We start from the raw sequence: 72,089 nt of genomic DNA, 5'->3' as shown, positions 1-72,089 counted from the left end.
TCATAAACTTAACTGGGTGGTGATTCTAAGTGCACCTGTTATAGCAGATGTGATTTAATTGCTTGAGCAGATTAACACATCCCCTGGTAGCTGGTATGTAGCTATTGTTCTAGCACATGCCTTATTCTCCATTTCTGTCTGTAAGGCCCATCAGAAGCATTTTGTTTTCAGGTGGTAAGGCTAGCAGTACCACTGTCCCACCTCAAGGGTGTATCAGTTCTCCTGCTCTCTGTCACAATTTAGATCACACAGGTCTTGACTACCTTTCCCTTGTACAAGATATCACACTGGTCCATTCCACTGACAACGTTTATGCTGATTGGACCTGGTGAGTGAGAAGTAGCAACTACTATAGACTTATCCTTAGAATATTTCTTTATCAGAGGATAGGAAATAAATCTGAATAAATTAGTGAATTTTTGTACCTCAGTAGGATGTTGAGTAGCCCAATGATTTGGGGCACATTGGGATATCCCTTCTAAGACGAAGCATAAGCCTGTACTACAGCCAAGAAGGAAGCACAACACCTAGTGGGCCTCTGGATTTTGGAGACTACATGTTCCTCATTTGGGTCTGTTACTCTGGTCTATTTACTGAGTGATCCAAAAATCTGCCGGGTTTGAGTGGAGCCAAGAACAAGAGAGGGCTCTATAACAGGCCTGCACTGTCCCACAAGCTTCTTTGCCACTTTGGTTGTAGGACCCAACAGATCCAGCGGTGACTGAAGTGTCAGTGGCAGGTAGGGAAGCTGTTCGGAGTCTTTGACAGGCCACTGTGAGGAAATAGTAGCACAGGCCCTTAAGATTTGGGAGCAAAGCTCTGTCATCCTCCACAGATAACTACTCTCCTTTTGAGAAACAGCTTTTCGCCTTTTACAGGACCTTAATAGAGACTGAAGGCATATCCCTGGGTACCAAGTTTTCTTCCAGTCTGAGCTCCTATCAAGAACTGGGTGTTATCTGACCCACCAGGACATAACGTTGAGCATATACGCCAGCACCCCTCATCAGATGGAAGAGGTATAGATGAGATCAGACTCAAGCAGGTGCTGAACACAGAAGTAATTTACATTAAGAAGTGGCTCAGATGCCTGTCATCCTCACTCCTGCTGCACTACCTTCCCTCTCCCAGTCTGCAACTATGGCTTCATATGGTGTTCCCTACAACCAGTTGATGGAAAAGAATAAAAAAACCTCAGGCCTGGTTTACGAATGCTTTTATGTGAATTGTGGGCACCACCTGGAAATGGACAGCTGCAGCTCTACAGCCACTTTATGGAACATTCCTAAAGAACAGTTGAAAGGGAAAATTCTCTTAATGTGCGGAACTCTAAGGATTACTCCTGAATGTTCATTTTGCTTGGAAGTAGAAAGCCAGGCATGCAATTATGTACTGATGTGTGGGCTACGGCCAGTGATTTGGTTTGGAAGAAATATATTTGGAAAATTAGTAACAAGGAGGTCTGCAGAAAAAGTATATGGATGGAGCTCACTGAGTGGGCAAAGGACGTGAAATACATGTGTTCCAGGTGAATACTCACTGAACGATGACTCCAGAAAAAAATGATTTTAATAATCAAGTGGATAGGATGATCTGTCCTGTGGATAGCAGTCTCTTTCCTTAGGCACTCTTACCATTGCTGAATGAGCTAATGAACTAAGTGCTTATGTTGGAAGTGATGGGAGTTATGCACATATTTAGCAATGTGGGACTTCACTCATCAAGGCCAACCTGACTACAGCCACTTTTGAGTACCAGTCTGCCAGCAGCAGAGATTGACACTGAGTCCCTGATATGGTACTGTTCCCAAGGTTTATCAGCCAGCTACCAGGTGGCAAGTTGATTACATTGAACTACTTCCATCATGGAAGTGACAGCACTTTGTTCTTGCTGAAATAGACACTTACTCTGGATGTGTACTTTCTTCCCCTTCCTGTAAAACTACCACCTTATCGAATGCTTTATCCACTGTCATGGTATTCTGCACAACACTGCTTCTGATCATGGAATTCACTTCACAGTGAATAGTGTCACAGTGGGCCCAGACTCATGGAATGTGCTGGTCTTACCACGTCCCCTGCCTTTCTGAAGCAGCTGAATCAGTATAATGGTGTAACAGCTTTTGAAGATTCAGTTACACCACCAAGTGGATAGCAGTGTCTTTCAGGGCTGGGGCAGTGTCCTCCCAGGGGCTATGTATGCTCTAAATCAGTATAGCCACAAGTCATGGGTCCAGAAACCAGGGGCTGGAATGGGTGTGGCAACATTCATGCTTAATCCTAAGGGTTCACTGGTGAAAAATGTGCTTCCTGTTCCTGAATCCTGTGGTTTACTGACCTGGGGGTCTTAGTTCTGGAGGGAAGGAGGCTTCTGCACTTTAAATGCATAATTGATATCTGTCTTGGGTACAATTATTTTATTGGAAAATTACATAAATGTATTTATTCTCATGGCATGTAAAAAACAGAATCTGTCATAAAGGGTAACACTCAGTGATTATCAGTTTATGAAAAATGTGTGCTTTTTATTTGCAAATATGTATTTTAATACAGAGGAGTCAAAATGATAGATCTGCTGATTTTAAATGAAATCCTTAGAATAGAATATACACATCATTTAAGATCAAACTTTTCTAATGCAAAAAGGTTTATAGGTTGATACAAACGTGGGCTAGGAATAGAAGAATCTCTCTTAATTGAAATGAGTGTGATTTCTTCACGTATCAGAACATGTATTAACCACAACTTACTGATGCAGGAGCAAGAGTCTAATGTTTCATATTGTGGTTAAATGTTTCTAATTGTTTGGTCATTTGAGACTAACTCCATTTCTCTATGCAGTAAATGTATGTAGGATATTCATTTCAGCTATCATGTGGCCAAGTAATAACGCATTTTCAGCAGAATGTGAGTTACTTTGGAGTATCAGGGAAAATGTGTTGTGGTTTTAAAACATGATTTTTGAAGCTGTGGTGAATGGTATATTTAAAATTTTTATTTCTAATGTCTTTGTTGCTGGCAAATACATCACCACATACATATGTGTATACACACAGGCAACATATTTTGTTATATGTAGATTAATGCATACATTAAATTGAGTATGCATTTCCACATATCCAGGGATCTTACTGTTTAGAATTATTAATTCTTACAGTTTTTCCTGTAGATTTTGTTGAATTTACTATGCTAACTGGCGTGATTTCTTCAAATAATGATTTTTTTCATGTGCTTTTCTAGGACCTCAAATGAAATGCTGAGTAAATGTGATAATTCTAGACTTTAGGGGGAAGCTTTAAATATTTTACTCTTTTGCTGTAGGTTTTCTGTTAGTATTTCTATCTGATTGAGAAACCTCTGTCTTCCAAATTCAATAGAAATTCCCATCGTGATGATGTTTAATTTTGTCAAATACTTAGTTTTTTCACTCTATAGACATCTTGTATAGGTGAATTATAGATCGCCACGTTAGCACTTGCAGTTCTGAGATAAACACTATTTTCTATTGATGAGTTTTATTTGCTAATATTTTAGTCTATTTCATGACAGTGTTGTGTCTGTAGTTTTTGTTACTATAATGTTCTTATCATTTTTATGTTGCAGGATTTTAATCCTTTATTACATGTGTTTTGAAGCATTCTCTTTTTTGATTGTTTTGTTTGTTTTTGACAGAGTATGTGGTATTTTTGTGTTACTATTTCCATATATTTCTGGGGATAATTAACCAGTCCTTAGAGGCCTAGGATTTTATTTTTGAAATGAGTTATAATAACATTAAATTATTTAAATAGATATTATGTATTTCAGATTATCTATTACTCTCATTTTAAAGTTACATTTTTTAATGAAAAACACTCATTTAATCAAAATTGTCAAGTTTATGGCTACAAAATTATTTCTTTTATTGTCAATAATATGTAATGTCTTCTTGATCTATAGTAATTCCCCTGATTTAGTCATCAATTTTAGAAGTTTATCCTCTCTCTCTCTTTCATCAGTGTAGTAGCTAGGACTTAAAAAATTGTCTTCATAGTTTCAAAAAATCAATTTGTCTTTGTTGATTTTCTCCGTTCTGTATTTTCTATTTTATTTATGTTTGTTTTTATCTTTGTTAGTTTGTTTCTTCTATTTGTTTTTTTACTTTGCTTTACATTTTCTTGTTTTTTAAGATAGTAACTTATATAACTTATTTTCAACCTTCATTCTTTTCTAATACATGCATTTAAGACTATCACATTTCTTCTAAGCAGTATTTCAAATGCGATACATATGTGGGCCACATCATCATAATTATTCAGTTCAAAATTTTTTCTTATTTGAGTTTCCTTAAGTTTTAGCCATTCTTGGATTTTTCTCAGTATGTTTTAGTTGCTGTTTTACAGTTTAATTCTACTGACCAGAAAATATACTTTGAAAGGTTTTAATTCTTTGAAATTTATTGAATCTTTTTCATAGCTCAGAATAAGGTCAATTTTCAATATTACCTTAACATTTTTTAAATTTTGTTATTGTTAGGTGCCATGTTCTATATATGTCAAATAAGTCATTTGTCACTTTTTATTTCCAGCTCTTCCGTATCAAATTGAGTTTTTTCTTCTTCTTTTTTAAATCATCTATTAAGAGATTTGTTTTTAAACCCCCTACTGTCTTTCTTTAATGCTGTTAATTTCATTAATACATTTTGGAGTAATATTATTGGTTACATTTAAAAATGTGTGAGATGATATCTTCCTAAGAGATTGATTCCATTGTCATTATGAGACATTCTTTTTTATTCTTAGTAGTGTTTCTTTAAACTTATTCTCACCAATATTATAATAATTCTTCTAGATTTATATTGGTTGTTGATTGCATGGTAAAATCTTTTGATTTCAAAATTTTATGTCTTATATTTTGATTATATTTTCTGTGAACTTCACATATATAGCTTTAACTTTTAAATTTCATCTTATATTTGGATTTTCATTAGAGTAGCTATTCTTGTTCATATTTGTAATTTTCTCGTATATTTGTATTTAAATCTACTGTGTTATCCTTTGTTTTCTATTTGGCTCGCTTGTTGAAATTTTATGTTTTATTCTCTCTACTTAACTTATTTTGTAATATATATATATGATTTTATATTTCATCAAAGTTAAAGGGTACCAGTGTTTTATTTCTTTTTATGATTACATTTTCAAGCCCCTCTTCCAATTTGTCTCTACTTCTGAAAGAAGTAACATATTCGGTATTAACTGAATTCTCTCTTAACTCTTTTCTTTAATTGATGTCTCTGTATTTCTGTTTTTTTTTTAATGAGGTAAAATATTGTAAATTTTTATTAATGGCCTCTAAAATGTATTTTTCAAAAATAATCTCTGGGAAGAATATTAGAATTTGTACAAAATGTGGTTTAGGCTTCAGGTATTCATTTCTTTTGTCTTCATGCACATTTTAAATTGCTTTAGAGGAGAAATTTTAAAAATGTGTACAAAGTGCATTTAACAAAATATTGGATTAGATAATTTCTTGATTTGACAATATTATGAATTCCACAAAAGAACAACAGAGTACAGGGGAGATCATATTTTGGAATAAGATTGATGATTTGTATAGGTTCTCTTAAACTGCACTTAACATGCACCAGCACCCCCTCCCTTACCTCAGTAAAAATAACTCTTTTCACCATGCTCTGAGCTGCTCCCACCAATTGATTTGAAGGCTTACTGAATGTTGTTTGTACTTGTTCCCAAATATGGTTACACACCTTTAACTTTAAATTTTAATTACATATTTTAATAAAATATTTAATGGACAGTTGGAATGAAAGTTTGAAAGGAAATATAATTGTTTCAGTTCAACCTAAACTAAATGTTAGGGGAAATTTCAAGACAGCTAAGTTGTTAATAAACATGGTATCAAGTTAAAAGTGGGCCAACACCTATGAAATAAAATCCAGAAATAAAGTAATACAATTTAGATAAATTATTCTGTCTATTATTTTTCATGATTCCTTGCTCTATATTGACTTTTTTGGAGATAAATCTACTACCTGCAATTCTGTTTGATAAAAATTCAATCTAATAAAAAACAATAATAATTCCTTAGAATACTAGCTTATGGGTTCTGAATTAGCTAGATGTAGAAAATTTCAATTATTTAACAAAGAAAGAGAGGATATTTAAAACATTTCCCAGTCATTTGCATGGCCTTCAGGTAGAAACTTTCAAATCTTTGATCAGCTAATACAGGGCCAATGAGAACTATTATTCTAAAGTTTATCCCACAATAGTGTGTTCACTATTCTTTTGCTTATTGGGTTTTGTAAAATATGTGAACATCAGTCTAAGAAACACTTCCAAATATCTGGTTAAATGTTCAGAGAATGCTGTTCCCAATGGGGTGAAGGTTAGGAAAGGGAAGGTGACAAAACACTTTTTAAAGTCTCACTTAAGACTCAGTCTCTTTCCTCCATTAAAAAAAAAATCTCCTAGTTGCAAATATTCATTCAGTTGTGCCTTTTCTTCTGATATGGGTTGTACATTCTAGCACAAGAATTTCACTCAAAACAGTATCTAAAGTCACTTCCATCCGAATATTCAGATTGAGGAATGAAGAAGCAGATCTGTAATTCCATTCCTCCTATTGCATAAAAGCAAATGGTTATAAAAAAGATACTTCCACTCATCATGCTATAGGGAGATTTGAGTCATTTTGTTATAAATTAACTGGAATTTTGGAGCAGCCCAAACATACACAATCTTTACCTTCTGTGCTGATGCATCAGTTTGTAGATAAATTTTCACAGAAGCAAATACAGCTGAAACAGGGTAACTAAACCACCACCAGTCATTCCAGAATTTAGTTTCTAAAATAAATAGTATCTGGCTCTCTGGAAGTAAGAAGGTACATTTGTACAGGGTCTACATAGCTTTTCAGTGACAACTAACAACTCAAAAGGAAAGCTAAGAACAGTAGTCCCAAAGTCTTCATCTAATGCCATCACTAACCTGCATTTGCCAGTGTTTGATGTTAATATACTTTAAATTAATTTGAAACTAGTGAAGTTTCTAGTATCCTTAGGGTCCTGATACCTTCAATATCTCTCTTGAACCTGGCAGCTGCAATTCAATTGACCTTACTTGACATCACTTATGAAAAGCCTTTGAAGTGCTGCTGCCTTGATTCAGAATGAATCTACTCTGAAGAAAAAAAAAAAAAAAAGAAAAACATATCATTTTTAAAACTTCTTTTTCAATCTGACTTCATCATTTTCCTTTTTGCTTAAGTCTTCTGAACCATAATTTCTTTTGAGAGGTAAAATACTGTGTGTCCCATTTTTTATAGTACAGTGCATTCACTTTCTGGAAACTGATGAATTGTAGGGATTATAGACAGTATAATTTCTGTCTACTTCTAATATAGGTATACATATTTAAGCAATGTATATACTTGGTCAGGATCAAATTTTAAAAATATGTTAATGCATAGAGCCTGTTGCCTGGTCTGTAGTACAGACTAAACATTATTGAATAAATAGAATGCAGTAGTCTCTTTGCCAACTGTAAATTCCTCTAATTTGGGGGTCATTACAACATTTTTTTTCTTTCTAGAAAAATATATTTCAGTGAAGTTAGAATGAGCCTCATAATATATTGCTCATTCAAAAATTACTAAAATAAAAATGAGTAAAACCTCCCACCATCCAAAAATTATGCAATGTAGGGAAGTCCTTTCCCTATAGACATGTGCTAGTATTTTTCAAAACAGCAGGTTTGGATCCTCAATAACTTACTTACTTATATTAATTCCATAGGCATAGCCCCACTCCAATGGACAAAGAGTTTATTTTGCTCATCTTCAAATGAATCAGAGCTGTAAGTGCCTCAAAATAGAAGCTTAGTAATTTATGAGACATTCCATTTAAATTTAATTTTGGTTGTTTACTTTATAAAATACAAGACAAGGTTGCTTAAGCCTGGCTTTCCATTATGATTATACTAGATAACATTGAAAGTCTACTAAAGATAATACTAGCATATCTGTGGCTTTAATCAACATACCGTGGGCTGTTGACTCCATGAACAGGAACAAGTGTATCTGTTTTGGAATAGGTTACTTTCCCAGTCACAGATATTTATATGGAAAGTATGTAAATAGGACTTCCATTATCAGACCAATGGGAGTGGTAACATATTTTAGTGATTATATATCACCAGTGTTGAAAAGCAAAATGTGTGTGTCTTGCTGTTGTAAAACTTTAAAATTTTCTTAATCATTTTAACATATAAGTAAGATGTCGTGAGCACATAATATACCCTATTAGCTAATGTTTGTTATGTTATAATCTTGGTAGAAGACCTACCAATTGTTTTTTTTAAGGTACGTAGATTACCTATATACTTTCTCTCTACCCTCTTCTACCCCACACACAGCCTCCCTCAGCATGAATATCCTGCATCAGAGTGGTGCATTTATTATAAAGCAATGACCCTGCATTGGTACATCATTATCCCCCAAAGTCCAAAATTTACCTTAGGTTTTTCCACTTGGTGTTGTACATTCTATAGATTTTGTGAAATGTATAAAGACATATATCCACCTTTGCAGCAACATATAAATTAGTTTCACTACCCTGAAAATCCATGCTTTATGTATTTATCCTTCCCTCCCCTAACCCTGGCAACCACTGATCTTTGTCTCCATAGATTTGTTGTTTCCAGAATGTCATATAGTTGGAATTATATAGGAAGTAGACTTTTCAGACTGACTTTTTACTTGTTAATATGTATTTATGGTTCCTTCATGTCTATTCATGGCATGACAGCTCATTAATTTTTAGCACTCAATAATATTCCACTGTCTGGATGTAACAGTTTACTTATCTGTTCACCTGCTGAAGGACATCTTGGTTGCTTCTCGGTTTCAGCAATTATGAATAAACCTGCTATAAAATTATGTGCATGTTTTTTACTTCCTTTGGGTAAATACCAAGGAGTGCACTTACTGGATCATTTGGTAAGATTATGATTAGTTTTCTAAGAAACTTCCAAACTCTTTTCCAAAGTGACTGTACAGTTTTACATTCCCACCAGCAATGACTGAATGTTTTTGTTAAACCATATTCTTACCAGCATTTGGTGTTGTCAGTGTTTTGGGTTTTGGCCATTCTAATAGAGGTGGTATCTCTTGTTTTGATTTGCAATTCCCTAATAACATATGATGTTAAACATCTTTGCATATGCTTGTCATCTATATATCTTCTTGCTGAAGAGTTAGTTCAGATATTTTGCCCATTTTAAACTAAGTTGCTTGTTTTCTTATTGAGTTTTAAGAATATTTTTGTATATTTTAGGTAACTATTCTTTATCAGATATGTGTTTTGCAAATATTTTCTCCCAAGTCTGTGGCTTGATATGTAGATTTGCATTGTACTCTTAGGCCTATGATCCATTTTGAGTTAATTTTTGTACATGGTGTGAAGTCTATGTCTAGATGCTTTTTTTTTTTTTGGCATGTGGAACTATTCAGTTGATCTAGCACCATTGGTTAAAAAGATTATCTTTGCTCCGTTTTATTACCTTTGCTTCTTTGACAAAGATCAGTTGACTGTATTTATGCGGGGCTACTTCTGGGTTCTCTGTTGTGTTCCTTTAGTAAGTCTTGACATTGAGCAGTGTCAGTCTTCAACTTTGTTCTTGTTTAATATTGTGTTGGCTATTCTGGGTCTTTTGTCTCTGTACATAAACTTTAGAATCAGTTTGTAAATTTCCAGAAAATAATTTTCTGGGATTTTGATTTGGATTGTGTTTAACCTGTAGGTCAGGTTGGGGAGAACTGATTTTGACAATATTGAATCTTCCTGTTGATGAACATGCACTATTTCCTCATGGATTGAGTTCTTCAAATCCTTTCATAAGAATTGTGTATTTTCTTCATGTATATCTTAATTGCAAATTACACTTATTCATTCCTGGTATATAGTAAGGTATATAGCAATTGATTTTTGTTTATTAATGTTATATCCTGCAACCTTACTACAGTTACTTGTGCCTTTCAGGAGTTTTTGTTGTTGTTGTTGAGTTTTATCAGTTTCTACATAGATAATCATGTCATCTGTGAACAGACAGTAAGACAGTTTATTTTTTCTTTCCAAATCTCTACATTTTTACTTCTTTTTCTTGTATTAGTTGTAACTTTTAACACAGTGTTGAAAAAGGAGTGGTAAGAGGAAACTTTCTTGCCTTTTCCTAATTTTAGTGTAGGAAACTTTGAGTTTCTCACTATGAAGTATGCTAGGTTTAGGCTTTTGTAGATGTTTTGTTATCAGGTTGATTTTGTCCCCTCTATTCCTAGTTTTCTGACAGTTTTTATTATGAATGAGTAATGGAGCCTCCCTGCAACCAAATTTAACTTTATAAGTAATAATCTTATTTAATGTTACTTCACTACATGCTAATGCAACTTTTATTTTGTGCAAATAATGCAGAAGCAGCCTTATTTTAAGCTAAATCTATCATGAATTTGTTAGTGGGATTTTATGAAATGTTGGCTAATATCTACCTTAACACTGTATTAGGGTAAACTACTGTGGGAAGTAGAATAATGCCTCAGCTTCCAAAGATATCCATGTCCTAACCCCTGGAGCTTTGAATATGTTACTTTATATGGCAAGAAGATTTTTCACATGTGATAAAAGTTAAAGATTTTGTAGTGGTAAGATTATCTTGAATTACCTGGGTGAGCCTAATATAATCACTAACGTACTAATAAGAAGGATGCAGGACAGTCAGAATCAGAGTAGAAGATGTAAAAACAGAAACAAAGGATACAAGTACTAAATTTCTGCCTTTGAGGATAGAGGAAGGAAAGGTGATATGAACCAATGAATCCATGTGACCTGTGGAAGTTAGCAAAGGCAAGGAAACAGATTCTCCCCTACAGACTCCAGAAGGAATGCACAATTGCTACTGTTTTGGCCTTAAGACCAACAGAATTGTAACGCAATAAATTTGTGTTCTTTAAGTCATTAGGTTTGTGGCAATGTGTCACATTGCCACAAACACATTGTCACAAAAATTTGATGGCAGGAATAGGAAATTTAAATTTAAACCACTTTTCGTTATATTACTGTAAAATTAATTTGGGAAAACCAACTAGTTATTTGTTTGCCCTATAGAACACTTACATAATTTAAAGCAAATCCTGGCTATTTTTTAAGTTCATCACAAATAATTCCTTTTTATTTAAAGAAATGTGTTCTTTTTAGCCATCTGTACTTATTAGGCTTCTCTGTACAAAATTAAGCCTTAATATTACATGGCTGCATTCAACAAGTTGAATAGACCAGCTGCTCCACTAGGTTTGCCAGGAAGTACAATTTTAATTACATTCAACTCAATATTTATCAAAAGTTCGTCCAGCTGAGAAAATACGTGAAACTGTTGGGGAAAAAAAAAAAACAATTTATTCCCACTTGTGCTAAAAAGATACCAAGATTCAGTCATATCAGCTGGTATTTGGGTTCTTATAATAGTATAGCTTTTTTCTTCCCGATTCCAGTCATCCTTTTCATTGCCTCATAAGTAATTGTCCTTGTTTAATAAAGGCTCTGTTGAGTCATCCTGAATGATGTTAGATCCTGATGGATCAGTTGTTTCTTTTATATTTTGTGGATGTTTTAGACATAAGAGTTCCTTTTTGAGTAATCATTTAAAAGCTTTAGAAAAAGCTTGCATTTAATTTGTGGTAAGAAACAACATCTAAGTTTGAAATAGTCATTTAATCCTCATTATTAAATCTCAGTTATACTCAGCCCTGTTTTTATATCTTATAAATTATTTTAATTTATTAATTTTAATCACATTTTATGTACTCTTTTATAAGCCATATTGAAATATTTAGGGGCATAAATAACTAATTAATTACTCAAGTTAAATTAGTGAAAATACACAATCTCTAACCTACATTTTTAAATACTGGCAGTAATAATGAGAAAATACTAGGATTAATTTGTATAGGAAAAATTTTCCAGCATGAGAGTTGAGTTAGGGTTATACTGTCATTTTTCTTAATGTAAGCATTACTTATTATAATTTCCTTTCAGTTTTTTTTAATAGCTTCACAATTTTTCTTGATTTCCTGATATTCACAGACAGTTGAATGAGCAATTTCTTTTGGAAACTTACTGACTCCATTAATTGTTATTTTATAATTTGATTTTGCATGTTATATTTTACTGAATCATTTTTCCTTCAAAATAAAATTTGAGTTCATGAAGACAAAAGCTCTCTCTATTTACTTCACTTTTTGTTTTACTCTTTCATTATGACTTTCTTGCTTACATTTTTGTTGCTTTCTCTGGGGGTTGGCACACTTAATAAGCCAGGTCAGGAGAACAGAATCTGCTCTAAACATTCTCAGTGTAAAAGACTTAATATAGGAATTAAAAATTTGATGGCTCTTAGAAAAGCTGACAGTAGAGTAAAAATCAAAAGAGTGAAAAGATAAAAAGTTGCCAGCTAAGATCAAGAAAGCTCATATTGAAGATGTCCCTTGAAATAACAATCTCAAAATCACACTGAAAATGTTCAGAATCTCACTATAATTCAACTAGTGCCCTAACTTGAATATAAGATAGTTGTAGCTGTGAATTTGATTTGTATCCTAATTTATCCACATGGAGGATCAAACTTTAGGGTTTCTGCTCAGCAATCTCAACCAATAAGAAGTGTGTGTGTCTGTGTGTGTCTGTGTGTGTGTCTGTTATGGGGAGAAGAGAGACAGATAGGGAGAGAGGATGCGAGGGAGAGAGTAAGAAGTTATTTTTTAAAGTTGGTTCATGCAATTGTGGAGGCTTGATAAGTCCAAAATGTGCAGGATGGGTCAGTAGACTGGAGATGCAGGAAGACTTGAACTTTGAGTCCAAAGGCAGCATGCTGGCAGTATTTCTTCCTTCTCAAAAGAAAGTCTTTGTTCTGTTAAGGTCTTCAATTCATTGGATGTACCCCACTTGCATTATGGAGGTCACTCTTGATTTCCTCGAAGTTCACCAATACAACTGCTAATATCATCCAAAAATATCATCTTCACAGAAACATCCAGAACAATCTTTGATCAAATATCTGGACATTATAGCCCAGCCAAGTTGACACAGCCATACTACAAGCTTTCAGTTTCTCTTTTTATTTCTTGTTCTCAGAACTTAAAGCCACGAGCTTAATGCTTTATAATCCAATTTTTTCCAGTGCAGTCAGGTGTCATCTCATATTATAACCTCTTTTATTTTAATTTTACATAAGATTGTATTATTGCTTCAGTGTGGCATCTCAGATCTCATCCTTCTTTAGTCCCTTGAATACATGCAAATAGAATTTATGTAACTAACTTGGCCCTTGCCTACCAGGGTGTCATTTAATATTAGTAATGGGATCATCACTATCTTCAGTTCTAATCAGATCAAATAACTTATTCTAGATCCCCATGTTTAAGGTTCTGTTCCTTCGAGACCACTTTCATTAACACAAATTGAGTTAAATGGAGGCCAGTTAATATAGTCCGAGTATAGAAGATTTAATATAGGCATTATGGACTTATATAATATTTGAAGATTGGATAGCGAAGGGCAGGGATGCAGGTGCTGGAATTCAGAGAAGCTAGATCTGAAGATCTGATCCTACAACACTAAAAAGAGTAGTTTTCACGTTCTCCCTACAAAGCTATTGCAGTCTGCAGGAATCAGTACACAACTAAACAGGAAATGTGTCTTGAGGAAACATAAATGCAAGACTCTCTTCTGCAATTCAGAGGAGACCTTTGAAAGGAATGTCAGTGATGCCAAGTTTATAACAGTCACACATATAAATGTCTAATATGTGGGAGGAAATCAGTAAATATGTGCGTAGTTAAATTGATTAGTTTCATTACTGCAGGTGCTATGAAGCAACATTTAAAACCATCTGGTTTACTCCATAAAATGGAACAGCCTACTAATTATGTCTGCTAAGATACACATAGCCAAAATATCACCATCTCGTCCAATGATCATGGAATATGGTATTTGTCAACACAAATTATTTTGTTAAGAGTGCTGCTCTTGGAGTAAAGGTCTGTGTTTGATACTTGGTGTAATATATTTCTCAGAGAACCTAGTTTTCTTTCAAGGGGAACCCTCCTAACAAAGTGTCTGGTACCTAAGAAATCTCACTAGATGTATCATTTAAAGTCAAATAGCCATGTGAAAGTATCTACCTAGCAAATGACCCATTTCTTTAGAACAAATTGACCAATTCAAAAGAAATACAGCAAAATTCTACAGTGCAAGATGTTACGTGCAACCCTGGAAAGTTTATCTTCCTGACTGGTTTTATTGTTCCTGCCACAAGCTCTTACGCTAAAGCTGAAAACTCTAAAATAGCAGTAGTCTCTTTGTATATTTTGGTATAGGGCCTTGTATTCTCCCCTGCAATTTCAGATGCCAGTTCGGAAGAATAGGGACAATGCCAGTGAGTCTGATTTGAGTCTGTTCAGCCTGCCTGAGGGATTGACCCTGAAAAGAGATCCTGAGGCTAAGCAGAAGGCATAAATCACCAAGTGATGTTCAAGAAGGCCAAACTGAGAGAGAAAGGGCACAATCTGAGATGGAAGTCACAGGCTAAACCAGAGGCCCAGGGTTAGCAAAGTATGTATGTAGAAATAGAACTGAAAGCAATAGGACAGTTGAAAATACAGAGGTGTCTGTACAGTAGGTTAGAAATGAGGAGAAATTGCCTATCAGGACAAAACTTGCCGAGGCTCCAACTCTGGCAGTGGTATTTATTTGATTAAACTTAGTTGGCCTTAAGATTACAGTCTCTCAATACCCATTTCAGAACCTATATAAATTAAGAAAAGCAAGGCCCTTAGCAGTTCTTTCCAGAAGGATATAGTATGTTTTTTCTAAGCCATGTTGTCTCCTTCAGCAATGAATTCTCAAATTCAGCTCCATGTAAGGGGACCCTCCCTCCCTCACTCCCTCCTTTCTCTCTTCTTTCTTTCTTTCCTTCATTCTTTCCTTCCTCCCTTCCTTCCCCCCGCCCTCCCTCTCTTTCCCTAGCTTCATTTAATCATTTCCCCTTTAGCCCATTAGCCCAGCATGTGAATGTAATGAGTAAGTTCTAAGCTTATCAGCTAGTGCCTGAGACAAAGCACATTAGTTTTTGGAAATCAAGTCTTTCCTCTGATCAAAATTTTTTAGTGTTTTCCCATGTTGTTAAAATGCTTTCCAGATTCCTAGAAAATCTTAGCACGTCCATCATGGTCCAACATAATCTTGCCATTGCCCGTGTCCAGAACGTAATTTTCCGCCACTGGCTCTGTTAATATACTCCAGCCACACCAGCTTGCTTCCTCTTCCTCAAACATGCCAGGCTCATTACTGTCTCAGCACTTGGCATTTGCTGCTTTCTCTGTGTGGAATTAATGCCCTTGGAACTGACCGTGTCTGACTTTGCATAATCATTCAGATCTCAGCTCAAATAGACAATTTTCAGAGTCTCTTCCTGATGCTTAAATCCTGCCTTTACCCAGTCATTTCCTCTGCATCAGTTCCCTGTTCTGTTTCTCTACCACAATTCATATCTGAAATTATCTCAATTATTTGTTTAGCATTGGTGATCACTTCATCTCTTTAAAGTGTCAGAGATGCAGTTTGTTTCCTTTGGTGCTGTCCTGGCGCTGGGTCAGGTTCCTAGAGCAAGTGTGTTTGTGTGTGTGGAGGTGTGGTTATCCACATATACACGGAATAAATACAGGTTTAATTAATTGATTAAATCTCTGTATCTTAACTCTTTTCACATAACACTGCAGACCCACTAGAAACTTTATCATCTGCCAAAAATCTCCCTAAGATTCCTGAAGCCACCCAAAGGAGACATACTGTCTAACCAAAACCAGTGTGCTCACTTCTGAGTGCAGCAAGAAGAAACCCAGGACCTAGGTACTTCTTCCAACCGATGCTGCTCTTTTAATATAGAACTCTCGGAGCTGCTGTAGGCTGCAGATGCTCAGATTGCTTGGCAGATCTCCATTCTTGTCCTTCTCCTGGTAAATGCTTCCAGTTTCCCAAATCTGGCCGGCCCATAGCCCTTTGTTAACTAAGCCAGCTCCTCGACTCGTACCCACTGCTGTTTCTCTCCCAAAGGCCACTTCTCATTTCCCTGAAAAGCACCCTCTGATCTCTGTGGGATCCTTTCTCTTCAGTTGCTTGTTTCCCTAATATCTTTGACCCAAAAGTGGACACAGGACTGCCTGTTAATTAATGGCTCACAATGACAATGGCTTGCACCTTCAGCAGTACTTTAAGTCAGGGGTGACCAAAGGGAAACAGGCAAACATAGGGACACATTACAAATGCTATTAGATGGAGCTTCTCTAACAGCCTGTGGACCCACAGACCCACTGCTGATCTGTCAGCCAAGGAAGATGCCTCCCTGACCATTCCCAAGACCTCACTATGTGACCACAACTAGCTTACTGTCTCCTCACAGAAGTATCTTCGAATATGCCTAGGAAATGTGTGGATCAAACTTTTTTGTTAAACAATTTTGCTGAAGTATAATTGAAATGCAACAAACAACACATTTAAAGCATACAATTTGGTGAGTTTGACATATCTAGACTCCCTTGAAACCATCAGTATCATCAGTATTTCTTTGACTCATGAGTTATTTAGAAGTCTATTTTAGCTTTAGGTATTTGGGGATTTCTTAGTTACTGTTCTATTATTGATTTCTGATTTAATTCTATTGTGATCGGAGAATATGTATGACTTGAATCATTTTAAGTTTATTGAGACTTATGGCCCATATATCCTCTGTTTTGGTAAATTTTCCACATGATCTTGAAAACATGAATTGTACAGTTGATAATATCTTTTAAGTATTCTTTATGCCTAACAATTTTTTATAAGATGAAAAATTCTACTGTAATTGTGAAAATTGCATGTTCATGGCATTTATCTCTTTAAAAAGCACTATATTTGGTAATAATTTTACTTTAAATTACTATATTTTGGTGACTTTATGTGCTGTTACAATTTTTTTAAAAACATTGCTCATTCTTATTGTTTTACTTATTCTGTTAAACATTTGCCTTGACAGTATTTTCACTGATTTGTTTTAAAAATTGATGTCCTTTGGCATGACATAAAAATTATGTAAAATGTAAATCTTTTGTAACAGAGGGATCTTAAGGAGAGAAGAATTATGTACAATGATCGAGTTCCTTTCAAGAAGACATCGCTATAAAGCTGTTCGGCCTCCATTTAAGTCTAGTTTCTCTCTATAAGCACTATCTGATGTTTTGCATATGTCTCTTAGCCTATTTCTCCAATGTAAAATTAAGATAATGTTTATTTCAAAAATGTATAAGGATTAAACTAGAGATTACTCATAACTTTCTTGTCATACTGGGAACATCAACCTATGGCAGCTCTTCTATTGCTCAAATTTTGTTGTTCTTCTTATACATCAAGAAGTCACAAAGTAGTTCATCTCCTGGTGAAAAAAAGAGGTGAAATAGTTTCTTCTATTCCTCTGAACTTCTTTTCACATTCTGTGATTATAGCATTTCAAATGAAACAGACATGGATGAAACTGAACATATATACACATTTGTACGCAGGCACAATAGTGTGACATAAATTTCCGATATATTTAGCCAAGTTTACAAGATCTTATTGAAAGGAGGAGACCATAAAAGTAGAAGAGACTGCATGTGACAGAATATATAGCAAGTAGGTTAGCAGCCAGATGCTGGTGGCATTATATGAACAAGGTAAATACAGTACATTGGCAGAGTTTAATTATTGACATAATACTGCATTTTTATGTCAAAACTTACATTATCTTTCCAGAAGAATTTCCAGTGTCAATCTGTACTTCCTTTTGAGAGAATGCTGACAAATACTGTGTTCTAAGAAACACCCTGTCACATTCTCTGCTGAAGGAAGGAAGGACAATTACTGGTATCGTGATTTTGACACTATCTCAGCCTTCATATTCCCCTCTTTCTGGAAAAGCTTATCTTCATAATAAATGATACATGAAGCTCTATTTCATTATGCCTTTAATTATTTCCTTGTGTTATCCTATCACGTAGATTTGAAGTACATATATGGAAAAAGGTTTTATTTCTTCCACTGGATTCAGTAAATATTTGTATGATTTTTAATGGTTTTACTTTCAAGTGAACTTTCATTGCAAATTATATTTACCAAAAGAGACTTCCAAGTGTAAATATATTGAGATTAACATAATTAAATGTATTATACCTATAAACATTAAAACTAGATAGTTTAAATATGAAATGATCAGAGGCTTAAATGTTCAGAATTCACTCTTTTATATAATACATTTCATTTTTTTAATCTACATAATTCCCTTAATACACAAATTAAATATGTGAATATCAAATGTGGTTCAATATCTGTAAGAGCACTTTATCATTCTTGTTGGATATCTTTTGATTTTAATATTTTTGATACTTTATATCTTCACCTACTATATGGATTATACAATTTTAATAGAATTCTACTTTGGCAGAATCAAAACTAGAGAGATTTTGAAAACACATAACCTATAAATTTCAGAGAGTAATTATAGTGAATAATGAAATTATCTATCAAAATCCAAAACCTTAAGTGCTAAGAGAAGATGTCATTGGCCAGAATGTTAAATATCCAGAAAGTTTACTCAAATGACAGTTGAGTTCCTTTACAAAAACACTATTTTATTATGCCATCATCAATTTTGCTTATATAAATCTCTGGATTACGTTTGTTCTTGAATTGTATTGTTACCACAAATGAGCATTTGATATCCCTGGATAGTACAGGAAAACATGAAGAATGATTGGAAGTTAAAATTATTTTCATATTCTCAGAAGCACATGAAAACAGGAAAAATAACTGCTTCAGAATTGTCTATTATGCAGATTATAATTTCACAGTTGTTTCTCACATCACTTACATCATGCCTGCTAATAAAAAAAAATAATTCTAGCATAACTCGAACAGTGACTGAGCTGCCAAAAATATCACTGCCAATGAATTAAATCATGTTGTTTATAATAATTTGCTGACTTTTAATATGAAAAAAGTACTTTGTGGAACTAATGCTGATGCTAATTCTGCATTTTTATGCTCTGAAATGACAATGATATAATGAAAAATGGAATCTCATCTTAGTGTGCATTTTGGATGCAAAGCACACAGATCTTACAAAAGACATCTTGATTGAAATCTGTTCAAAAGTAAAGTTTTTAGAAAAACTAAATACTCATTCTTAACTATATGCCTGTGAACCTCTACACTATCAATTATGTGTGGGAGGGGGGTGGAGCTTGTAATAAGTGGTACAAAACAGAAATATTTAGTTTTATGGCTATATACTGAAATGTATGTGCAAATTTTAATTAAGACACTAACAATAAAATGTGAAGCTTAATTTTACAAGGTAAATCTAATACTGTGATTTCTAGCATTTTAGCAGTAATAGCATTTGTTCTCGATTATTTAGTAACTAGTTGTTAATTTAGTTGATTTTGTAGCTCTTTGACCCATGTTATCCAATCCTTTTGGGTACTCTTTAGCATATGAAAAGCATGGAATAAAAGAACACCAAACTTAAATTATCTAAGATTATTGTTGTCATTATTATTATTTTCACTCGTTAACAATTCTGTTATTATGCTTAGTGACAAAGCTGAATAGAATGAGATTTGCAGAAAACCTGCCAACTGAAAATTAGCATATTCACAAATGTCAAAGGAAATCAAGACCTGAATTATCTTCATTCTAAACTGTTGTCTAAAAAGAAATGGTAAGAATCAGATTTAAAAAAAAATTCAAAATAGTGAGATGTTCCAACTAAAATTGTTTCCTTATATTTCTGGTCATCTGTCCATTAGAAAACTTAGATATTTCTTAGTAAATGTTCATGGATTTCTCAGGTATAGATTTATAATTACTTTTCAGAATGGATTAACCACTTGCCTGGACTTTACACTTTGTCCAAAACTTAAATATTTCTTAAGAATACAGTTAAAGATCAAATTCTTTAACTTGTAAAGATCCTTCCTTAAATTCTCTATTTTCATTCATTCAGCAACCTTAAGTAGAAAATGAGTAACTTAATTTCTCAAATAGATGTTGTTTGGTTATTGCTTTGTTTTGAAATTATCTAAGCCCAATGTATAAAAAATTAGATGAGTTAATAAAGCCATAAATATTTTAAGATTTAGAACATGCATGATATCCAATAGTGAGTTACTTTTCATTAATTATATACTGTCCATTTGTATCTGCTTTACTTAATAAACATGTTTAGTTTATTCAAAATAAAACCAAGGAAATCCAGAGAAATTTTCTTAATATTCTTGTTCTAGTCTCATCTTTTAACAGGTCACTCAATCATGTGCCAATGAGAATGGTCTTTCTTTGTGCCTTTGCTGCCACCTAAGTATAGATTGTCATTCAATGCAAGGCTAATGATAGAGCCTTGCAGTTAGGATTTTTTAAGTAATTTGCGCCATTTTTTTTTTCTTTTTTTAAGTAAAGGTTGATTTACTTAGAGAGATATAATGAAAGGCAAGAGAAAGGCCAGGAGGTATGGGGGTTGAGTGCTCAGATTAGAGTAAAAGTAGGTACACACTCCATAGACAGAGTGCTGGCCGTCTCTGAAGTGGTAGAGAGAGAGGGCAGCAGCCATGAGGTGCTGTGTTGCCAGTTTTTATGGGCTTGGTGGCTTCATTTGCTAATAAGAAGAAGGACCAGTCTAACTAGTTTGGGGAAGGGACTGAGATTCCCAGGAAGTTGGCCATTTCCCACTCTTTGACCATTTGTGGCTAGCCTTGGGATTGTCAGGGTGCCTGTGAGCATGTTATTCACCATGTTGATAAATTACAATGGGCGTATAATGAAGCTCAAGGTCTACTAGAAGTTAAATCTCCCACCACCTTGAGCCTCAAGGCCTACTGGGGGTTGAATCTCTCACCATTTCGATGTTAATTGCTATAGCATTCCTTGACTGGCTGTGCCTTGCCCCCTTCCTGTCTCATTCCCCCCTCAGAAATTTTACTTCCATAATCTTATGGGGTTGCAGAGGTGTGAAGGTCCATCTTCTGAAACTACTTCCAGGCTGAGAAGGGGCGTTGACCTTGTCTATCAGGGAGTAAAAATCTCTCAGTGTCTAATTGAGGGGCCCCAGGGGCAGGACAGCCTTTTGTTTCTGCATCCGAGGACTGAGGGTATGGGCTGGAATCCTTACATAGCCATCATCTGATGTGGGGCTGCTGTAGCCCACTGTTTCCAGTGACTTTTGATGAATTTTCTTAAAGATGAAGCACCTTTGTAACAGCAGTTTGACAGTCTGTAACAACAAAAAGACTTAAAAGTCATAGTTAAACAACTGCAGTCGATAAAGAGACTTATTTGTAATTACTAGAACTATGATTGATTATATTTAACTTAACATATTTTTAAAAAAATCCAAGTTAACTTAATAGCTAAAATGCCTCAGGTTTCCTTTAAAGCATCTCAAAGTTAGCTGGAGCTGTAGAATTTTTAGAATTTGTTAAATACTTAAAATCCTGATTATGTATTAGTATTTTTTTAATGAAACTCTTTTACTGAAAACATACAGATTTTCCACTGTATATTCAAATACTTATTTTTGGAGCTTTAATTACATATTATAATTTTAACCCTTAAAACCCTTAAATCTCTGGCAAAAACCAAAAAGCAAGCAACTGTGAATTGGCTGTCATATCACCGTTTCCTGAGTGGAAACTTATTTTTTTTTTTTCTCCTAAGGCAAAAATAGTTAAACCTAGACCTACAGTTAATGTTATAATATATTTTAAATGACACAGATAGTGAAATTTCTGACTTAGTTTTAAGCTTTAAGTACCAAAATTTGAGAGACAATTTTAGGTATTTCCAAAACAAAACTCCTATAGAGTTTACCCAAAATCGCTTATTTTGTTACTTTTTCAAATTTTTTTTTTTTTTACATTGAGTTACTTTTCTTGTTGACAAATTTGTAACAGTTTTTTAAGTTTTACTTACCTGGGCTTTAGGGTTAGGGCTTCCTTAGCAGCCACCCCCTTCCCCCTATTTCTCGTATAAACCAAGCTCTACCTTTCATGTACTGGGGACATATTCCCTCTCCTGTAAGTTGGAGACCTCCTGTTTGTCTCAGTAAATGTTCCTGTGCCTGAGCAGTTTCTGACTCACATTGGTGATGGTTTTGCTTATATACTATGTTATACAAAATAATTATATTGCTTAAAAATTAATTTTTTTTTGATGATCAGCCTGCTGCAGACGCAGAATAATATCATGGAGGTTTGAAATAATAGCATCAGGTGTTTGAAAGTGAAATGCATTTATTACACTTCTAGGTCCCAGAAGAGGGGTGTATGCCAAGCAGGGGGTCATATAAGAGGAGTTCCAAGGATGTGGGCTCAACCAAGGAGGTGCGGAGCTGAGAGAGAGTGAGGACCTAGGGGAAAGTGCCTTTGCTGGGGGATCAGAGTGGACTGCATAAGTCAAAGGCATGAAGGGACTTCATTAATGTATTTAAATGCCACTAGGTCACAGTCAGGGGAGGGAAAGAAGGGGAGCTTGTGGCAGGGACCAGCCTTATCACATTGGTGCACCTGATCACCTGGGCAGGGTGCCCACAGCCTGTCTGTGGGGATGTTGAGGCAACAAGAAAATACAAAGTTTTTAAAAAGTACAACACGATTGGCCCTTTGCTGTCTCAACATCATTAACAATACTAATTGGGATGGATAACACTTGTCATGTTTGTTGTGGAGATGTTTAAGGTGAGTGGGACAGCATGAAAAAGTGGGTCAATTGTGGCAAAAGTAACAGCTAGGAAGAGTCCTGTTGGGTGTGTGATGAAGATTTAAAACCCAGTTCTCAACCAAAGAATGCTACTTTGTGTGTAATTGCCAACAGAATTTGTCCAGTATCTCTGATTTTAAGGAAATCTGCTAGAAAAATCTGGTTATGTTATGAAAGATTTTAACCTTTTGGCCTATCTCTCATAACTTTGTACCTGTTCACTGCTAATAATGAACATGCAGCAAGATGTACCTTGAATGGCACAAACTCCTTTTTTCCTGGCTAGTAAGTTGTCAAGAGCCAGTATGTCATCTTTTATCCTTTGAGCTGGAGACTTATGGGCTTGTTGCCTAAAGAATAATGTTCCATGTATTCTTTGAATATGATGTGAAGGGACACTGCAAAGTGTTATTTGACAATTATGACTTGATTTCATTTGATAAAGCATGCTATACTGTTGTCAGTGGTGGTGGCTCCTGTGACTCTGACAAGTCCTATTAAAATAGAAGTAAATATTTGTCATGTTACTTGGAATGCTTGGGTTGATGAAAACAGGGAGGTATCTGGTGGATAAAGAACTATGGGAATCCCCAGTGTAGCAACTGCATGCTGGGGTACAGCTTCATTAGGGTAACCACGCTGGGAAGTTGGCAAGGAAAAATATAAAAGATGCTGTAACTGTGAATTTGGGCCACAGTAAAACCTGAAGTTGTCATTATGCATAACATAAGGTGCCTGAGAGCACGTGGTGTTGTGTGTGACCACGGGGAAAGACTGGTTGTAGGGGCTGTGACGGGAAATGCAAGGTGCAAGAGATGGTGGTGAAAAGCTGGAAGAGGACAGCAAGAAAAGGTATCAGAAAGTGGGTGGTCCTCTTCCAGAGAGTCAGGAGGTTGACTGAAATGAAGCAGGTGCCTCCTGGGGAAAGCAATAATCTTCATTAATTTTAGTAACCTCTCCCAGATTTCCCTTTGGGCACTGTTGTGTAGGAATGAATGTTTTAGCAGAAATAAAAAAAAATATACCAAGATCACAGGCTAAGCAGACTGTGAACTCAGAAACATAATAAAATTCCTAATATCAAAGGAAATGTCCTATGTCCAGTTTGGCCTTAAAGCATTCTGTGGATGTTGCTTGGGCAGAGACCTTAGTGTCCCTGTGATGGTGTCCCTTGCCCTGGGAGTGAAGTCTGAGGTGATGTCATCTACAGTGGTGAGTTCCCAGATTAGGTAATGCCATCTGGGTTGTGGCTTTGGAGTATCCTTTCCAAGAGGGTACCCACTAGAGTTGATGTGGGTTCCTGGATTGTAAACCATTGGAAGCACCCACACCAGTAGTAACGTACAGACCAGCAGTCAACAGGTTGGTGTGCAGGTGTGCTTGACATGGTTTTTGTTTTTGTTTTGGTGCAAATATAGGTTCAAATGGATCCCATATCAAATGAGCAGCTGACTGGCCTGTGGGGCAAACTATATAGTAAATGAGTCCCAGGAGAATATGTGCCCAGGATCTGGGGGAAAGACCTAAGATATGTAAAAATAGGTTAAGGTCTGGTAAAGATACAGAACTTTAGGGTTTTATTGATTGTACTGGAATTTGAAAAGGAGTTGTTTGAGGAAAGCAATATGTCTCTTAATTAAACTAGTTATCTTGGACCTACCAGGCAATGGAAGTTCTAATGAACTTTTCTTTCAAGAGTCTAGCGTCAGTCTTTTGAAAAGAGAAAATGTACATTTTGGTCACTACCAGTAATGTCTGTAATTCTGAAGAGAATAAGGAGTTCCCTGGCAAGGCTTTGCATTACAACCTTAGTATATGTAGAAACATATATGATTTTGATTTATATTTTGGTTAACTGTGGGACAAGAATCTCTCAGAGTTTTTCATCCTGAAGGAGGCAACTTTTAGGAAATGGTTTATTACTTTATAATAAATGTTAAGATGGGGCCATTGTTGGCCAAGTCATCTGGAACTCAGATGATTGCCTGAAGTTTGGCCAAGTATATTGTTTCCTGGGTCCCATCTTTTATCAAGGACATTCTAGGTAAGGGATGGAAAGCAGTAATATTCCACAGAGCTTCAGCATGTATGATGGTTAGTCCATCAACTCCCATTGCTGTTCACTCAGTTAATCCCAGGGGTTCCCAGGTAGTCCCAGGTCTAGAGAAGAGGTGACCTGGGGAATCTGGTAATTGACTGAGGATAGGGGAAGGCATTTTCTCCCTAATGAGCCTGGATTTGGCTCCATCCTGTCTTAAGGAGGCCTCAGTAGCAGTGCTGAGGTTGTGAAGTGCTGTTTTCATGACCCAAGGATAAGAAGCAACTGGGTTTGGAAGGTCCCAGGCTCAGGGTCTGTGAGAACCTCTATTTCCAGGAGAACCCACTTACTACCCAATCATTTGTTGCTTGAATGGTGTATAACACAAAGCCAAGAGAAGCAATTGATTGCATTCAAAGCCCTGGGGCAACTAATGGCCATTGTAAGTTATTCAGAGACTCTAGGAGGCATAAGAAGAGGTGGCCAAAGCCTTTACAGTGAAGGGAGTTTCTGATGGCATTAGCAGCGTGCTTGTTGGACAATGTGTAAGTAAAATCTGTAAATGAGGAATATGTCAGTAACCTAAAGGGACTGAAATATGTTCGACTCATATGTCATTAATAGGTATGTCAAATGAATCTCTTTGAAGGAGGTTGTTATCAACGTAATGTCATACCTGTGTTCCTGGAGAAAGGTGGATGCAGTGAAAATCTTGTCTGCAAAGATTGTGTGTGATAGCAAAGCCCCTGAGGTACTCCATCAGTAGAATAGTCTGGAAAAGGTGTATTGTGTCCCTTCAGAGGCGAAAGCAGACTGCAGTTGAGAGGCTGTTGAGATAGGCACTGAATAGAACATTAGCCAAATCTATATGAGCAAAATATTTACTGGTTATTGATTGAATAGAATCAGTAATTTTAATAATATTATATATTAATATATGAGTGTGGAGGTCTTAATGGATGGGTTCATAGGCCCTCATGGATGGGAATGCAGTTGTATAAATCTATTGTCAAGTTTTATTCTTCCCAGATTTAAGAGCAGGCAAAACTGGGCTGTCAGATAGAGAAGCCATGAGGTTAATCACCCTTTTGTTAATTAGGTTTCATATAAAAATTTTTAATCTTCAAAGGCTCTATTTTAATTTAGTTTGGGCCATATTAGCTGGGGGGATGGTCCCCGGAGTTCCATTTATCAAGTCAATTTGTAAGTGTCAAAAACTTACTTTAATTTTAATTTATTATTCATTGTGTTACAGCATCTATGCTGAATATGGAATATTTTAGCATACCATAGGTATTATGACCATGAGAAATTTAGGAAAGGCTACAGTTAAAGTGAGGCGTACTCATTTTTCCCCTATTTGTATTTAGTTATTTTTTTTCTAAGATTATAGGAGGCACTATGTTTAAATTTAGTAGAATCTCCAGGTATAATTATAATTTAAGCCCTGGTATAAATTAAATCCATAAAGTTTTGTCAATTGATATATTTTAGCTAATGTTAAAATTAGCTGAGAACCTGTGTTGTATAGGCACAAAGTCTAATCTGTGCTCGTTTTATCTTCTGTTATACAAATTCTTTAGTATATAAATTTTATGTATAAATTTTGGATTTCCAATTGGATCAAATTATGAAACTTTGTTTTAATTTTGTTATATAGATAGATATATATACAACTTATATAGACATATATGATATATTTATTATATATTTTAGTAAAAGATTATATGTACACATTATTTTATTACCTTTTATTTTCTCCCCTGTGTCTAGTTTTTTTTTTTTTTTTTTGATTGAGATACAACAGACACTTTCTGTTAGCTTTGGGTATGCAATGTAATGATTCTACATTTGTACATATTGTGAAATGATCACCACAATAGCATCCATTATCACACATAGATACAAATATTTTTTCTTATGATGAGAACTTTTAAGATCTACTCTGTCAGCAACTTTCAAATTCAGTATTACTACATACAATCACCATGCTATTCATTATGTCCCCATGACATTTATTTTATAACTGGAAGTTTGGACCTTTTGACTCCATTCACCCGTTTCACCTACCACCCATTCCCTGCCTCTGGCAACCACAAATCTGTTTTCTAGAACTATGAGTTCTTTTTTTCTTTTTTTTTTTTTAGATCCCATATGTAAGGGCGATCATGCAGTATTTATCTTTCTCTGTGTGACTTATTTAACTTATCATCATGCCCTAGAGGTCCATCCAACTTGTCACAAATCACAAGATTTCCTTCTTTTTTAAGACTGAATACTACTCCACTATATAGATATAGATATAGATATAGATATAGATATAGATATAGATATAGATATAGATATAGATACAGATAAAGATATATACACATTTTATTTATCCATTCATCCATTGATGGACACTTAAGTTGCTTCCATATTTTGGCTATTGTGAATAATGCTGCAGTGAACAGGGAGGTGCATACATCTTTTTGAGTGTTTTCACTTCCTTTAGATAAATATCCAAAAATGGAAGTTCTGGATGGTAGTTCTATAGAAGTTTATTATTAAATCAATAAGTAATCTAGGGCTAGCATTATATTTGCTAGACTTGGCATTTGCTAAGTACATAAAGTTTGTTTCTTTTCTTTTTTTTTTTTTCTCCCTTTTTTTTGGCTTTCAGCTTCCTGAAACCTGAGTCATTAGTTTCTGTTTCTGGCTGGTAAGAGGAAAAGTGGGAAAAGGGAAGAGGCCTAGTCAACCTCTTGACCACCTTTCCCTGAATGACCTCTATCTGCAAGAGAATGTCTTCCCCCTCCCACTTCCTCCTTTTTTTCTTAAGCAAAATATTTTTAAAATTACTTGAATCTCTTGGTGGTTAAAAGTATTTTCTCTCTCGGATATTTGGCCAGATAGGGCCTCTCTAAGATGTTCCATCAACCTCCAAGGGACTGCAGTCTACATTTAGGAGAACAATAATGGCTGCAATTTTTTCTTTTATTTATTCATTTTTGTCTTGTAACAATTCAGCTTTAAGGAGATTATTACCATGTCAAATGTAGCAGCACAAATTGACTGGGAGATCTGTAATCACAAATGAACTGAGAAATCCCCCTCTTGGAGGAGGGGTATTAAAATATTAATTCTTTCCCATTGCTTTTCTTTTTTCCATTAAGCCACCCATCTTGATGGATGGAATCCATGATATTGCTTCGGTTTGCAGGAGGAAGAACGATGGCAAGGGCTGCAGCTACTGACCCTTAGTAGGCAGCATGGAGGCAAGAGAGAGGGAGAGACTGACACTGTGAGGGAGGACAGCCAATTGTCTGTTTCCCCCAAGTGCTGTTCAGTGGACACATTAAATGATGCAGGCCTGTAACCTTTTCATATTGCAGCCCACTGGTGCCCTTAGCTGACTAGGATGGCTTCCAACAATAAGCACTCAGAGAGACTCCAAGGTAAAGGAACTCCTCTATTGACAAGGGTCTTTCCTCAAATCACAGTCACTCAAAGAAACACTAAAAATAACCAATTCACAAGGCCAATGACTCAAGATCCCAGAAGCAATAGTATAATTTTAAATGAGTAATAGTATAAATTCTTAAATCTCCTACTTAATGAGATCATCGCTGGAAGTAATATCCTGAGGCATGTTATTGGAATTAGGATTCTAAGAGTACACACTTAAGATGGAGAGTTCTGGCATCACTTGGAAGTGGTAACACAAAGCCATGCAAAGCAGTATACAAGGACTCCAGCAGGACAGAGAGCCTTCCCAAATGGTGTGTGTGTGATAGTGAGAGGGAGAGAGGGAGAGAGGGAGGGAGGACCATTGGCAAGTGTCTTTATTGGGGAGCAGGATGGAGTACAGGAGCAAAAGGCATGAGTGGGGGTTTGTTGGTGCATTTGAATGTCATTAGTCACAGTCAGGATTGGTCAAGAAGAGGAACTCATAGTTCAGATCAGACTTATCACCCTGGTGCACCTCTGGTCTCCAGCCTTGTGTTTTGTCTTGTGAGTAGCCTGTAGAGGCACTAAGTTAAGAAGTGTTGAGTGAGAGTGGACTTCCCTTGTGCCTGCAGCTCTTAGGAATTCTAAATTCTAATTGTAAGATGTAGAAAAACACAGTCACTCTTTAGGTATTTTAAAAAATGTTTTAACTGTTTTTATCTTTTATGTCATGTCAGTGTCTTCCAATCCTCTCCCCAACTGAACCAATTCATCTGTCCCATCTCTTCTCTAAGAGCCCTGTCACCGTTTGTAATTTAGTTTACCTAGCTGTCCTACAAACTCAGCCCCACTGAAGAGCTCCAGTAAAGTTATGATTTTATAGATTATCAAAAAAAATTTGTCTTTAGATTAGGGACAATGTTTTCTTGAAACTTTCTACATCGTAATCAAAACAAATTTCTCAGTGGTTTGTTTTAATCTTTGTTAAATTAGATACAGTGTACTCATTAAAGGGTGAAGTCCTCCACTGTTAGTACATGGCCTCTCTGACATCTAAATTGAATGCAGGAGTTGTCATTGATGCACCTCTGTGATGACTGACTCTTTGGAAATCGAACAGCTTCCAGCATTTTGAAACTTCTGTCGTGTCTGTTCAGCTCAGCTCCCCTATACTTTTCATTCACAACCTATGGTCTTGTCCTATGCATGCACAGATAATAATTTAGACAGTTCAAAAAACTCCTACTCATATTTAAGGACTTCTTCCTCTCTAGTACCCTGGCATACACCTCTGTATCCCCAACTCTTACCTCCATGGTGACCATCATGATATTTTTGGACTGCACCTTCCTACATTACAGTCTGGAAAGTGACAATAAGAGGAAAGCTGAACAATTGTTAAGTTTTATTTAACATTTTTCCCTCCCCACAGAATTCACATTTCTGTGTTACCTGTTGTCCAGTATCTAAAAATATTTGCTTTATATATTTTGTTCATTTTTCTGTTTATGGGTGTAGGGTACTCTAAAGTGATGAATGGTCTGTTATGATCTTAACATGTCATTGATCCTTGTTAATTTTAATGATAATATTATGAAGAACTTCAGCAATTAAACAGAATCTGACACAGATATAAATGTTACATAGATCATTTCTGTAATTTTTTGCCACTATAAAACCTATTTTTAAATGAAATGAATATGCCTCACATTGAAAGTGAGGACTAAGACCCTTTCAATCTACCCAACATTTTCTCATATCCATGTATTATGGACAACATGTTAAAACAAAACAACAGCAAAAACAGGAAGCTACCATAGAATCCAAGAATTTAGATCTCAATGGAGCTTAGTGATAATGTGGCAAAACTCTTAATTTCATGGAAATTAAAACCTAAAAAAAAAAAATTAAGTTCATAACAGGAAATTACTAATGGCTTTTGTTATCAGACCCAGGATTTAGCTTAATGGAATTTAGGTGTAGATCCTGTTTTCCCATTCTAAGCCCAAAATGTAAAGTATCATTTTAAATAAGTGAAAATGAGAAAAACTAAAATATTTAAGTGAAGAATTAAAAAAATCTATTTTTGGATTCAAATTCCTTTAATTTGTTCTTACAGAATGAATTTTTAAAAATACTCAACTGAATAAATATTTGGTAAGCATATCTGTATTTTTATCATAGCTTATTTGAGAGTGTAAAGGATATTATAGCTCAAATTATTATTATAGTCATGCATAACGTTAACTTCAACATTATGTCACAAATTATTTATATGTGACTTTTAGGAGTTTAAGTCAACATTTCAAGGAAAAAACATTTGATTTTTCGTGAAACAACTTTATAATTAATTGGATAAGTGACAGATTGTTCAGTTAAAAGAACTCAGGACTGGGAAGATGGAGTGAATTCCATTACAGTCTCTACAACTATGTACATGATTATTAGCTAACTCTGAAACCCTCCCCATTCATTCCACAAATATTTATTGAGCTCTTACTGTACACATGGCTCTGGATCCACAGAATGAGAGAAAATGCCCTCATGAGACTTATACTCTAACCAGAAAACAGACAATTTGATAGTTTTTTATACCAACATGTTCAGAACATGTATGTATGTGTGTGTGTGTGTATATATATAAATGTGTTTATATATTAACACTTCAAAATTAACACTTCATATGGGAAAATAAAACTGTATATAGACCAAAGATGACCCCTTGATAAAATATTTAAGCTGCAACTTGAAAAAATATTATTGAATGATCCTTAGAAAGATATGATACCCTTATAAAAAAAAATGATCCTAGGAAAGAAGAAAGCATGTTCCAAGAAAGGAAGGAAGGAAGGGAGGAAGGAAGGGAGGAAGGAAGGAAGGAAAAGACAGAAAGAAGAGAATGAATGAAGCCCAGGAGGGGAAGAGAAAAGTTTGGTTTGTTTTTTGTTCATTTGTTTGTTTGTTTTTTGATAAAAGATTATCTACTATATATATGCCAGGCAGTATATCAGGCTGTGGAAGTTGTAAAGGTATATAGTGAACAAAAAGTCTTATTTTAGGTAACACTAATGAAGGCTGAAATGGAAACCAAATCATTTTGATATATACCAAAGAGCTCAACACCCTCATCTTCTCATCATGTGTAAATCAACCAAGACATTGATATGAATATAAGAAGCCTTCTATACATTGAGCCTAAGAAGAGCTTGGTCGAGTCTCCATTCCAATCCAGATCACTCCAGTGAGTGTGGAAAGGTGAGGCTCTTCTTTAAGAGCTGAAGTCTAAGTTGAAGAAAGGGATAGAGAATTAGTAAATTTTCCCTTTAAAAAAATAAGTCTTCTTAGATCAAACATTCCAAAAAAAGTAAGTGCTGTTCAGTACATCAGGTGAATGTTAATCTTTCTCCGAGAGATGATTTTATTCTGTGTGTGCCAGGAAATCAGTATTTGAAACCTCTAATAAAGAGTTTGTAAACTGTGTACCAGGTTGATGGTGCCTTGGGAATCCTCTTGAGAGAGAGCGAACTGTAGTTCCTGAGGGTATTCCAATGTTTTGTTGTTTACATGGCATTTCTTGCCAAAATTTACACAGTGTTTTTATTCATGACAAATCAGCCTGTGGAAATATTAATATAAAATTATATCTGACAGTTGTAGGCTAATCAGTTGAAGAGCAGCAGTGTTGTTATACATACTAAGAACAAGGCATAATTTGCCTTAGGAAAAGTATTCCATGTGATACTAAAATTTTATCATTATTATTAATAATATAGATCTTCTTGATAAGTGTCTTTTTTAACAAGGGTAATATGTTATTAACCATTTTTACCATCAATAGCATTTTCCTAGGATTGCAGACATTCAATTTAACTATATAATCTAATTCTTACAAGTCTTCTTCGTGTATTACTCTCTGAATAACAGAATGATTAACCAAGTGTTCTTGCTGAATGATTTCCTAGTGTTCTGCAAATTATATAGAATCCATGATTGTAAGTTTTGAAAGACTATTGTGCATAGATACATGATTACGTATATAAAATTCAGAAACTCCCCTGTTTGACTTTGAAATGTGATCCTTTATTTGAGAAACGAAAGTATGAGTGTAAGAGAGAAGAAAAAGATTTATATATCTGGCTCAGAATATCCTTTTCCCACTAGTCTTCAACTTAGAATCATAAACTTTTTAAAATGGCCGTGTTTACTAACTACAGTGTTTTTGTCAACATTGTTTCCTAGTCATAACTCTCTGGTTTCCAAATCGTACAGAACTTTATACTTCAGTTAAAAAAAAAAAAGTGAGAAAACCATTTCCTGACTCTCTTCATTTGGTGTCTCCCCATTGGTAAATTTATGAGATCATCCTCCCTGGTAACCAAAGAATGATATAACATCAAACACAAATACTTTGGCTACTTGAGTGCTAATGAAATTAAATGCAACAGATGATTTTATACACTAAATAAGGATAGTCTGAAGTATTACATGAGACTTTTATTTTATTTCGTTTACTGAAGTATAAATGACTTACTGTATTATGTTCATTTCAGGTGTACAACATATTGTTTCAATATTTTGTATGTTATGAAATAATCAGCACAATAAATCTACTTACTGTCACCATACAGATTTATAACAGTGCTATTGACTGTTATTCCCTGTGCTATAAATTACATTCTCATGACATATTTATTTTATAATGGGAAATGTTTATTTCTTAATCCCCCTTATCTATTTCTCATATCACTCTACTCCCGTCTCTTCTGGTAATCACCAATTTATTTTCTGTGTCTGTAAATCTATTTCTGTTTTATTATGTTTGTTCATTGTTTTTTATTTTTGTTAGAGTCCACATATAAGTGAAATCATATGGTATGTGTATTTCTCTGACAGATTTATTTACTTAACATATAGTCAAGGTCTATCCATGTTGTTGTAAATCACAAGACTTCATTCTTTTTTATAACCGAGTAGTATTTCATTGCACATATATATACCACATTTTCTTTATCCATTCATTCACAGATGGATGTACGTTGTTTCCTTATCTTGGCTATTTTAAATAATAATGTAATGAACATAGGGGTGCATATATCTTTTAAAATTAGTGTTTTTATTTTCTTCAGATAAATACCCATGAGTAGAATTGCAGGATCACGTGGTTTTACTTTTAATTTTATGAGAAACCCAACATACTCTTTTCCTTAGTAGCTGTACCAATTTACCCACCAACTATGCACAAGGGTTCTCTTTTTTCCATATCATTGACAACACTTGTTACTTGTCTTTTTGATAATAGACATTCTGGCAGATATGAAGTAATACCTCATTTTGGTTTTGATTTATATTTCCCTGGTGATTAGAGATGTTGAACAGCTTTCTGCACGCTTGTTGGCCATCTGTAGGTCTTCACACACACGAAAAAATCCTATTCAGGACTTATACCCATTTTTAATTGAATTGTTTATTTATTTTTTTTTGATATTGACTTGTAGGTGTTCTTTGTATATTTTAAGTATTAAGCTCATATCAGGTATATTTGCAAATATATTCTTCCATTAAGAAAGTTGCTTTTACCTTTGATTGAGGGTTTCTTTTGATGTGCAAAAGCTGTTTAGTTTTATGAGGACTATTTTTTTAACTTTATTGTCCTTGCCTAAGGAGACAGATCCAAAAAGTAATGCTAAGACCCATGTCAAACTTGCATACCGTCTATATTTTCTTCTAGGAATTTTATGGCCCCTGGTCTTAGATGTAGGCTTTTAATTCATGTTGAATTAGCTTTGTATATAGTGTAAAAAAAGATACAGTTTTATTGGCATGTAGGTGTCGAGCTTTCCAAATACCATTTATTGAAGATGCTGTCTTTTTTCCCATTGTATATTCTTGCCTCCTTTGTCATACATTAATTGACCATGTAACTGTGGGTTTGTTTCTGGGCTCTTTATTTTGTTCCATTGATCTATATGTCTGTTTTTGTGACAGTGCTATCTTGTTTTCATTACTATAGTTTTGAAATATAGTTTGATATCAGACAGTGTAATATTTACAGCTTTGTTCTTCTTTCTCAAGAATACTTTGGCTATGGGGGATTGTGGTTTCATACAAAATTCAGGATTGTTCGTTCTAGTTCTGTGAAAAAATGCCATTGGTATTTTGATAGGGATTACACAGAACCTGTAAAATGCTAGAGTAGTATTGATTTTTAACAATATTAAATTTTTCTACCCATAAGCACAGTGTATCTTACTATTTGTGTCATCTTCAATTTCTTTCATCAATGTTCTATAGTTTTCAAAGTACAGTTATTTCACCTCCTTGGCTAAGTTTATTCCTAGGTATTTTAATCTTTCCGAAGCAGTTGTGAAAGTGATTGATTTCTTAACTTCTTTTTCCTGATAATTTTTATTAGTATATAGAAATGCAACTAATTTCTGTATTTCCGTGATATCAGTTGTAATTTATCCTCTTTCCATTTAATTATACTTATTTGGGCCCACTCTCTGTTTTTTGGTTTTTGCTTATTTTTTTTCTTGACAAATCTGGCTAAAGCTTTATCAATTTAGTTTATTTTTATTTTAAAAAACAAGCTCTTAATTTCCTTGATCTTTTATACATTTTTTTGTTATTTTTTAAATTCTCTGTTCCTTTATTTCCACTCTGATTTTTAATCTGTTTTAGTTTCTTTCTTTAACTTTGTTTTAGATTGTTCTTTTGTCAGAGTAGGCTTGTCTCACTATGAATGTCTAACTCTTAGAACTGCTTTTGCTGCATCCCATAGATTTTGGAGTATTTTTTCCATTTTCATTTGTCTCCAGGTATTTTATAATTTTCTCTTTGATTTCTTTGTTGATTCATTGATTTTTTCTTTCTTTTTTCTTTTTTTCCAGATAAAACATATTTTTAATACTTATTTAATAGGCTCATTGATTTTTTTAGTAGCATGTTGTTTTGTGTCTACATGCTTGTGTTTTTCTAGTTTTCTTCCTGTAATTGATTTCTAGTTTTATACTGTTGTGGTCTGAAAAGATGCTTGATATGATTTTAATTTTCTCAACTTTATTGAGACTTGTTTTGTGACCTGACATATGATCTCTCCTGACTAATGTCCTATTTGTACTTGAAAAGAATGTGTATTCTGCTGTTTTTAGATGGGATGTACTATCTATATTTATTATGTTACTCTTATTTATTGTGACATTTAAGGTCAATGTTTATTGATTTTCTGTCTGGTTGATGTAAGTAGGATATGAAAGTCCCCTTTTATTGTATTACTGTCAGTCTCTCCCCTTATGTGTGTTAATATATGCTCCTATATTGAATCTGTGAATACTTACCAATGTTTTTGTCTTCTTCTTAGATTAAGCCCTTTTTCATTATGCAGTGCCTTTCTTTGTGTTTGGTTACTTTCTTTTAAAGGCTACTTTGTCTGATAGTATTGCTACCCCAACTTTCTTTTTGTTTTCATTTGCATGGAATATCTTTTTCCATTCTTTCACTTTCAGTCTCTGTGTGTGTCTTTATCTGAAGTGAGTTTCATAGGTGTCATGTAGATAGATCTTATCTTTATACACATTCACACATCCTATGCCTTTTGATTGAAACATTTAGTCAATTTACATTAAAAGTGACTACCAATAAGTGTGTGCTTATTACCATTTTGTTTATATTTTTCTTGCTGTTTTTGTATTTCCTCCCCTCTTCTTTTTTCCCTTTTTTAGTCTCTATCTTTGTGGTTTGATGGTTTTCTTTATGTTATGTTTGCATTCCTTTCACTTTAATATTTTTTGTATCTATTGTATGTTTTTGATTTGGGGTTACCATATATATCAACCTATAGTAGAGCAGGTTTTTTTTTAAAGCTGATGTCTCTGTAAGTTTGAATGCTATTCTAAAAGCACTGCATTTTTAGTACCCCCCCTCCACATTTTATGTTTTTAAGGTACTTTGGGTATTCCTTAACTACTTACTGGAGTTATAGTTGATTTTATGACTTCTGTCTTTTAACCTTCATAATAGCTTTATATATGGCTGATCACTGTCTTTACTACATATTTGCCTTTACCAGTGAGATTCTTTTCTTTCATATATTATCTTGTCACTTAAAAGAGATTCTTTAACATTTCTTGTAAAGCCAGTTTAGTAGTGAAAAATCTCTTTTAGTTTTTGTTTATCTGTGAAACTCTGTCTCTCTCCTTCAATTCTGAATGATAATCTTGCCAGGCAAAGTATTCTTGGTGGTATTTTGTTTTTCCTTTCAGCACTTTAAATATATTATCTAATCCCTTCTGACGTTCCCAGTTTCTGCCTTATAGGATTTTTTTTTTTTTTGGTGTGTGTCTAGTTGTTTTTCTCTAGCTGACTCAAATTCTCTCTTTATCTTTAACTTTTGCCATTTTAATAATGATATGCTTTGGTCTGGATATCTTTGGGTTCATCTTGTTTTATGGCTATCTGTTTCATGAACCTGAATATCTGTTTCATCCCCCAGGTTAGGGAATTTTTCAGCTATTTTAAAAATACATTTTCTGTCCCTTTCTCTCTTTTCTCCTTCTGGGACTTTTATAATGTGAATATTAGCATGTTTTATGTTGTCTCAGGGATTCCTTAAAGTATCCTAATTTTTTTAAGTTTGTTTACTTTTTCCTTCTTGTTGTTCTGATTTGGTGATTTCCACAATTCTGTCTTCCAGATTGCTTATGTGCTCTTCTGTGCCATCTAATCTGTTGTTGATTCCCTCTAGTTTATTTTTTATTTCAGTTACTTATTCTTCAACACTTATTGGTTCTTTCTTATATTTTCTAATTTTTTGTTGAAGTTCTCACTGTGTTTCTCCATTCTTCTCCCAAGTTCACTGAACATATGAACCCCTTGCTTAAACCCCTTGCTTCTTAGGGAGGACCTTCTTTGTGTTTGTGATATCCCCTCCTGTTTGTGGGTCATCACGCTGTGGGTTTGAGTCCCAATTATATTGCATTTCTCTCCCTCCTCCACACCTCAATATGACTTTTTATATGTTTAATTTTAGAAGCCCCATTCTGCTATTCTTCAGGTCATTCTAAGAAAAAGCTGCTCAATATGTAGTTACAGTTAAGGTGTGTAGTTAAGCATGTGCTAAGGCACAGCTTCAATAGCTTTGAGCTGAGGACCAATTTTTCCCCACAGATACAAGAGATTAATGTATAGGGATGATAAGATACTGTGAATAGCATCCAATATTAAACGGGTGATGCAGTGATGGAATCATGTGTTGCTTTAGGAAACGTAAAAGATTAAATAAGTTTTGAGAGATGATAGCTTACACAGAACACAAATGTACTTATAGTATGGATGTGATGAGTGAATAGAACAAACTACTGCATTTGTATTCTATCGAAAATTAATAGAACAGAATGAATGAGAATCTTGGGATTTACAAAAGACAGGAGCTGGGATGGATTTGAGGCAGTATAGATTCCTTTGGGGATTCATTGGAATTAGTACTAGCAATTAAGAAATGTTCACTGGGGGGTTGATGCACTGTCACTCTTTGTATAACAGATTGACCTGGTTATTACACATAAAGCAGAATGAAACTTGGGAATTATGGTTGATCACAGGGGACTCCATAAATGCATTCCTCCACTTGGTGTGATACCTCTGGTAAAATATCTTAAGCAAGCTGAGCATAATAAAACTTGCTAATACTTTTTCTGGTTCAGTCTCAGAGGCTTGCTAGGGGACTACTCGTGGAAGGAAATGTATATTAGTTATCTACCACGGCATAGCAAATTACCTGTCAAATTAACACTTGTTAAGTGGAGCACAGGATGTTGGCTAGTGAGCCATAGTTCCACAAAGGACCACGATGGAAACTGAAATAGAGAAGTTTATTATTCATAGTTTCTAGAAGAAGTAACTGGCATACCTCATGGGGCCATACGGGGAGGTTAAACAGAGTGCAAAGAGGGAGGCAGAAACAGAGGAATGTGCCTTGTTAGGGTATGTGGATAAACTGCTTTGGAGTTCCCAGACTAAGGCTATGTTGGTGAATTCAAACCCAAAAGAGTAGACTTTTGGCAAGTTCTGTGGTGGGGCGGGGGGTAGGTTCCTATGTATCAAGGGGGTACATAAGGTGAAGTCATTGGGAAGCAGAGGAGACTGTCGATCACAAAGGCTGTTGAGGAAGTCACATCGGAACTTACATCTTCTTGTGACTCTGCAGGCCACTAGCTAGGGCTTATGCTTGCATGAGGGGCTAGTGTCAGTTTAATGCTCTTCCAGGCCACTTGGCCAAGTAAAATGGATGCAGGGGCAATAATACTATGGAGTAGTTTAGCTGAACTCTTGACATTACCCCAAAAATTAGTGGCTTAAAAACAATGAATATAACATCTTACAGTTTCTGTGGGTCAGGAATTCATGAGTAATTAACATGAGTGAGTTTTACATATTTGCAGTCAGCACGTAAGCAGGGGCAATGTTAATCTGAAGTCTGTCTGATATAATAAGCTGATGTAATTCCAGAAGGGCTGTCCTACAGGTTTATTGGCAGAAGGCCTTCACTCCTCATCATATGGGCTTCTGCTCATGAGATTGTATCTAACTTTCCCCAGAGCAAGTGGGCCTCAAGAGAAAACAAGGAGGGCACTGATGCATTTTATAACCTAGTCTCCATCTCCAAAATCACCTACGTATATTTACACTTCATTCTATTTGTTAGAAATGAGTTATTGAGTCCGTTCCACAGTCAAAGACAGAAGAATTAGGTTCCAGGTATTCCAGGAAAGAAGTGTGACAGGATTTGTGAACATGTTCTTTTTTATTTTTTGACTTTATTAAGGAATACTTGACCAATAGGATTAGATATATTTAAAGTGTACAACATGATGATTAGATAAACATAAACATTATAAAACAATTACTAAATTCAAGATAATTAACACACCCATAACCTCACATAGTTAACATTGAAGATGTTTTAAATCCACCAAAGATGCAGTATATCTTCCTGAGATGCCAATAGGTTAAACATTTTCTTAATAATGGTATATTATCAGGAAATATCTCATTGTGATAACCAGCACCTGTATTATATTTCATTACCTTATGGTAAAGTATTAGCAGAAGTCATAGACAAATAAGTAGTTTTATGATATGAAGAGGTTATTATAATACATAGCATTCTGAGATTGACTGGTCATTCCAACCAAAGTGAAAATAACTTACTTTTAGAAAACTCAGTATTGCCAAACACTAGCAACACAAAAGCCAATAAAGACAAGAACAAATAGCAATAAAAATCTCGATTATCTCAAAGCTCACATCAAAATAAGAAATAACTAAGGATTGTGGTTTAACTTGCATTTTAGAGGAATTTTATTTCAAACTTGGATGTGCTTTTGACACCCATGTAACAAATGACTATTTTTTAAACGAGGAAGAGAGAAGCAGCAGGATGAGCTGACTGAACTAGGTGAAAAAAAAAAAAACTAGCATGTTTAGGTCCTGAAAGAATATTCATTATTCTAATCTGTTTATTATGTTGGAAGAATTTGAAAGAGGATCTTGTCTGGGGATTCTAGCAGAAGCCCAGGATACTTGGACATGTCAGGAATGATAAGCTATACTTTTTAAATACATTTAGTCCATCATCTCTTCTTATACTATGTATATATAGCTAGGAAATGATTTCCCACTTATGGACTTCCTTTTCTGGTTTCTATGCAATTAGGCATGGCCTTGTGAATATTCTTGCCAGTGTACATAAGAAGGGTGGGCATACCAAATCTGGGTCAAAGTTTATGAGCAGCAGGTGCAGAATATGCAAATTTGAAGCATTACATCTATACCTGAGATGTATCTAGTGAAAATCCTGAAATTTAGCATATATGGTATGAATGATTGGAACAGTAGGTTCCATCTCCCCTTGTCCCTGTCTGACCTTGTGGTGGGGGTGGCTTGAGTGTGTTCTACCTGTGGAAATAAGTGTGTACACAGACATCTCATGTGCTGGGTTTTACTAAAACCCTATTCTTTCCTTTATAATAAACAATCATAGCTAGAATGCACCTGCAGAGCTGGGCTCTACATTTCCCAGTCCTCTTTGTGCTTTGTTATGATCATGTGAATAGTTTTGCTTATTAAAAGTAAGTGGGATTTTTGTACCACTCCTGATAAAGGATTGTTGAATAGCACGTGTGTGTCCTCTGTTCTCTTTCTTTTCCAACATCTGAATAAAATGACAATAACCTTCTGAGGGTGCAAGTGACACAAAACAGAAAAAGCCTGCATTTTGTAACAACTATATTAAAGAGAGTCATCTGCCAATCAGGAGTATCTACCTTAGACTCTTCTGGGAGCAAGAATAAAAATCTTTTGTCTTTGAGCTTTATTTATTTTTGGTTTGGTTTTTAAAGCAGTCTAATATACTGTAATACAAAGTGCCATTGGGCCTTAAAACTGAAAATGTTCTGACACAGGTACATGCTACAAGACTAGAGAAGCTAACATTGGCTGAGAGTGAACAAGGTGACTAAAGAGTCCCAAACAGCTCTGGGTCAGATGTCCCAATGAAGCCCATTTGCTGTTATATGATAATAACCCAAAAATACTTATGGAGCTTCTTTTCTTTTATGCCAGTCACTTTTATAGGTTCCAGGGATGCAGTCAGGATAGACGTACACAGATTGTAGTTTGTACATGATGCAGGGGACTTCATTTAGAGTAGTGCAATGTACTTGCCATGGAGTAATTCTCATAGATTAAGGTGATAATTATGACTCTAGCCTTGAGTTATTGGTACTTGGCAAACTACATACAGTAGTCAATCAAACAGACTTGCTTTCATAAAATTTATAATCTACAGTGAAAAATAGGCAATAATTTAACTATAAATAGATATAAACTATAAATCTCTGATTGTAATAAATGTTAATGAATGAAAAATGAGCATGGGAATAGACTAATCATGGTAAAAGATACTAATTTATATAGGGTTGTCAGAGAAGGCCTCATAGTGGGAGTAATATTTGAGTGCTACTTGAAATGATATGAGATATTACTAACCTTTGTATGTGACTATTTGAGGGAAAAACATTTCAGACAGAGGGAAACACAAGTACAAAAGATTTGATAATGGTATGTTCCATGAACAGCAAGAAACACATTGTGGACAGAAATCAATGAAAAAGGTGGACAGTATTAGAAAATGAGTTTGAAATGCTATACATGTCCTAGATTGTGGAGGATTTTGTTGCCCTACGGCCTTAAGAATTTATTTTAGTTTTAATGGAAAATTAACACTGAGAGAAGCTCTCCCAAATATCCAAATAAAATATTTCAAGAAATACATACTATTTGTATTTTTCCAATGTTCTTGAAAGGTAAAAAAAGATAAACACTAAATTGATATTCTTGGACTCCAACTTCCTGGATCACAATCGTGAAAGTGTCTACAGGAAGGAAGCTGAGCAATTATGTATTTCATACAATAAATCCCCTGACATTTTCTGTTGAGATGAAGTTTGTCTATGAGAATAGGAAAGAGTCCACCATTAAGTAGTAGCTATTCCAATACCATCAAAACCAGACCATCTTTCTATTATATTTTGTTTATGGCTTTTTGCATTGGACACTTTAAATTCCAAAGTGTCAAATTCTGTTTAACTAAGAGTATAATCTTCTTGACTGAGAAGGGTTATGTTTGGATGTCTTGAATCATTCATTCAGTTGAGAAAATGATTCTCAAAGAAAGAAAAGTCTAATCTGTCTAATGAAATGGCTTTTATGTAATATGCCTGGTAAAGCAAACCTAGATACAGAAACATCCAGTATTACTCCAAGGATTTATATTGATTCCTGCTGCCTGTTCCAATAGGTAAAGAGGTATTGAAACGTTTTTGTTTAGAGATGAAAGTTATGAAAATGTGTATAGGCTTTTGAATTGTAAATTCAAAAGTTTTAAATTTGCATACGTTATATAGGTTTGCATAGATTATTACATACAGAAGAGTAAAATTCTGTGATAGGAAGGCAGAAATTTTGGCATAGGCTTTAGAGATGGCAAATTGGGTCTGTGGCAAGTTGAGTTCATGAAGTGAGTCATGTAAACAATAGGTTCAAGACAGTATTTTTCTGAGTACCCCTGAGGTTATTTATGTTTGTCCGGATTGTCCATGTTGCCAACAGCACAGAGGAGGTTTTGATTTGCTTGGCAGACCTAAGTTTGAGTAGGATACTTAATCAGTGTCAGCTCTTTTCCAAGGGCCATGAGCAGAATTTTACCAGAAAACACAACTACTGAAACTCAATGCAAGACACATGAACATAGTTTTACATGCTGGCATCAGTCAGAATGATGACATGCCGAGGGCCTGGATATAGTGGGTTACAGCTGGACACTGCTTGTCAGATGTGGATGACCCTTTTGTGCCCAAGCAAGAGATCATTTGTTCAACAAATATATCAGCAAGTATTCAATAAAATGCTACTAAAGGTCAAGCTCAGTTCTAGGCACTAGAGATTCAAAATAACCCACATTGTTCTAAGTATGATACCCAAGTGATTGCTGCCTTTCATGCTGGAACTAAAGATAATGTAGGGTACATCCTCATGGTGCTTGTAATATACTTGGTGCAGTTTACTTATAAAAACAAACAATTAGGGAACAGTTTTAGTCAGTGTATCATAAGTGCCAGAATTAGGCTAAGAAAAATTAATGCTAAAGACCAAACCTCATAGGTGAACAACGCAGTGTACTGTAAAGCAAAGATCAGGTAAGAAAATAAAGATCAATCTACAATGAAAGGACAAATATAAATGGCAAATATTTTAACCTGAAAATCAATGTGTTCAACAAATCTCTAATTTTGTACTAAGAAATTTTAACCCCAAAATAAAACTACCATTGAGAGTTAATTTTAAGAGAATATCAAATTTATTAAATATGTGGAAATTCAGTTAACATACCTAAATGTATATAGCTTTGTTCCCCAGAAGCAGTGACTCCCCAGTAGCAGCAGTCACACCTAGTGTCCAGATGTTGGTTTCAATACCATTTTCTAGTAAGAAGAACTGAAGTTCCTTGAAGAAATAGCTCATTCTAAGACTTGGTCAGGAAATATACAAGATGAGCCTGGAGCATCTGATAGTGTCGGAAAGTAAGAAAGTGGTAAGAAAAAAGAATGATAGGGGTGTGACAAAGGGGCACAGGAAACTAACAGGACAAGTCAAGGAGCTCTCCTTGGTGAAAGTTGGAGTATTTTGAGTCACATAAAAATACAACAGCAGTATTAGATTATACCCAAAATTTAAATAAATATCCATGTGTCCATACTGATATAAATAATGGACTGAATTAATACATATATGGAGGATAGATAAATCTCCAGTGTAGAAGAATGCCAAATAAATTAACCCTTAGGGAGGTGAAGCGTATCTCCTTCGCCATAAGTGTAGAATACACATGGAGTTGCTTCCAAAACATACTGTATGGAAATTGAGGAAAAAAGAGTGATTCCAGTGGAGAAACCTGGAGACACTACCTCAACCAGAGAATCAAGATCAGTAGTGATAAGTCACTTTAGTATGTAACCTTGACATGATTTGATGAGAATAGCACGTCCCTTCCATGGTGTTTCTCCCCAGAGCCATTAAGCTAGGTCTAATCAAGAAAAACACATGAACCATGTCCAAATTTAGAGAAATTCTTCTAAATACCCATCCAGGACTTCTCAAAAAGGGTAAAGACAATAAAAAACAAGGAAATCTAAGTAACTGTCACAGCCAAGAGAAGCCTAAGGAAATGTGACAGCTCAGTATAATGTGGTATTCTGGACGGACTCTTGAAGTAGAAAATGGATACTAGGTAAAGTAAGGAAATCTGAATTTTAAAAAAGACCTAAGCTAATAATAATGTATCAGAATGTATTCATTAATTGTGAAGTGTATGCTGTACTGATATATGGTATTACTAACAGGGGAAACTGGATGTGGCGTATATGGGAACTCTCTTTACTAACCTCTATTTTTCTGTAAGTCTATAATTATTATAAAATAAAAGTTAAAAAAGTAACAGGCAAATGATAGACGTGGAGAAAGTATTTGTAAAACATATATATAGTAAAAACATGTACTTAGAGTATATAAGTCTTACAACTTATTAAGAAGAGGAGAGTTAACTCATTTTTTGAGGAAACTTGGGGAACTATAGAAGTATTTATCTTGATTGGAGAGGTTACAAGACTGCGTACATCTGTCAAAACTTATTGAACTGTTTAATTTGTAAAGATGGATTTCATTAAAGATCATAGCTCAATAAACCTGTCTTCAGAAAAATGGAATTATAAATTTATTTATCTCAAAATTGCAGAAAAAAGTGAATTAAAAAACCTCAGGGGGCAAATAGAAATACCAACATGAATTCATAAATATCAATAACCACATTAAATTGAAGTGGTATAAAAACACCAATTAAGAGGTAAAAATTCTCAAATTAGATAAAAAAGCAAGACTCAAATGCTTTCTATAAAAATACTGCTTCAAACTTAAAGATATAAATTGTTTAAAAGTAAAATAATAAAATACACAGTACTAACTTTAATAAAAATAAAGTTGAAAGATCTATATTAATGTCAAAGTAGATTTTATGATAAAATGTTACTAGAGATAAAAAGATTATTTTCATGATAATGAATGGATCAATTCATAAGGAAGACATAAAAAGTATTTGTCTATGCACATAATAACATGAAAAAATTCTCAAAATTTATGTCAAGTGAAAAAAGGAAAAAATAATATTTATTACACAATCCCACTTATATAGCATTTTGGAGAGAAAAAATAATCTATAGTTAGAGCATTATCAGTGATTTTCTGGGTGTGGAAGTAAGAGTAAATCGGGAGGAAAAATGACAGAAGAGCAGAGGAATCTTTGTAGGTGATGGATGTTTGTGTTGTCTTGTGATAATGTTTTCATGGCGCATATATACATCAAAATGTATCCAGTAATACATTTTAGTTATATATATATATATATATATATATATATATATATGTATATGTATGTTGTAAACCAGTTATTACTTAATAAAATTGTAAAAAAAAATAAGTAAAAATCAATCAACTTGAAAAATTTACCCGAACATACCCTTCTTCTCAAAACACCTCAGTGGTTTTTCATCTTGCTCAATATCATCAGAAAATACTACGTTAGTAACATTCGGAAAGGATTTAGCTCTTTTCCAACCCTCTGAACACTTCCCTGGCCTTTCTCTCAATGCCACATTCTCTCTAGCCTCAGAAGACTTGTTTTGTGAACACAGCATGTGAATTCTTGTTTCACGAAATTTATCGTTGCTATGCTCTCTACCCATTATACTTACCCCTTGATGCTGTATGCCTTTTACTCTTGAATCTAAAATTTCCTTTGATTTTCTAATATGCCATTATATAAAAACTATTATTTATCAATAACAAGTTTTTCTTTCCACTGGTTAAGGATTTGCATATTTTCTGCTTTACAATTTTAGGTAAAAACTTCCCAAAATGTAGTAGTTTCAACAGAGAGTCTTAGTTCTGTTTTTTATACATATGAATCTACTCTTTCACTCTTAATGAACTATGAATGTTGATTCAGTGTTCTATCATTAACTATTTGAAAAGAATCTTCAGATGTTTCTAGAATTAACCAAAAGCAAGTGCTAAATTCTATGGACAACATTTTATTATTCTACATACTAATAAATAGTATAATACTGAATCTTTGTGTTACTGAGTTCTGTAGTACATGTGTAAGATATTATTTATGTTTAGATCCTAAAATTTATTTAAGATAATTGCATCAGAATTTTAAAACTAATGACTCCTCTGTTTCTTTTTGGTTTTCTTTTTATCTTGCTCTTCTGTGAGCATTTGCTACATTCACTAAAATCAATTGCATAGTTTTCCATTTGGAGTCTCACTGTACATAGTCTAGAATTTATCTGATTCCTGACAGTTGAAATAAACACATGTTTAATAAATATTACTTACTATGCAACCTGCTTTGTAGTGTTTTCAAAAGACCTATTAAGTTTTTTCTGCTTTATAGTTTTCTTTGTGTCAAGTTCAGTACTTTATATCTCCAGGAAACATTCAATTTATTGACAGATTTAAAATTTGTTAGAAAAAAATATGCATAATGTTATAGTTCGTCATACATATGACACATATGAATATGTATATAAGATATATAATATCCTTTTTCTCATCTGGAGATTTATACATGTAAATATATAATAGATATCATTTATATTTCTGTTACATAAATAAATAATTTACATAATTTATGATGTAATTACATACAATTTCTCCTAAATAATTTAAGCATACTATCAGTAATTGCATATTTACATTTGTTCATAGCTTTTTAATGTAAAATTTATATAAAATGAAATGCACAAAGCTTAAATGCATGTTCGATTGGTTTTGACAAATTCAGATATCTTTGATATCCAAATACCTATCAAGATAAATAAAATTGCTGTCAATTCAGAAAGGTATCTGGCATCCCTTCCTGGTCAATCTCTGTTCTCATTCCCCAGAGGGAACCACTGTTCAGATTATTCTTCTCTGTTTCTTGTCTGATTTCTGTGCCTTAGACTTTCAATACTATGTTAAATGGATGTGCCAAGACTGGGCATCCTTTTCTTATTCCCGATTTTAGAGGAAAAGCTTTCAGCTTTTCACCATTGAGTATGATGTTAGTTGTGGGTTTTGCATAAATGGCCTTTATTATGTTGAAATATGTTCCCTCTGTACCTATTTTGGTGAGAGTTTTTATCATGAATGGATGTTGAGTTTTGTCAAATGTTTTTGTGCGTCTATTGATATGACCTAGTGATTTGTATTCTTTCTTTTGTTGATTCTTTTCTTTTGTGAGAATTGTACCTTCCTTACATCCCTGGAATTAATCCCACTTGATCATGGTATATGATCTTTTTAATATATTCTTGATTTCATTTTCACAATATTTTATTGGGGATTTTTGCATCTATACTCATTAGAGATACTGGCCTGTAATTTTCTTTCTTTGTAGTGTCTCTGTATGGTTATGATAACACAGAAATTGTGACTTTGTAGAATAAATTTGGGAATGTCCTAGCCTCTTCAATTTTTGGAGTAGTTTCAGAAGAATAGGTATTAGCTCTTCTTTATATGTTGGGTAGAATTTCTCTGTGAAGTTGTCTAGTCCTGAACTTTGTTTGCTGGGAATATTATTATTACAATTTCACTGCTAATGATCAGTTCATTGAGATTGTCTATTTTTTCTTGATTCAGTCTTAGAATGTTGTTTGTTTCTAGAAATTTGTCCGTTTCTTTTGGGTTGTCCAATATGTTGGCATATAACTGTTCATAGCATTTCCTTATTTTTTTAAATTTCTGTGGTATTTGTTGTTGTCCTTCTCTTTCACTTCTAGTTTTGCTCATTTGGGTCCTCTTTTCTTGTTAATGAGTGTGGCTAATGGTTTATCAATTTTATTTATCTTTTTAAAGAACCAGCTTTTCATTTTATTGATCTTTTCTATTTTTTTGTAATCATTTTATGTCCTCTCTGATCTTTATATTTCCTTCCTTCTGCTGACTTTGGGATTTGTTTACTTTCCTTTTTCTAATTTCTTTAGTTGGAATGTTAGGTAGATTATTTGAGATTTTTCTTGTTTATTGAGTCAGGCCTATATTGCTATGAACTTCCCTCTTAGGACAACTTTTGCTGCACGAAGTAGAATTTGGAAAGTTTTGTTTCCTTTTTATTTGTCTTGAGGTATTTTTCTGATTTCCTCTTTGATGTCTTCATTGACTTATTAAGTTTTTAGTGGCATGTGGTTTAGTATGCATGTGTTTGTGATTTTCCCATTTTTCATCCTTTAACTGGTTTATAGTTTTATGGAAGTGTGGTCAGAAAAAATGCTTGGTATGACTTCTGTCTTATTAAATTTGTCAAAACTTGTTTTGTGGCTTCGCATGTGATCTGTGCTCGAGAATGCTCTGTGTGCATTTGAAAAGAATCTTCATTCTGCTCTTTTGGGATAGAATGTTCTGTAGATATCTACTAAGTGCAACTGCTCTATTTAGGACCACTGTTGCATTACCGATTTTCTGTCTGGAAAATCTGTCCATTGATGTAAGTGGGGTTTTCAAAGTCCCCACTAGTATTTATTATTTTATTGTCAGTTTTTCCATTTATGTCTGTTAATATTTACTTTATACATTTTGGTGCTCCTCTATTGGGTATATATATATATATATAATTAGTATAATATCCTCTTTTTATTTTGAATTCTTTGTCATTTTATAATGCCTTTCTTTGTCTTTTGTTATCAACTTTTTAAAAAAATCTATTTTGTCTTATATGAGTATTGCTATCCATAATTTTTTGTTGTTTCCATTTGCAGGAAATATCTTTTTTCATCCCCTCATATTCCGTCTTTGTATGTTTTTAGTTCAGAAGTGAGTAAGCAGCATATAGATGAGTCTTCTTTTTTATCCAATCAGCCATTCTGTGTCTTCTGATTGGAGAACTAGTCCATTGACATTTAAAGTAATTATTCATAGGTATGTACTTATTTCTACTTTATTACTTGTTTTTCAGTTGTTTTTGTAGTTCTTCCCTTTTCTTTCCTTTTTCATTTATTACTTTTCTTCTGATTTTGCTTTTGATAATCTAGAAATGGAAATAGATTTGGCTTATCCCTAAGTCATGAAAATATTCATCTGTTTTTCTCTAAAAATACATATAGTTTAAATGTTTATGTTGAGGTTTATGATTAATCTAAATTCAATTTTTGTGTATAATGTGATATGGGGCTAAGTTTTATTGTTTTTTCTGCATGAATACCCAATTAATCCAGCACTATTTATTGAAAACACATTTTTCCCCATTGGATTTTTGTGGCATATTTGTCAGAGATAAATTTACTCTATATATGTGATTATATTTATCAGGGAGATTGTAATGTACTTTTCTTTCCTCTTGATCTCACTTTCTTTTAGAATTTTTTTCTTAGAATTTAGTATTAAAGATATGCTGATTCATACAAAGAGTTGGAAAGTGTTCTTTCTTTCTTTATTTCCTGACACAGATTATGTAAGAGTTTTGTTATTTATGTCTTAAGCATTAGAATATACCAGTGAAACCATTTTGTGCCTGGAATTTTATTTGAGGGTAAGTTTCAAAATAAAAATTCAATTATTTAATAGATATTACCCTATGAATATGTTCATTCTGTGTCAATTTTGCTAAATTGTATTTTTAAATGGGCATATCTTCTAATTCTTTTAATTTATTGGCATAAAAAGTGGCTAATAATAGACCTTTATTCTTTTAACATTTATCAGACCTGTGAAGGTACATTTTTGCAAGCACGTCTCTTGAATTCCTGATATTGATAAATTTTATACTCTATTTTTTTTAATCTGTCTACCTAGAGGTTTAGTTTGCTTTCAGTCATGTTTATTAGTGTTTCAAAGAATCAACTTTTGGATTTATTAATTTTCTCTATTGTTTGTCTCTTTCTTTCTTCCAAGTTTTGTCTCACTTTCAGAATCTACTTGCTTCTGTTCACTTTGAAGTGCCATAAGGTCATTCAATTTTTAGATTTTTCTCAAGAATTTACAGACATTATAGATGGGAGAGTTAGATCAAATAGGACCTTACTCAGCCATACCAGAACTGAAAGCCAGAAATTAACATTTTGAAATTTTAAAAATAATATATTTCATGTGTAAAAGCCTGCAGTGGAATCTACATGTCATAGTATTTTGTCTCTATAATCTTGAAAAAGTACCAAAGTAAAGTTATATTAGTTTGTATTCTTCCAAGCATAATTTTCTTAGTGCACATGCAATGCTACACAACTGATAAACTAAATACAGTGGATGAATGTTAACATATAATTATCAAAGAAAATATTTTTAGAATGCATTAAATAATCAGAGAAATAAAAGTATTATATTTATCCTCTCTATTTAGCTCACATATATGAATGAATAGTATTACTAGAATGAGGAAAGCTTAATCGTGTTATGTTCATTAATTTTGTACATGTGGATACAAACACTAAAATATTGTATTCACATAAATAAGTAGATTGGAATTGAAGTATCTTGCTATGGTGTTTATTACTTTATTTAAATTTTTCTGTTGTATGCCATAATCATATAAAATATAAAATATTTCAATGATTCTATTTAAATTTTGTTGAAATCCATAATTGTATATTCTCTAAGTTTCAAAATATTTTATTACCAAGGCATTGGTACAAGGTCATTTTCTTCCTCACATTTTGAAGGCATATGTAAGAAGAGATATATTAAAACCTTATCCCATAGCTACGTATTAGACCAGTTACCCTTTAAATTAGAGACATCATGTATAACCTAGAAATGCTGTGAAATTAAAATATTGTAATTTTAAATACTTCATTGTCAATATTTGATAAAGTATTTTTATTTTATTCCATATATGTTTTCAATATAATTTAATAATGAAATATTGTGGTTGTAATTAGTTTGTTTAATTCATAAAATCCACTTGTAAAACATGAATTTTCTTGCCAAACAAGCAAAAACTCTGCCTTACTTTCCATTAGAAAATACTTGGTTTTATTATTAATGTTAACAAATACCATAATATTCATCTTTATGACAAACATTTGACTTCTGAATTCTAGTTCTCAGGATGTATGGCCATGAATTTGACATCTAGGTAATAATTATTTTTCATGGGCAGTATGTCTTTATTCTAATAAGGCTTTAGAAATGGAAAAGATGAAAAGCCCTTCAGATTTTCTTTGTTCCTTGATTAAAGGTGTCTTTGCTCATGTTAATATTGTACTTTCTAATTTACTTCTTTGAGCACTTAAGACAGTAGGGCAGCATGTTACAGTAAAATTCATTTGATTGGGAGATATACATCTTTCTTCTACATAGTGGAGTTAGGTGGTTGTGAAAGGTGAGGAAGGAAAGGAGATTGTGCACTACTCCTCATTAACATACATTTTCTCAAGCATGTGCATTTTAGGGCGTGTTATAGCTTGGGATCAGTAATCTTAGAAATTCATTGCCTTAAGCAATCCATGCCCTGTGCTCCTTGAAAAGTTTTATACTCTGGGTCACATACCCTGATTGAAAGGCACACCTAGTCTTGATGAATTTAGCTTAGCTGAGGCATCACATCTTATAAAAATATAGAGGTAATAGATGGGCAATAAGTGAGAAGGAATAGGGCTAAATTATAATTAAGGAAACATTTTGGGACATATCACAAAAGTAAATATATATATAAAATAACTACTATTTTTTTTCCATCATGGATGTTTAGCATTCATTAGAAAGCCTCTTTTATAAAGCTACAATATGACTTTTGCCCATTTTTTTCTATTCAGTTGTCTATTTTCCTCTTACTAATTTATAGGAGTATTTTATGTATTCTGGATAGGAGCATTTTGAGGGTTATACATGTTGGAAGTATTTTATACCACAGTTGGTGGCCTCTTTTTTCATCACTTAGGGATGGAAAAAAATACTTTACCCATATTTTCCATCCATATCAAGCCAGGACAAATATTCTACTTTTTATCTTTATAGCTATTAAGGTAAGCCTTTAACAAAAAGGGCACAAATAAAGCAACTGACTCTTTCATATGTCATTTTTACATGATTATCTTCCATTCTCTTGTTTATTTCTCCAGGTCTGTTAGCCAGGATTTCATTTCTTCTACAGCTAAAATTTGCAAAACTCTTGCCAGCCGTTTAGTATACAAGAAAGGGCCAATGGATGTATTCTAACAGCTTATCTTTATATTAATGAAAGTATTCCCAAATATAAGACAAACTTACAAATCATTGATGTTTTTACTAAAGTAATGTTCTTTTACCAATGCAAATAAACTGCATATTAAGAATCTAGACACGCTTTGTAATATCTCTTTGCATTTCAAATTTTCTGTGACACTTAAGAAGGAATGTTTAAAATTAAGTTGTGTTTATTGGAAAGGGATCAATGAGTCATAGCAAATGTATACATTTTTCACTTAAATACTCTCTGCATGACCACTTAAACAATTCTTTCTTCCTCTGAATAGATTCATAATCATGACTGAGGTTTAATTCCAATAAAAGAAATTGGTTTATTGTTCAGTAAATGTGCACCATAAATGCAGAACCAAAAATATATCTAGCTAATCACAATATTTACTAGTGTCAGTGAGATTAAAATATTACATTTTTATTATCATGAAGTTGAAAATTATCCTTAAGGAAAGGCACATCCTCAAAATGAATGAGGAAAATTATAGAGCTGGCATGAGCCTAAATTGAATGGATTCTTGATGTGACGATGTAAAAATCCCTTTCCAATTAAAATTTTAATTTTCATTTAGTTCATGTAAGATCTGTCCTCATAAAAATGTTAGATTATTATCACTCATAGCAAGAGGTACATTACAGTTCTGTCCTTCTGATATTAGTAGTAGAATGCTCTTGAAGTCATATACCAGAACATGCTTTTAGTGATAGAATGCAATGCTAAAGAAGAAATGTATTCTTTGTTAGGTATATAAGAATAATGTTTTATCAAACTTATGAAGAAATATATCTGCCTAGAAAAACTTATAGTCAAAGAATTGACACATTGCATTTCTTGTAAATAACGCAGACTTTTACGAGTGTATTTGTGTGTGCACACATGTGCATGCTACTAAAAGAGACATGGCATGTAATTTTTAATTACATTTCATCAGCATCTGTAGTCAATAGCCAAAAACAAGACCTAATAGAAAAGGAACTTTAAATGCCTTTGCATTATTGCCTAAGTGTTGAATTTAAATCATGTGGATGACATCTGACATATCCGCCTTCTAGTGAGCATATATAAAAATGCAAGACTGATTCATATGTTAAACATATGAACGGAAAGTTTTATTTGTCAGCTAGATACTCCAGGCTTTAGATCTGTGGATGAATCCTGATATTCAGTTCAGTTGTGCTGATTTGTACGGACGCTGCCAGTGTGTCTTTCTGTAGATTTCGATTCAAAACTATGTTTACTATTGACCCCTTTAATCCACAATTTCCATTTTGTGCAGTACATTCAAGCTTTCATTAACTCTTGGTTATCTGGAGTGTTAATTTGTTCTGAGTTCAATACGTGAAAAAAAAATTTCTAAAGGTTTTTTTTATTCTTTAAATTAGAATTATATGAAAAAAGTGAGAATGACCAATATTACTATTTTAGTTAAATACTTGAAGTAAAAACTTAAAAATGATAGTTATTCAGATGTAGGGGTATAGAATAATAGAGTAAGAGTGGATCTTTGAGGTCAAATAGTTCTATTACTTTTAATCCTCCTTTGGTAAATAATAGAAGTTAATAATGAATGTCTCAATATGCAATTCTCACTGTCATTATTTTCATCTTGCTGTTGAAATTAATGTATAGTTTGTTTTTAATCCAATACTCTATTTTAAAACATAATATCATATTTAGACTTTAACAAATAGCACATTATGTATCATTTTTAAATTGCCTATCACAGTGTTGTTATTTCTTCATAAAACAAAGCAGCAGTTTATTATCTATAGGAGGTTTTCCACTTTGAGCATAAAATAGTCATAATTAGTGTGAGTTTATTTTCATTACTATCAGTAATGAACTCTATTTGTCAGGTAGTTCATTAAGAAAAGGAACTGAGGTTTCACCCCAAATGTCTACAAATGAATCTTATTTGTTGTGTTCTAGAATTACAGTCCTCTATCCACTCTGGAATTCCAGCAGAGCTGAGGAGCTCACACTGGTACATCAGTCACAGGAATCTTTAGAAATTGTATCTGTTTGATGATGCTAATCCATTTCAAAATAGATGTTCTAAACATGATAAAAATGACTTTCAGGCTCGATACCTCCGTGCCTCTCAAATCCAGATGTTTTCCTACTCTATAAAAACCCATACCGATAGACAAGGCCTGTAAAGGAATATCATTATCTGAAGAAAAGGGCAAAAGAGCATGCCACCTTAATTCACAAAGCACCTACCTGCATATCTACAGTCTTATTTGAGCCTCAAAAATATTGTATGGGTTATTGATTGTGATTTTCCATTCAAGTTACATTCTAATTATTTTTTTAATAATTAGATACTTCACATATTTTACTTTGAAATACTCCCCCCTCCCCATTGACTCAGTATTCCTTCTTAGGAAGGTGACTATCGTTCATTCCACAGTTGACGTAAGAAAAAAAAAAGCAAGAAGTCATTTTCACATTAACATGTTGAGTTTTTTGCATGTTGGAAGTATTCTTTACAAAAACAGGGAAACTTATGTAATATCTAGAAGTTCTCAGCTGTAAATAGAACAATATTTATTTGGTAATCTCTTGCTGTCTTCCCTATATAGGCAATGACTACTGAGACCTGGCACCGATGTTCAGAAAATACAACTATCAAAATGGTGACTTTTTGAATTAAATGTTTAGATTCCTCGGGAATCTTGGGATTTTGTAATATTATGCAACTAGCTAGATGTGTGGAATCATTTCATTGAATATATGTGAGTAATGCAGCCACCGTGTTGACTTAATAAGAAGGTTATCATTGCCAAAAGAGGTAATTCAACTCACTTTAATTACTTGGTTTCTAAAATATAAAAAAAAATGAAATAAAAACTCTAAGCACAATTTAACAAAAAAGACTCATGCAAGTATACAGACAAACACACAACTTGAATATCTTATAAAATCCATATTTTGAAAAAATATTTTCTGTAATAATATTAAATATTAGTTAAAATTTGAAAGTACTTTTGATGATAAACTTGAATAGTAATATGTAATTTGAGAAGAGATTTCTATATGCAGTTCAAACTTAATTGGTTTTCACTATTGGAGTTCCCTATGTTTTCATTAATATCATTTTAAGTAGGCTTGAGAGAAATGACATAGTATTTACTAATCAATTTTCTTATTCTCTAAGCTCTATATTTAAAAATTAGATCTATTTTTTCCCCAGGAATCTGAGCCCTACTAACAATTCTTAGCCTGGAGAAGAGGGCTCGAATTTGCATCTTACTTGCATATTCTTTCTACTTCCTTTTGTATTTCTGTCCCTCTCATGTACACATATACACAAAGAGCAATCCAAGGACTGACAAGTTCTGTCTATCCCTTCAAAGTTTTCCTTTATTCTTTGAGTTTAGATTTAATACAATACTTAATGAATGTGTAAGAGTGGAGTCTCATCTATTAAGTACTATAGATATCTGTAATGGTGCATAATTGTGTAGTTCCAGATTTGTCACTATATTCAAAAGTGTCTGGTATGAAAATAGACTTACTACAAGTTTGTGGTGTTCAACCATGTTCCCTGTAACATGACTCAAGAGGATGATACAATATGTCATGTGAATAAAAATGTCTGTGATCCCATTTAAATATGGAACATATTGAATTTCACACACTTAAGCAGATTTTTAGAATTGGAAGACTTCTCAGAAAAGTCATCTCATAAAGCATACTGAAATGCTCTATGTATACATAAGGCTTTATTCATCTGCAGAAAATCTCTGGAGGCTGGTATGCAATACTGGAACACATTTTAGGAAAAAAACACAACTATACCACCTATGAGAATAAAGGCTATATGCTGCTTGACTTAACTTTCTCACTATTATGTAAATTCCAATTAATTATTTAATTATGTACCACAAATATTGTCTTGTTCAACCATCCATTTATTTTATTTTAGAGAATTCTTGCAATATTTCTTAATATTTTTCTATTTAATTATTATTTAAACTATGGGTATCACAAAGATGCATACAAGAAACAAAATGATAATTTGAAATATAATTTAATAGAAAGTAAGCAAAATCTCAAACTTTTTCTTTAAATTATTACATATTATCTTGTATTTATGATGTTTTATAGTTTACAAAACACTACCACACATATTCATTTTACATGTCAAAATAATTCCTTATAATTATTTTCATTTTGCAAATGAAGGAGCTGAGGCTCAGTGAATAAAATTACTTTACTTTGGCATTTTACAGATATCTGTTAGTGTTTATCAGTTAAGAACTTTTCCCTTTTCTTTTTTCTGTGCTTCTTTCAAGATATATAAAGTGCATCAGGATTCCTTCAATGAAAAATGAGATAAAATCAAGTCAAATTATTTTAGCCAAAAGGAGATTTAGTGGTGTCAAGTAACTGAGAAGATCAGAAGTAGAAGGAAGTAGATATGGTTTAAATCATTGATGCAACAAAAAATATGGTGTATTAAGCCAGAGTCTCCAGAGGGACAGAACCAACAGAATGTGTGGAGACTCAAGGAAGAGTTGAAGTTCAAGTCCAAAGGAAGTTGGCTAGGAGAATTCCTTCTTGTTCAGGAGTAGTTTATTTTTGTTTGCTTGTTTGTTTTCTATTAAGGCCCTCAACTGATTGGATAAGGCCCACCCTCATCCAATAGAGGTAATTTGCTTTACTCAAAGTCTACTGATTTAAATGTTAATATCAAAATATACTTTCACAGAAACATCTAGAATAATGTTTGACCAAATATTTGGGCATTGTAGCCCAGCCAATTTGACACATAAAATTAACCATCATAAATGATTATCTTGTTTTTCTTCATCTCTTTGCCTATCTCTCTTTCTTTCTCTTTCTCTCTTTATCTCTGTGCATCTCTATCTTAACACTCCTTCTCTATCTTCCAGTGAGCACAGAAATGCCTGTTTCTCCTTGCAAGTTGAAGAATTTTAAGAAAATGGGTGAATTTCTTGTTTGGTGGCTTTACCAGATATTCTCAGAATCTTTGGACTGACTTAGTCCAACTTCTATAACAAATAACTGTGGCTATAAGGATGCAAAGCCTGATGATACTGGGTCTGGACCAGATATCTAAATGTTAACATTGGAATCTTTTGCTAGAACAAGGGAGGTACCCAGCAAAAGTCTAATCTGTGTCACTCCCATTTTATTAATCATGTAACTTTTATTTTAAAATAAACCTCTTTCTGTAAAATGTTAAGCTACCAATTCTTCAAGTTAAACTAAATTTTAATGAATAATTATCTTATTGAGATGTTCTCATTCAGATAGACTGAAGAGGGGGTTACAAGAAGGATTAGAGTTAAGCTTCCCCAGCTGTCCTTTATGCCACAATAATGAAAACCTTTCTTCAAAATGGAAGCGGACAAATAAAATATTTGCAGTGAATTCAAGTGACAATATTTTATGTGTAAGAGCAAAACTTGAAGTGGAAAGTATGTATGTCAATGTTTAAAGTTTAGGAACACTTTGATATTAATAGATTTTTATAAACAGTCTGCTTTATATTTCTCTTTTTGTTTAAAATACTCAATATGAAATTATTTCAGGCATTCTTTCCATGCCCTGAAGTAAACTGGAAATAAACAGATACTAAGAGAAAGCTGATTTGTAGTTTGTGCCAGTAAAAGTTAATTTTCAGTTTGAAAATGATTAATCTTCTTAAGCTGAACATGGTATTTATTTCCTGACGCATGCAGACATAAACATTCCAAGATATGCATAGCTCTAAACTTGTTATACTTTTTTTTTAATTCTTTAACATTAGTTCTTAATTTTGCTTGACATCCTTCCTCTCTACCTTTGAGTCACAAGCTTTTAGAATAGTTTCCTTAAATGGAATGCCAATTTTTCCTATTTGTTCCTGTTCTTCTTCTCAAATGCTTTTAGTCTAACTACAAAGTATGGTCTGAAGACTTAGATACTACTTTGTTGCTTAAGTGTTCTATAAAACAATGCATGTTTTCAAGAACCCAGTCTTCATACTTCCAATATTAAGATACTTGTCTGTCGTATCAACAGAATTATATGCGGTAGTAAATTGTCTCTTGTAGATAAAATTTATTTATTCCTCTTAATAGATCTTAATATTTCTGATCAAGCTTATAATAACATTCTTCAGATTTCAGAGTTAATCTGGCAAGACCAGCATCTCTAAGTCTAAGAAGACAAAGAAATTGCTGGAGTGCCACATTATTTCCAGATAGTGTTTTGAAAGACCATTGATATAAATGGTGTGCATTTATTTCTGAATCTGCTTGAGCTGTTCATATATCTTTAGACTACTTCTTTGCAGGGGTAGGCATGGATGGAGTACCATGTAATTTGGCTGTGTTGTGTGATAAACCTTTAGGATGAATTATAGATTTAAAACGACAATTCATTCTATAATGGGTGAACCAACTAATGTAAGAATGAATCCATAGTGACTATTTAAAATAGAATTCAAGAAAAATAACACTTTATTTGCTTCATAAAAGCCTATGAGGCATTGCTGTTGAATAACGTAAGCAGAATGCAGCCAGATAAATCTTCTTAATTTACATCTAGGGCTTCATTATGCATATTTGATAGCACTCTGCAGAACTTTAATTTACAGACTTTTGGAATTTTACCAGTCCCAAACGTAGTGCTAAACATGCCTGTTGGAACATTTAACTGAAGTAAGTCACCAGAGATTTCCTTAACGAGCGCAGAATTATCAGTTATTTGCATTCCTTGTAGATTTAAAGCAGTAGGGCCTATTAACAAGATAATGGCAAATGCTTTTTGAATGCAAGTATTTCTCTGGAACCATTCACTGTCAGGCACAACTCAGAGTATACATTTTCAAGTTCGCGTTGAAATTAAGTTACCATTTGTTCACCTCATATAAATAGGTGACATTAAGTAGTCACATGTTGAATTGTGTCCAATGAATCAACTTAAAAGAACCACCTGATATTACCTAGACACCAGATCTTGAGTGTGAATCGATCTTGCCACTTACCATGTACATAATTGATAAGAGTATATACAATAAAAATGTAATACCTGCTATGTAAGTGTTTTCAGTAAATCAGATTATTCCAACCTTAAACAAAGTGAAATTATCAGCATTTTTCGTCTTTTTGAGAAGGTTCTGGTTCAAGAAGTTTGGTACTGAATGTGTGCACTCCACTTCAGTAAAACACAAGTGTCAGCTGTTTGTTCTTTTCACGAAACTCACTAAATTATGATTTATAAATATGAGAGAAGTAGGCTGATGATGTAAAATTGTAAAACTGACATTTGTTGAAAGAGAAACATTTATCTGTGATTATTTCGCTTTGACTTCATTTTTCCTTCTAAACGCCTGAATAATCTGTCTACCCATTTGTATAGGGGAATGATGGGTTTAATCTTAGACCACACATAATGGGGTAATTGATTTCCATTATGAGGCATATAATACATTTGCCACAGTTAAATAGCATTGCCAAGTAAATCCCTGAAATTAGGATGCATTAGATGTTACCATGCTGCTCTATAGGGAATTAGCCAGAGTTCTAGGCCTTGCCAAACATACAGTCACTTTTTAGTTCCATCATGCAGACGGATGTCTCTTTTCTGTAGCTCTGTAGATAATATATGTCTCTTGAGCCTAAGACATTGCCCTGTCCTATGTGTAGCTCGTTGTCGTCGTGAAAAAGGCAGTGATCAGCATCGCATTTGGTTGAGTCTCCCTGAGGAGACTATTAAAGCACATAAACAGGCTCTCCCTTCACCCTTCCTCTCAATAAGGCAGCAGTTACCTGGGAAGTTGTTGTTGTTGTTGTTGTTGTCATTGTCACTGTTGTTGTTTTTTCTCCTTCTTCAACTTTTGAAAGACACCAAAATGAAAACCTTCAGGCAAAGGAGAGGAATAATTCATCCATGACTATTGAAATGTAGGTTTATTTTAGGGGTGAGGATGTTCAGCTTTCTCTTTCACTGAAGTTTTTCTTGTTTACAAAATAGGGTAAATACATGGTGCATAAATGTAAGGACAAGTGTGCAGAGTGAGTCCTGATGCCACTTGCTCACACTCACTCATGCCACCGTAATACTGTGAAAGAATCAGCTGGGCTTTGTGTCGACTCAGACACCGAAGAGCTCGTGTTCCTGTTTCTAGTGTGTTGAATGGCTTGTACACCTTGGAAGCAGAAGACTTGGGTTCGGATTTCAGCTCAGTATGTGTACCTAAATAACTTCAGTTTCCTAGTGTGTAAACAAACAACAAAAGAGAGCCTGTTTCCTCATCTGTTACCATCACATAGAATCATCATAAATATTCAGAAGCTATATGTAAAGTCATTTGATGTGGAAGCTGTGAGAGCTATTATCATAACATTACTGAATTACGTTTATTACAACTGACGTTATTGTCATTTTACTTGGTGTCCATTTTTAAATTCCAAAATTCCTACTTGACTTCTGTGGGTGAATACTTCTTCCGTAATTTAATATCAACATCTCTGATCATAAATGGTGCTTCCTAGGATACAAGGTGCCTTCACCCAGTAAGCTTTTGGAAATGCGGAAATAACATTGAGAACTTGACTCTGTACTGTAAGTTACCGTATAGTGGAAAAGAATAGAGATGGGTGAAGATCAGTTTGCAATGTGAATGACTGTATTAGTATATATTCTAGTACATATATATATGGTATATGTGTACTGTATGGAATGGTATATAAGTATGTGGTTCTACAATTATATGCATGAATGAGTCATTGTGGATGGTGTTGCTCGGCAAATAAAGAATAGAAGATTCATATATACACATATTAGCACCACTTATCCAAAGACTCAGGGTTAATTTGGATATCTTCCTGGTAAGCAAACCCCAAAAATGGAGAATGGTATGTTGGGCTACCAGAACCTGATATTGCTCACGTGTCATATAACTAAATCAATTTGCACCATTTCCATGCTAATAGAAATTCCAATTATAATTGGACTTCCCATAACGCCTGCACAGAGTGAGAGAATGATAGTGAAGCTGATCTGATTCTAAGAATTATATTTCTTCTTATAAAAAGTGAATTGACATTGTGACATTCTGTATCCTTTTCTCATAAGCTTTGTTATTATGAATTAGAATCCTTAAATTTCATTACTTTGGGGACACATAATATCAACTTTCTGTGCCTTAAAGATTGAGGATTAAAACTACACTTGGCAAATCCACACAGATCAAAGCCATCTGGTGAAGATCTCTTTGGGCATCCCTCCAGTTTCCCTCTGGTCAAGTCCTTCTCGTAATTCTGGTACAGAATATTACATTTTCAATTGCATTCTCCAAAGCATAACAACATACTACTTTTCTTGTTTTGCAAATGTCAGTTGCAGTCCTTCTAATAAACCCTTCTAATGAAACACACTGATTGAGTTCAAATTTTGCTCTAATTCTTACTAGCTGAAGGATTTATGACAAAGTATTTAGCTATTTTTGGCCTCAGTTTCTTCACTTGTGTAATGGATAATAATGTTACATTACTCTTAGTGTTTTATGAAGATTAGTTGGTTGAATGTAAGACAAGGCTTGCTCTGTAGTAAGCCTTGTACAGGCTTTTGTTAACTATCTTTGGACCATTTTCTGCACATAAAACCGATTAGCAAATTCTGTCAATTCTGTCATTATAACGTCTCTTAAAGCAGTTCTTGCTTCTTGAAATTTACCCCCTACTGCCTTGATTTCGTTCTTTACACTCATATATAAACTACTGTAATATTCCTAGAATTCTCAGCCTGCCTAAAATATTTTCCCATTCTGCTTCCACACTGCCTCTACCAGTTTTCTTCTTTAAAACATGCATCTGATCATTAAACTTCTCCTTGTATTTAACAGTCAGTGAGTATGGCTTATAGAGTGAATTCCAAACTCTGCAGTAAGACATCCTAGACCATCCACAATCTGTTCCTAATCTCACTCTTCAGCCTCATTTCACATTATGTCCTTCAAAATCGCTGCAATCTAATTATACTCTTCTGCTGGTCCCCAAATGTGCCAACCAAGTTTTCAGGTGGGAATAGCTGCTGTGCTGTTGTTAGAGCTTGAGTACTGAAATCAGACTTCTTCAGGCTCAGTCCCCAGTGGTATCACTTATTTGATGGTGACCTTTGGCAAATCATTTAATCTCTTTATAGTTTCCTGAATGTCAATTTCCTAGAAAAATAAGACCAATCTCATAGAATTAAATGAGATAATATATGGCCTTTGGCATTGTGTTTGATACTCATTATGTCATAAGAAGGTATCTGTTATTTTTAGATTGCCTGTTGTTTCCTTAGCCCCAAAAACTGCTACAATTTCACATAATAATGTTTTCCCATTATGCGAGGACCAAATTAAATGCCAGTAGTACATTAAATGTGTCCGTCCTGTCCCTCCAAAGACAGCATAAGGTATTTCTGTTGTAGAACCCATGTATCATATTAATTTTATTTATATTTAGAATTCAAAATTATTTGTTTATATGTCTTTTTCTCATCTTAGACCATCAGTTCATTAAAGGAAGAAACCATGTCTTATTAATCTATCTCCTCCAGCCCATTCCTATCAAAAATGCTGCCCTAAAATACCAGGCCCTCTGAAGGAAAGTATCCCTTGCTAGAAACAAACTGAGGAAGAAAGACAAATCGGGCCTCCACATCTCATATTCTGATGTATTTTCCACTTCACATTCAACCCACAGCTCTTCCTATGTGGTTCGCCAGCTCTGTGGCTTTGGGGAAATTGTTTATTCCATCTAAGACTCAGTTTCTTCATCTGCATTGCACTCATAATGAGTGTACCTGTTTCATAGGCTGTCATGAGGATTAAATAAGATGATTCATGCAGCACAGTGATCATCCCTGTAGTGAGTGCTCAGCCATGCTTATGAATTGTTACCATCAGTATTTTTCAGCTGAATTATGATTTAGGATGAGAAAGAAGAGAGGCTAGAGAATATAATCATTTCTTCTTTCCACGTCTAATATAGGAAGGAAAATGTATGCCTTATCACTCCACCACAACAGTTGCAAAATGGACACTGGGGAAATTGTGAGATTTCACCGGATGAATGATACCCAAAATGTCAAATGCAAATGTGTTTTCCTCAAGACAACTTACAAAAAAGCAATTATCACTCTTGGTTAAATCCTAGAAATCTTTCAGAAACTAAATACACTAAAATAAAATAAAACTAGTTCAAAAAACCCTCCAATGAAGTGGTACATCTACTATTAAAGTATGTAGGCAAGGTGGGATGGCATTCCCCCTGCTGTCTTTGTTAAATTCTCTTGTGGTGTGTATCATTGGTCAGTGAAATGCAGATTTGGAATCATCTTTTGATATTTTAACATTAGGACATTATTATAAAGATTTATTTAGGTAATAGGTATCTGACCCAAGGAGCAAACTTCATTAATTCCACTTATGCCATTTCTGTGATCCCCACCCCCAATATATGCCCTATAACAAATCATGTCTATGCACTTAAGGGAAAAAAAAGTGTTTTGTTAACTTTTGATTCTGTTTCCTCTTTCCCTGATACATGTTGAAATGATTAGCAGAGGTTTTCAAAGTGAGGTCTAAGATTCACATGGTGTGCTCAGTTAAAAAGGCAGGGATTTGGTTCCATCCCAGACCTGCCAATCTGCATTTCGTGGAGTGAAGAGGCTTGAAATCTGAATTTTAACTGGTTTCGCAGATAACATTTATACGCATCAAGAAGTGAGAACCAATGAATTAGATTGATGCTATTTAGAAAAATATATTTATGGATATTTTCCAATTTTCAAACAGATTTATATAAGAGAACATAAATACATTTTGGAAGTTTTCTCCCCCTACTGTTTAGTATGGTCCTCACAGTTCCTACAATTTTAGTATTATGTTGTTTCTGAGGCCAGCTTGTGTTAACAACCAATTCGGTACTGTTTCATTTCATAAAATATTGTTTAGTTTTATACTGAATTCACAATGCTGCCTCAGCGGTTTGAACTACTCTACAAAGCAATTACAGATCTCCCTGCTTCCGGAGTGTCCTTTGAAAACTCAAGCCTTTCTCTACAATCTGAGACTTTTGTTGCAAGTACCTTTGTAAATGCACTCAAATCCCTTGTAAGTCTGGCCTTTTTCTTCATTTGATGGTGTCAGTATGTGTAGCAGGCATTACATTTTACTCATCCTTAACAGCAATAAATAGCTCATTTACCTTTCTCTTACTCTAATTTTTATTGTTTTTTTAACATTTTTTATTGATTTATAATCATTTTACAATGTTGTGTCAAATTCCAGTGTTCAGCACAATTTTTCAGTCATTCATGGACCTATACACACTCATTGTCACATTTTTTTCTCTGTGATTTATCATAACATTTTGTGTATATTTCCCTGTGCTATACAGTGTAATCTTGTTTATCTATTCTACAATTTTGAAATCCCACTCTATCCCTTCCCACCCTCCACCCCCCGGCAACCACAAGTCTGTATTCTCTGTCCATGAGTCTATTTCTGTCCAGTATTTATGCTTTGTTTTTGTTTGTTTGTTTGTTTTTGTTTTTGTTTTTTAGATTCCACATATGAGCGATCTCATATGGTATTTTTCTTTCTCTTTCTGGCTTACTTCATTTAGAATGACATTCTCTAGGAACATCCATGTTGCTGCAAATGGCGTTATGTTGTCGGTTTTTATGGCTGAGTAGTATTCCATTGTATAAATATACCACTTCTTCTTTATCCAGTCACCTGTTGATGGACATTTAGGCTGTTTCCATGTTTTGGCTATTGTAAATAGTGCTGCTATGAACATTGGGGTGCAGGTGTCATCCTGAAGTACATTTCCTTCTGGATACAAGCCCAGGAGTGGGATTCCTGGGTCATATGGTAAGTCTATTCCTAGTCTTTTGAGGAATCTCCACACTGTTTTCCACAGTGGCTGCACCAAACTGCATTCCCACCAGCAGTGTAGGAGGGTTCCCCTTTCTCCACAGCCTCTCCAGCATTTGTCATTTTTGGATTTTTGAATGACGGCCATTCTGACTGGTGTGAGGTGATACCTCATTGTAGTTTTGATTTGCATTTCTCTGATAATTAGTGATATTGAGCATTTTTTCATGTGCTTTTTGATCATTTGTATGTCTTCCTTGGAGAATTGCTTGTTTAGGTCTTCTGCCCATTTTTGGATTGGGTTGTTTATTTTTTTCTTATTCAGTCGTATGAGCTGCTTATATATTCTGGAGATCAAGCCTTTGTCGGTTTCACTTGCAAAAATTTTCTCCCATTCCGTAGGTTTTCTTCTTGTTTTACTTCTGGTTTCCTTTGCTCTGCAGAAGCTTGTAAGTTTCATTAGGTCCCATTTGTTTATTCTTGCTTTTATTTCTTCTAGGAGAAAATTTTTGAAATTATGTCAGATAATGTTTTCCCTATGTTTTCCTCTAGGAGGTTTATTGTATCTTGTCTTATGTTTAAATCTTTAATCCATTTTGAGTTGATTTTTGTATATAGTGTAAGGGTGTGTTCTAGCTTCATTGTTTTACATGCTGCTGTCCAGTTTTCCCAACACCATTTGCTGAAGAGACTGTCTTTATTCCATTGTATATTCTTGCCTCCTTTGTCGAAGATGAGTTGACCAAAAGTTTGTGGATTCATTTCTGGGCTGTCTATTCTGTTCCATTGGTCTATATGTCTGTTTTGGTACCAATACCATGCTGTCTTGATGACTGTAGCTCTATAGTATTGTCTGAAGTCTGGGAGAGTTATTCCTCCAGCCTCTTTCTTTCTCTTCAGTAATGCTTTAGCAATTCTAGGTCTTTGATGGTTCCATATAAATTTTATTATGATTTGTTCTAGTTCTGTGAAATATGTCCTGGGTAATTGGATAGGGATTGCATGAAATCTGTAGATTGCCTTGGGCAGTGTGACCATTTTAACAAAATTGATTCTTCCAATCCAAGAGCATGGAATATCTTTCCATTTTTTAAAGTCTTCTTTAATTTCCTTCATCAATGGTTTATAGTTTTCTGTGTATAACTCTTTCACCTCCTTGGTTAGATTTATTCCCAGATATTTTATTACTTTGGGTGCTATTTTAAAGGGGATTGTTTCTTTACTTTCTTTTTCTGTTGATTTATCATTAGTGTAAAGAAATGCAACTGATTTTTGAACATTAATTTTGTAACCTGCTACCTTGGTGAATTCTTCAATCAGCTCTAGTAGCTTTTGTGTGGACCTTTTAGGGTTTTCTATATATAGTAACATATCATCAGCATATAATGACACTTTTACCTCTTCTTTTCCAATTTGGATCCCTTTTATTTCTTTCTCTTGCCTGATTGCTGTGGCTAGGACTTCCAGGACTATGTTGAATAGGAGTGGTGATAGTGGACATCCTTGTCTTGTCCCAGATTTTAGTGGGAAGCTTTTGAGTTTTTCACCGTTGAGAACTATGCTGGCTGTAGGTTTGTCATATATAGCTTTTATTATGTTGAGATATGTTCCCTCTATACCCACTTTGGCGAGAGTTTTTATCATAAATGGGTGTTGAATTTTATCAAATGCTTTTTCTGCATCGATTGACATGATCATGTGGTTTTTGTCCTTTCTCTTGTTGATGTGATGTATCACATTGATTGATTTGCGTATGTTGAACCAGCCTTGTGTCCCTGGGATGAACCCACTTGATCATGATGTATAATCTTTTTTATGTGTTGTTGGATTCTATTTACTAAAATTTTGGTGAGGATTTTGGCATCTATGTTCATCAATGATATTGGCCTATAATTCTCTTTTTTTGTAGTGTCTGTGCCTGGTTTTGGTATCAGGGTGATGGTGGCTTCATAGAATGAGTTTGGGAGTATTCCCTCCTTTTCAATCGTCTGGAAGAGTTTGAGAAGGACTGGTATGAGTTCTTCTTTGTATGTTTGGTAGAATTCCCCGGTGAAGCCATCCGGTCCTGGACTTTTATTTGTAGGGAGGTTTTTAATTGCTATTTCTATTTCCTTTCTAGTGATCGGATTGTTCAAGTGTTCAGTTTCTTCTTGATTCAGTTTTGGTGGACAGTATGTTTCCAGAAACTTGTCCATCTCCTCTAGGTTATCCAGTTTGGTTCCATATAGTTTTTCATAATATTCTCGTATGATATTCTGTATTTCTATTTTGTTTGTTGTAATTTCTCCATTTTCCTTTTTTATTTTGCTAATTTGTGCTCTCTCTCTGTTTTCTTCTTTGTGAGTTTGGCCAGAGGTTTGTCGATTTTATTTACTTTTTCAAAAAACCAGCTTTTGGTTTGGTTGATTTTTTCTATGGTCTTGTTAATCTCTATTGTATTTAATTCCTCTCTGATCTTTATTATTTTTTCCTTCTACTGCTTTTTGAGGCTTTTTGTTCTTCTTTTTCTAATTGACTCAGGTGGTGGGTTAACTTGTTTATTTGAGATTGTTGTTCTTTTTTGAGGAAGGCCTGTATCGCTATAAACTTCCCTCTTAGCACTGCCTTTGCTGTGTCCCATAGGTTTTGAGTGGTTGTGCTTTCATTATCATTTGTCTCAAGGTATTTTTTAATTTCAGCTTTGATTTCCTCATTGATCCATTGTTTTTCCAGTAACATATTGTTTAATCTCTATGCTTTTCTTTTTTTCTCCTTTGTTTCTCTGTTGTTGATTTCCAGTTTCATGGCCTTGTGGTCAGTAAAGATGCTTGAGATAATTTCTATCTTCTTAAATTTGTTGAGGTTTCTTTTGTGTCCAAGTACATGATCGATCCTGGAAAATGTTCCATGTGCACTTGAAAAGAATGTATATTCTATTTTGGGGGGGGGTGTAATGCTCTGAAAATATCCACCAAATCTAGTTTTTCTATTTTAGTATTTAATTTCTCTGTTGCCTTGTTTATTTTCTGTCTGGAAGATCTGTCTAGTGATGTTAATGCAGTGCTAAAATCTCCAACTATGATTGTATTCCCATCAATATCCCCCTTTATCTCTGTTAGTAATTCTTGTATGTACTTAGGTGCTCTTATATTGGGTGCATATATATTAATGAGTGTAATATCTTCATCTTGTATCACTCCTTTAATCATTATAAAATGTCCCTCTTCATCTTTCTTTATGGCCTTTGTTTTAAAGTCTATTTTGTCTGAAATCAGTACTGCAACACCTGCTTTTTTGGCTTTTCCATTTGCATGGGATATCCTTTTCCATCCTTTCACTCTCAATCTATATGTGTCCTTCTCCCTAAAGTGGGTCTCTTGTATGCAGCATATTGAAGGTTCTTGTTTTATTATCCAGTCTGCCACTCTATGTCTTTTGACTGGAGCATTTAGTCCATTAACATTTACAGTAATTAATGATAGATGTGTGTTTATTGCCATTTTGAACTTATCTTTGCAGTTGAATTGGTATATCCTCTTTGTTCCTTTCTTCTTCCTTTTGTGGTTTGGTAATTTTCCTTTGTACTATCATGGATTTTATTTAATTTTTGTGACTCCCTTGTAAATTTTTGACTTGTGGTTACCCTTTTTTGTGAATCTATTAACCTATACCTGTTTTTATTAAACTGATAATAACATGATCTCAAACCCATCCTACTGTTAAAAAAATTTTAAAAAGAAAGAAAAAAAAATTCTCTATTTCCCTGCCTCCCTCTCCCACTCTCAGTGATTTGTATGTCTTCTTTTATAATTTTGTGGTTTCTTTATTTGTAATTCATGAGTTATCACCTTTCCAGTTGTGAGTTTCTCATTTCTGTAGCATCCTGCTGCTTTTCTATTTAGAATAGCCCTTTCAATATTTCTTTTAGCATGGGTTTAGTGTTGCTAAACTCCTGCAGCTCTTTTTTTGTCTGTGAAACTCTTTATTTCTCCTTCTATCCTAAAGGATAGCCTTGCTGGATAAAGTATCCAAGGCTGCATCTTTTTTTCATTCAGGGCTTTGAATATATCTTGCCACTCCCTTCTGGCCTGTAGTGTTTGTGTAGAGAAATCAGCTGAGAGCCTTATGGGGGTTCCCTTGTAATTCACTCTTTGCTTTTCTCTTGCTGCCTTTAGAATCATTTCTTTATCCTTGACTCTGGCCATCTTGATTATGATATGTCTTGGTGTGGGTCTATTTGGATTCTTCCTGTTTGGGACCCTCTGAGCTTCCTGTACTTGGATATCTGATTCCTTCTTTAAGTTTGGGAAGTTTTCAGTCATGATTTCTTCAAAAACCTTTTCAATCCCCTTTGATCCTTCTTCCCCTTCTGGGACCCCTATTATGCGAAGATTGGGACGCTTTATATTATCCCATAGGTCCGTTGTGCTATTATCATTATTTTTTATTTGCTTATCTTGTAGTTCTTCTGAATGGGTGCTTTCTATTGCCCTGTCTTCTAGATCACTAATTCGTTCCTCTGCATTATCTAGTCGGCTTTGCACGGCTATTAGATCATTCCTCATCTCTGTCAATGAGTTTACCCATTCTGCTTGGCTCTTCTTTATAGCTTCAAGTTCATTTTTGACATATTTTATCTCTCTAAACACTATCTCTTTTAATTCCTTCAGCAATTTGATCACTCCTTTTTTGAAATCTTGATCTAGTAGGCTATCGATGTCTATTTCATTGATCTTTCTTTCAGGGGATTCCTCTTGTTCTTTTAATTGGGAAAGGTTTCTCTGCTTCTTCATCTTGCTCATACTTCTCTGGCATTGTGGTTTATGGAGTATCAGTTGTCTATTTTGGATCTTAAGGATTTTATCATCTAATGCCTATTTAGGAATTGAACTTAGGAAAAAAAAAGAAAAAGAAAGGAAAAAAAGAGAAAAAATAAGAGAGAGAGAGAAAGATTTTTAAAAGAAGGGAGAAGGAGGGTTTGAAAACAGTGTATAATGAATAATAGAAGAGCGGGTTGAAGCAGAGTATTAATCGGGTGGTGACGTCCTTTTAAAACCTTTAAAAAAAAAAAGAATAAAAAAAAAGGGGGTGGGGAGATGAATATATGTGTTTGAAGCCTGTGTCTAATCAATAACAGGACATCAAAACCCAAGAGAAATAGAAATGAATTAAGAAGTAAAAATTAAGAGAGTAATTGAAAATAGAACAGGTAAAAACAGATTTAAAAAAAAAAAGGGGGTTGTCGGTGTTCTCCTGGAGTTGTGTGCTTTTAATGTGAAGTCCTTCTGTCTTCGTCCTGTTTTGGAAGCTCAGCTTGTTTTCAGAGGCCCTCCGTTGGCGCCCTCTTCTGTGCTGCTCCCAGCACTTGTCGGCAAGCAGATCGCGCCTCGTCCTAACACAGGGTCAGGTGCAGCTCTCCTCTGCTGCGGGCGGGCGGGTCACTGCCCCTCCGGATGCCGCAGTCAGATGTTGCAGACTGGCCAGGCAGGAGGGCGGGTTGGCCCCCTCCCAGCACCTCGGTCAGGGGCTGTGTTCCTGCCCGACAGGCGGGGGGCCGCTCTCCCTCTGCCTGCTCTGCCGGTAGCTCCGCTGCTCTGTGCGGCTGCGCGCTCCGCGGGTGGGCTCGGGGAAGACCGAGGGGCAGCCTCGTCCCTGCTCAGAGCCAAGACCCAGCTCCTTGTTTGTCTTTGTGGAGCAAGTTCTCTGAGGGACCAGGATGGAAGGATCCTATCTGCCCCCGGCTGTAGGCCCATCTTAGTCTGGTCCTTGAGGCTGCTAAGCCCTTCAGTGCGGATGCAGGTTTCGCCCCCGCCCCCGCCTGGGTGCTCAGAGCCGGAGAATATGGAGGCTGTGCCTGGGCCCCGCCCCTCTTCCCCTGAAACGTTTCCGCGGGTTTTCAGAAATGGGGGTGTGCACCCTTCCCCTGAGAGCACATCAACCTTGCTGTTTTATGGAGGGCCCAGGTTGTTCTGTCCTGTACACCCACAACCACGGCGCCCAGCCCCTTGCAGTCCCCCGGGGCTGCCTCCGTGCAGCCGCCCCCGTCCTCCGCCCGGCTTGTGCAGCCTGGCCCTGCCCGCCGCTGCCGGCCCGCGTCTCAGGCTGGGTGTCGGGGGGACGCTCTGTGCTCGTTTAACTTAGTTCTGTCAGACAAGGGCTGCTCTGTACAGATCCGAGCCTCGGAGGCTCCCCCTCCGTCCCGCTGGCCTCTCAGGTGGTGAGGGGAGACCCAGCGAGCGAGCGCCAGTCCTCCTTTGCTGCTCCCTCCCCGCGGGACCCGTCCCGCGCTGCTTTGCCTTTTGTTCTTTCTTTTTTCCTTTTCTCCTACCAGATTTTTGGCGCCTTTATCTTTTGAAGAGGGCGATGATCTGTTGGAGTTCCGCAGGTGCTCTGGTTGGCTGAGTGGGTCTGTAGATGTGGGTCTTGGTGTATTTGTGGGAGAGGGTGACTTACGAGTGTCCTTCTACTCCGCCATCTTGCCTCGTCTTCTTAATTGTTTTTTCTATTTTTGAGAGCTTGGTGTCTGTTTATTTGTTTTAAGACATAATTCTACTTCCCATTAAAATCTCCAAATAAGTTAATTAGTTCAGAGACTCATCTGATACTCAGAGAAGTACTACATGTTTGACTACCTATTTAAGAGGTTGAAATTTAATTATTTAATTATTGCTCAGTGAATCGGGTCAGTGGAAGAAGTCAATCCCTTCTCAAATTGCTTGTAGCACACAAACAAAATACCATACCTGTACCCAACAGCTCTGCTGTGTTTTGTAGCTCTGGAAATTTGCCCCCAAAACAGTGCATTTTAAAACTTCATCTGATTATTGATCAAGTATTCTTAGTCAGGGATACTGAATGAATTAAAGAATGAAACCCAAGTTTGAATAATTTTCATATTCCATATGGTATTATCCCAGTGAATTAGGGGTAGGATACATATTATACTTAACATATATATTTCTATTTTGATTTTTTTATAAATAATTGAATAATTATCAAGTTAACATCATAATTAGTCAGTTTCATCTAATTAGTTGTTATAGTGAAATATT

The sequence above is a fragment of the Vicugna pacos genome, chromosome 2 (genome assembly GCF_048564905.1).
Source record: "Vicugna pacos chromosome 2, VicPac4, whole genome shotgun sequence".
Classification (NCBI taxonomy): Eukaryota; Metazoa; Chordata; class Mammalia; order Artiodactyla; family Camelidae; genus Vicugna; species Vicugna pacos.
This window is presented reverse-complemented; position numbering follows the sequence as displayed.